Below are 72089 nucleotides of genomic sequence, written 5' to 3' on the forward strand. Positions count from 1 at the left end.
ATCAGAGAAAACGCATGAATTGACCAGGTGTAAATAGGCTCTATGTGTAGAGCTTGCCTGTTATTTGGATTATTAAAACATATTGAACTATTCTTCATTGTCGTGCCTGCCTGTGGATTTATGCACGCCAACTCATGACACCTGAGCTGTTGCAAATAAAATTCAGGAACCCTAAAATTGCCTTTAAAATTGTCCAAATGAAGTTCTTAGCAATGACTATTACTAATCAAAAGTTAAGTTTTGATATACAACCCGAATTCCGGAAATATTGGGACGTTTTTTTAAACTTGAATAAAATGAAATCTAAAAGAATTTCAAATTGCATGAGCCAATATTTTATTCAAAATAGAACATAGATAACATAAATGTTTAAACTGATAAATTTGTCAATTTTATGCACAAAATGAGATCATTTCAAATTTTATGCCTGCTATACAGGTCTCGAAATAGTTTTCAAAACAGTTTCAAGGTGTCTGGGCCTCGAAATTATGAGTTTCTGGAGTTTTGGTGTTGGAATTTGCCCATACCGTATGCACTTTTGCACCCCCATACCATCAGAGATGTTGGCTTTTGAACTGAACGCTGATAACACGCTGGAAGGTCTCCTTCCTTTTTAGCCCGGAGGACATGGCATCAGTGATTTCCAGCAGCAATGTCAAATTTGGACTCGTCTTGACCATAGAACACTTTTCCACTTTGAAACAGTCCGTTTTAAATGAGCCTTGGCCCACAGGGCACAACGGCGCTTTTGGACCATGTTCACATATGGCTTCCTTTTTGCATAATAGAGCTTTAGTTGGCATCTGCAGATGGCACAGCGGATAATGGTTTCTGGAAGTATTCCTGGGCCCATTTAGTAATGTCAATGACAGAATCATGCTGATGAGTGATACAGTGTCATCTGAGGGCCCGAAGACCATGGGCATCCAACAAAGGTCTTCGGCCTTGTCCCTTACATACAGAGATTTCTCCAGTTTCTCTGAATCTTTTGATGATGTTATGCACTGTAGATGATGAGATTTGCAAAGTCTTTGCATGGGATTTGAAAGCCTTTTAGTTTTCATTTTATTCCAATTTAAAAAAACTCCTGGACTTTCCACCTCTGCTTAGAACAGGGGTGTCCAAACTTGTTTCTGGAGGGCCACTCCTCCAATCCTGACCCTCTAAGACCCACATTTAGAAAAAAACTCTTAAAAAGATAATACACCATTTATATGTTATTGTGGGATTCCTCTAATGCAGAAATAAATTAGTTTAAAAAAAATTTTTTTTTACATATTTTCAGTGATTTTACTAAGTGTCTGAACAAATCTAAAGAAGATCTAAGGGTTCATTTGCAGGGTATATGCTGCCAAATAAGAACCTTAATTCAAGCTGAACTGTTGTTAGAAAGAAATATGGATGGTTGGCAAAAGATATCTTGCCTGGGGTATCCAAATATCAGTTTCCAAACCCTGATGACTACGCACAATAATTTAATACTGATTACAAAATGTACAGTCACAAGTGTGCTTGCATACAAATGATTTCCATTGAATAACCAGTGTAGAGAGATGCTTTTTGCAGCCACATAGTGTAGTTACCAGCATCAACCAGAAGGGGCAGTAGATGACTAGCCAGCTAAACCTTGACCACTTGAGGAAAAACCACTGAGAACCACTGATCCAAATGAACAACATACATATAAAGACAATGTATTAAAAACAATATAAAAACTTTATTCATTTTATGATAACATTAAAAGACTGGAGAGTGAGATGAGGTACATTAGATGGATATTGATATGTGCATTTAGGATGGTGTTTTTCATGAAGTGGTAAGTATTTGTTTATCTGACTGGAATATGTTCTAAATGACTGTCCACACTGTGTATCCCAACTGTTCAGATTCGATTTTTGTGTCCCATGATGCTCTTATCTGCATTATCTGCATAAAGATGTTGTAAAACAACATGACATTGTTGCCATTGCTCTGGATTATTACCTACAGTATTATTACTGGATTATCTGTTCTGGATTATTATGTATTATTATATCTCCTAAAAGGAAGAGGCTTTATTCCATGTTACTGTCTCCACTCTCCACCACTCTTCAAAGAGATGTGCAGTCTAGCAGTACATTTCTGCTCGATTTGCACTTCAAAACAACACAACCTTGTTTTTGCAAAGACATTTGGCATGTTTTCTACAAAAAAATGTCTGATGTATTTACATTAAACAAGGCATGAGAAAGTGGCAAAATCCAATCAGAGTGGTCAGACTTGAATCAGATGTCATCTGAAGAGGACACAAACAGTATCTTGAAACAGATTTGTAAAAAAAAAAAAAAAAGTGTTTAATGTGATTTTTTTTTTCTGTTCACATTTGCCAAATATGATCAGATTCCAATCAGATATGCAAAAAATGTGGGCAACACTCAACAAGGGTTATCAGGAGTCTGTTTATGAGAGGAGCTTGTTACAAGTGTCCGCACCATGGGGAATGCCTGGATTTTTGTAAATGACAGAGTCTTCTGTGGAGTTTACACCTGCTTTGTTTGATTGAGCTGAACTGTGTTCAGATGCACAGACTGGTATGAAAGGAATGTCGGAACTGCTGGGATCTGGTTTGGGATGATATACAATCTGGTTTCTATGCTTTCTATGTCTTAACCTGTGGGTTAGAAGGTGAAAACAATTTAAAAAGAGGCTACAAAAAGTCTAAATTTCAAACCACAATAGAATAAAACATACCACAAGAAAATGAATACTGCTGCCACCAGGAGAATTATGGCTGTAACTCCACCTATTGTTGCTGGATGTTGAATAAGAAACAAAGGAACTGGTTAAAGAAAAAACATTAATGAGCATAGAGTGGAGAAATATGAATTTCTTCCCCCAAGAAATGAACAGCAATAAATAGCACTCACATGTATGAACAGTAGACAAGCCTGCCACTGCATTTCTTCCTAAATGAAAGAGATTTTAATTCGGTTAGTTTGTTCAAAAATGAAAAATCTGTCATCGCTTTTTCACATTCATGTTGTTCCAAACCCAAATGAATTTCTATCATGGAAAATGATGAAGAGCGTATGTTTTCATTGAATGGAAAAATAATAAACTGTGGGCCCCAAAAACACAAAACGCACAATAAAAATATAGCCCATATGATTTCTGTGCTATATTCCAAGTCTTCCGTAGCCACCGGGAAGATTTGTGTAAGGAACACACAGAAAGATGTTATTCACTGAAAATCTTTCCTCCACCATATAACTCTACAAAATCTTAGCTCTAAAGTGAAGTGTACATAAGAACATACAAGATCCAGTGATGTCAAATCTGTCTTCATGTGTTATGTTTTAATAAGTGCATGCATCTGTAAAGAGCTATAGCAGAGTGGAAGGCTTTCATATGGCTTTGGGAGACTTATAGTGCATGAATATGTACTACTTAAATGCTGCTTTTATTGTGGTTTTCAGCATTTTGGGAGCTTGACAGCCCCTTAAAAATCTATTAAAGATATGATATCAAATATTTATTAAAAAGTGATGGGAAGGAAATGAAGGTGACCTCATGACGGTGGTTGAGAAAATGTCCAAAACTGTAATCTAGGATACTTTAAAGAATTACAAATATTATAAGAGTTATGATTTGTTTAACCTGGATTATTACATTTTATAAGGCAGTGGCAGAAATGTAGGAAGCTTGTATGCATGGCTTTATCCTGTGTTACTGTTTCCGCTAAATTCAACATAGTCAAAGAAATTCAGGGAAGCACTTTATTTAACGGTACGTGTACTAACATAAAATGACTCAGTTTGTTACATATGTGTAACAGTAGCTGCCTATTACATTTACATAATTACAAACAGTAAGTATAGGCTGTTCCATAACTTAGTTATACGGTTAGTATATTTTGTTTCATGTAAGTACAATGGCTACTACTAAGTACTTAATTAGGTAATTACTCTGTATTATGGACACATTAAAATAAAGTGTTACCGATATTTACCATGTATGTACCAGGGAAGTACACGTACTGTAAAATAAAGTGCTACCTTCGTATTTATGAATTACTACTACCAAAGAAATTACCTTCAGAAATAGTTGAGTTCCTCACAGATGCATTGACTCCTAATAAAAAAAACAGGAGAAGGAAAATTAGGGCAGTAGTAGGATATCAGATAAGTTTAATATTATAAATGACAATCTGTCAGAAAGATGTTAATAGTGGCAAGCAACTTCATGGATTGCAAGCCAACATATGCTAAACGGTTTAGTGTTAACAACAAGACACAGGTTTGTGTTAGTCTTGTTAACCTGTACTGAAAATGCAAAATCATGAGTAATGCAGCAGCAAAAAGACCTATTTACTGTAAATGTCGGAAAGAAGAAAATAAATGATCATCAAATATGTAATTGAATATTTTACTAACATTATGAGTGGACTTTAAGTAAAAAATTGAATTCTAAAATGATGGTTTAAATTATAAAAAATGTGATCCTGTGATGGCATAGGCGGAAATCAGGTTGATTTTCTAAGGGTTTTCCCCCCTTAAAAATATCATTAAAAACCACACTGTGTAATGATACAACGATATATACTTCATAAGTACAAACCCGATTTAAAAAAAGTTGGGACACTGTACAAATTACGAATAAAAAAGGAATGCAATAATTTACAAATCTCATAAACTTATATTTTATTCACAATATAATATAGATAACATATCAAATGTTGAAAGTGAGACATTTTGAAATGTCATGCCAAATATTGGCTCATTTTGGATTTCATGAGAGCTACACATTCCAAAAAAGTTGGGACAGGTAGCAATAAGAGGCCGGAAAAGTTAAATGTACATATAAGGAACAGCTGGAGGACCAATTTGCAACTTATTAGGTCAATTGGCAGCATGATTGGGTATAAAAAGAGCCTCTCAGAGTGGCAGTGTCTCTCAGAAGTCAAGATGGCAAGAGGATCACCAATTCCCCCAATGCTGCGGCGAAAAATAGTGGAGCAATATCAGAAAGGAGTTTCTCAGAGAAAAATTGCAAAGAGTTTGAAGTTATCATCATCTACAGTGCATAATATCATCCAAAGATTCAGAGAATCTGGAGCAATCTCTGTGCGTAAGGGTCAAGGCCGGAAAACCATACTGGATGCCTGTGATCTTCGGGCCCTTAGACGGCACTGCATCACATACAGGAATGCTACTGTAATGGAAATCACAACATGGGCTCAGGAATACTTCCAGAAAACATTGTCGGTGAACACAATTCGCCGTTGCCGGCTAAAACTCTATAGGTCAAAAAAGAAGCCATATCTAAACATGATCCAGATGCGCAGGCGTTTTCTCTGGGCCAAGGCTTATTTAAAATGGACTGTGGCAAAGTGGAAAACTGTTCTGTGGTCAAACGAATCAAAATTTGAAGTTCTTTTTGGAAAATTGGGACACCATGTCATCCGGACTAAAGAGGACAAGGACAACCCAAGTTGTTATCAGCGCTCAGTTCAGACCTAAGACAGTTGAGCAACTAGAAGCCTGTATTAGACAAGAATGGGACAACATTCCTATTCCTAAACTTGAGCAACTTGTCTCCTCAGTCCCCAGACGTTTGCAGACTGTTATAAAAAGAAGAGGGGATGCCACACAGTGGTAAACATGGCCTTGTCCCAACTTTTTTGAGATGTGTTGATGCCATTAAATTTAAAATAAACTTATTTTTCCCTTAAAATTATACATTTTCTCAGTTTAAACATTTGATATGTCATCTATGTTGTATTCTGAATAAAATATTGAAATTTGAAACTTCCACATCATTGCATTCTGTTTTTATTCACAATTTGTACAGTGTCCCAACTTTTTTGGAATCGGGTTTGTATAATTAGGAAAACAATACAAATGTAAACAGGACAGGAAAAAGTAAGTAAATAAATAAATGCGTTTTAAGTTTAGAAGCCTATTCACACAGAGGAGAAAAAACAGTTCTTCAGTAGCTGTGGAACTCCAGTAAGTAGGCTGTCAAGGCTATTTCATTCACTTTAAACATCAGATGAAGGGATTTCTTTCTCTTTAATACAGATGATGCTGAGTCATTAATCAATTAGTCATGACAAAAAAAAATAAAAATAAAGATGACCGAAGTTTTTAGCAATTATAATGTTACCTAGCTTGTTTGGTAGCTTTAATAGTAAAGTGTGTAAAGAATGTATTAAGACAAGACTGAGATGATAGAATCATGAAGTTACTTTGATGATTGTTATTATTATTATTATCCATGTGGAGAAGGGGAAGGATAAAAATAAGCTTATGCGTCTTCCTACTACTTTTCAGACATGTATAAGTTAACATTGTTTTGTATTGTTTTTTTGTTTTGTTTTGTTTATTAGTTTTTATTGTATTTATTTAACATGTTCTAAATAAAGTCTCAGTCGAAGTCACCCACTATAACTAACACAGTGATAAGCCTATGCGTGAATAGGCTAATATTGCAGATCGACCATTGTGTTGGGTTTTGCTCAATATGATGTTAATATGAATTGACAGAGAAAAGACAAATGGCAAGATCATTTTTTAAGTACACCAAAATGCCAAGTACAAAAAGTCCCCATATAAAGGCAAAACATCTTTGTGTCCCCTTCGAAGAATTGCTTGAGAAATAGTTTATTGTAATATATTGACTTTCATTCTAAGGGCAGCTTGGACATTCTAATGTTGATAACTAATTATGCATTCCCTCGATAGGAGGTAACAAACTAACTTTGGGTGACCTTGTCCTTTACTTACCAGAATCTGCACACAACATGACGTGGGTTCTCGTACGGTGTGTCAACTATGTGGTTAGTTATATACATTGCGGGTTTCATGATATGGAGGTGTGAAGATATTCACCAACATTTTTTGTACATAACAGGAAGATCTTTTGAAAGTCTGTTATGCATCCTGTCTCGTTTCAAACTCAAGTTCAACAATGAGGTCTTTATATATCAAAAATTCTTCAGGTAATGCAAGGTGGTCTGGGCCTCACACAAATCCCCACAGTCATCACTAAATTAGATCAAAGTTATTTGAGAACATTTGGAATTTAACTACATAGAAAATTAGCATGCAATATTCTAAAAAGGTTCTCTTTGAGCACTTTTAGTGCAGATTCAATAAGAATGAACTGCAGCCGGTAAAAGTGTGTTTTGCATGCGCTAACAGTGCTGACTTAGTGCCCAATTCACCAAAGGAATTACATAGATCAGGCAACGGCACAAACACACACACAAAATCTGTGCTAATGACACAAACATACAGGTACATCTAAAAAAAATTGAATATCGTGAAAAAGTTAATTTATTTCAAAAAGTGAAACTTTCATATATTTTAGATTCATTACATGTAAAGTAAAACATTTCAAAAGTATTTTGTTTTAATTTTGATGATTACAGCTCATGAAAGTCAAAAATCAGTATCTCAAAATATTACAATATTTACATTTGAGTTTTAATTAATGACCATCCCTACAGTATAAATTCTGGGTATCTCTTGTTCTTTGAAACCACAATAATGGAGAAGACTGCTGACTTGGCAATGATCCAGAAGATGAACATTGACGCCCTCCACAAAGAGGGTAAGTCACAGAGGGTCATTACTGAAAGGTGTGGCTGTTTAACAGAGTGCTGTATCAAAGCATATTAAATGCAAAGTTGACTGGAAGGAAAAATTTGGGTAGGAAAAGGTGCACAAGCAACAGGGATGACCGCAAGCTTGAGAATACTGTCAAGCAAAGCTGATTCAAACACTTGGGAGAGCTTCACAAGGAGTGGCACAGAATCCATGTTCCTTGAAGTCCAGTGTGAAGTTTCCACAGTCAGTGATGATTTGGGCTGCCATGTCATCTGCTGGTGTTGGTCCACTGTGTTTTCTGAAGTCCACAGTCAACGCAGCCATCTACCAGGAAATTTTAGAGCACTTCATGCTTTTGTCTGCTGACAAGCTTTATGGAGATGCTGATTTCCTTTTCCAGCAGGACTTGGCACCTGCCCACACTGCCAAAGGTACCAAAAGCTGGTTCAGTGACCATGGTGTTACTGTGATTGATTGGCCAGCTAACTCGCCTGACCTGAACCCCATAGAGAATCTATGGAGTATTGTCAAGAGGAAGATGAGAGACACCAGACCCAACACTGCAGACGACCTGAAGGCTGCTCTCAAAGCAACCTGGGCTTCCATTACACCTGAGCAGTGCCACAGGCTGATTGCCTCCATGCCACGCCACATTGATGCAGTAATTTATACAAAAGGAGGCCCAACCAAGTATCGAGTGCATAGAAATGAACATACTTTTCAGAAGCCTGACATTTCTGTTTAAAATATCCTTTTTTTATTGATCTTATGTAATATTCAAATTTTCTGAGACACTGAATTTTGGGTTTTCATGATCTGTAAACCATAATCATCAAAATGACAAGAAATAAAGGCTTGAAATATTTCACTGTGTAATGAATCTATATAATATATGGGATTCACTTTCTGAAATGAGTGACAAAAAAAAAATATTGACCTTTTTCACAATATTCAAATTTTTTCTGATGTACCTGTACATAAAAGCTCAATAATTTTAGCCTTTTAACTGGAAAAACAACCATATTCTTGTTCAATATATACTTATGCAGGGGTTGGCAATCTCTTCACCTGGTCACAATTACCATTACTATAAAGTGCACATAAACCTTTTTATTTTTTTCATGTATATAGCCTTACTGCCTAGTTCCATTTGGTGATAATAGCGCACTACAAATTGTGCCAGGCAGTTTTTGCAAATAAAGAACAGTCTATATTGAGCCTAAAGCAGGCACATTTGCATGAAAAGGAATTATTATTATTAATTATTATTAACCTTTATTTAACCAGGAAGTCTCATTGAAATCTCTTTTACAAGAGAGACCTGGCCAAGGTAACAGCCATACAAGTATACACATTACAACAATATTTAAACATATCCTCTCAACAAAAACACTCACAAGCTTCCAATGCCACTCTCTTTATGATGCCTTTAAATTCACCAATAGACAAATTTATCTAGTTTTAGATCTTTTTGCCAATTATTCCATGCCCAGGGTGCCCAATATGAAAATGCAGTTTTCCTCAGTTCTGTACAAACTCGAGGTATGTTAAAAAGCAAACACTTGGAAGAGCGTAGCTGGTAATTGCCAGAACAAAGACAAAGAAGAGTACAGAGGTAAGCTGGACGTTTACCTAACATTGCTTTATAGACAAAAATGTACCAGTGCTGTTTTGTACGTATAGCTAATGATGTCCAACCCACCATCTCATATAGAATGCAATGATGAGTACGGGATTGCATTTGTAATAAAATGTAGTGAAGCATGGTGAAATTGCCTTTGAACATACCAGGTGAGTGTAGAAAGCTGCTAGCGCGCTAGCTAAAGTGTGTATGAATAAAATTTGAGGAAAGAAAATCTGTGAAGATTCTCCTTAAAGGAACACTCCACTTTTTTGGAAATCTTTTTTGGCTCATTTTCCAACTCCCCAAGAGCTAAACAGTTGAGTTTTACAGTTTTTGAATCCATTCAGCCAAATCTCCGGGTCTGGGGGTAGCACTTTTAGCTTAGCATAGCATAGATCATTGAATCTGATTAGACCATTAGCATCTCGCTCAAAAATGACCAAAGAGTTTAGATATTTTTCCTATTTAAAACTTGACTCTTCTGTAGTTACATCGTGTACTAAGATTGACAGAAAATGAAAAGTTGCGATTTTCTAGGCGGATATGGCTAGGAACTATACTCTCATTCCGGCGGAATAATCAAGGAACTTTGCTGCCGTACCATGGGTGCAGCAGGCGCAATGATACTACGCAGCGCCTGAAAGTAGTCCCCAGAAAGGTAACTTGTTATGATATAACTTGGGACTACTTTCAGGCGCTGCGTAATATCATTGTGCCTGCTGCACTCATGGTACAGCAGCAAAGTTTGTTGGGTATTTCACCTGGAATACACTACGCTTTAAGCCTGGAATACTCTACGCTAAAGTCAGAGCCAGTCTGCAGATTACAGCTGACAGATTCCACAGAAAATCGACTCCGATTTTTTTAGCTTCAGACTTTGATTCTATCCAGCCGGAGAATAACAAACATATTTGATATTTTCAGCCGATTTTTAGAAAGCATATGTTTTCATTTGTAATGCGTCTCCTAGCAACAAGGCACACCTTTCTGCATGAGTTCGTTGTGAATGGAACAACTTTAAAGTCTGGTAGTGTATGATCTTCAGTCGCGTAGTGTATTCCAGTCTTTATGTGTGTGCTGCAACCAGATTTCATAATCGGTTAGGATTTTAAAACTCCTGTAGTCTGAGCCCGGCTTAATAAGTGTTAGAACACATTTTTATATCTAAAAAATGATTTAGCTTAATGAAGATTAATATGCAAATTCTGTCATCATTTATGTTTTTCCAAACCTCTATGACTTTTTCAAACTTGTTGCAACATGTCTTGCTTTAGGAAGATTGAATATGTACATGAGTAAATTAAGAGCTTGACAGCTCTTGGTCTTTATATACTATATGGAAAAGAGCAGTGTGAACATTCTGCTAAACTTCTCCTTTTGAGTTGTGTGGAAGAAGGAAAGTCATATTGGCTTGGGATGACACAAGGGTGAGTAAATAATGACAGAATGTTAATTTTTGTGTTAACTAGTTAGCCCCATGCACCTTAACCCATCATAGTAAATGGCTTCACCTGTTGTTGTAGCGAAAGAGTCTGACAGCGTATGTGATGATGTTGTTGTCTTATATTCTTTGCTTGTATAGCTGGTTGTTGTCTCATAGGTTGTTGTAATAGACTCCATCTCTTTTGTTGTGCTCATCAAAGTTGGCTGGCTGGTGGTTCTTCTTGATTTGGTTGTGACAACTTCATTTGTTGTTGTCAAAGTTATATATCCTGTTGCTGGAGTGTGTCATGTAATTAACGTAAATGTGGGCCTACCCAAACAATATAAACACATACTGTACAAGCATAATATAACATACCTGTGGTTGGCGAGCTTGTGCCATGAAGTGTGGGATGCTTTCTTGCTGTTCTTTCTGTGGTGGATGATGTGCATAGTTTATGAATTTTTGGGGTCTCTGCTAAAGCAAATAAAACATACCGGACATTTAAGTCAACAACCTATCTTGGTGATAGGGCTTAAGGGTGATTTAAAAAAAAAAAAAAAACTTTTAATCCAGTATTGGGGCCAGTTTTACTAACAGCTTGCGCTACCGCAAACCATCTTTTGCCGTTAAAATAGTAGCCTACTATCAGGTTTAACTAAAGATGCGCAGTGAAGAATTAGTACTGAAAAGGAGTGGACACAATTATCACAGTTATGGTATATGTGCCATTATTTAACGCCCAAAAAATCATGTCTTAAACTAGAGATGAGAGACTGCGTGATAGAAGGGAAAATATTTTTTTTCCACACGTAATTTATTTGGAATGCAAGAAGAACATGAAAATATTGTTTGCCAAGCCATTCATTTTTTTATTTGTTTCAGGAAATACCATGTCTATCAAAACGTCTTGCAACTTCTAGCATGTTTTGGACTCTGGTTCTTTTCAATGTACTATGGCTTATTTATTTCTTTATTTGCGACTGCTCTAATTTGCGCTGCGCTTGGTAGATTGCATTGGTCGATATGTAAATGAGATGTTGCGTCTGTGCTCTTTAATTTGCGCGTTGTTAGTAAATCACCCATCTGCGCTCTTTTGGAATTGCACTCTCACGCTAATTTGCCCTGTTTAGTAAAACTGGCCCTTGGTGTGGCGGTGCATAAATTATACACAGCACTTTTCAACAATATATACAGAAAAACCAGAGGAATTAGGAAAACTTGTACATACTTGTGGCCAAATGTGGCTTTTTTGGATCAGCTGCAAAGAAGAAACAATAAAATCAGTACATTGATAATCTGATATGTTAAGATGACTAAACCAACTTCAAGCCTACATTTCAGAATCATGTCATTTGCACTCAATCATTAATTGGTGCCAATAGTGCAGTGCAGATTGTTATAGGCTATTTTTGTAAGTAAAGCACAGTCTGTATTGAGCCTAAAGGAGGCATGTTTGCACAAAAAGGAATGTTAATTGTCTCAGTAAACTGGATTGTGATGGTTAGTGAATGGTTAGGTTCGACTCAGGTACTCATTACGCTGAGGTACCAAGTACAAACATAGTGTTTTACTGTTTAATGAATTCCTCCCTAAGGGTTAGAACACATATCTAAACATAGCTTTAGCTTAATGAAGATTAATGTGGAAATTCTGTAATCATTTATGTTTCTCCAAACCTCTATGACTTTTTCAAACTTGCTGCAACATGTCTTGCTATAGGATAACAGCTCATTATATACTATGATGAAGATGGCACTTGCGTTTGGGAAACAAAAGACATAGAAGTCATGTCCATCAATTAAGAATTTGTTTCTGTTTATTAATTGATTTGCTCATTTTAGTTAAATACTGGCCACAATTTAGCTAAGGTAAAAACAAGGGGGCAGATATGGCTTGTACAGGGGTCAAGTATCTTTGCAACAAACAAGACTCTTACGTATACACTTGAGAGGAAGTTCAGAGTGCCAGGATGCAGTGCCATTTTCTTGAGTGCATATGATCTGGCTGGATGTTCCTGCTTTCCTTACATAGCCCTCTGCACACTGAATGCGAATACGGGAACCAATGTTATATGGTAAGTTTGACACAGGTACTGTGTTGTCTCCCAGTTCTGGTTTTCCACAGTTACCTGAGACAAAGTAAGAGAATTGTCACTAAAATATCAAATATGAAACTCATGGACACAATCAAATTCACCAACACATTTGCAGTGTTTCCCACAGACTTACACTTTAAGTGTGGCAGCACTTCCCCTGGGGGAAATATAGCCTATATAATGTAAATATAAAACGGCAGATGGTCATATTGAAAATGCAAATCTATTCCCTGCCAGCAGGTGGCGCTTTTGGAACTGCAGAAATACAGCGGCTTCCATGGTAACAGCTTTTTGTGGGCAGTCAGTTGGTTGCCATGTTTACTTTAGCTGGTGTGAAAGCTGATACACACCAGAAAAAAAAAAACCCAAGTACATCTGAAACAATGGCCTGGGGTTCATTTGACATATTATTAGCATCTTTGCTTCTCCTGGTCACAAGGAAACTATGTTATTATGTTTTACTGTATGGTTATTATGTTTTACTATATGGTTAAAAGACATAGGTGTTCAATTAAAAATCTATACTTTTCTCGAAGATGGTATAAAAAGCTTTTCAAAACCATATGAGACCAACATGAATGCAACAAACTCAACACGCTGTTTGCTTAAAATCAACGAATTAAGCTTAAAAAAAGTCAAAGGGTCAAATTAAAATAATATAATTCTGGTACATAAATCCTTGATTTGTGGTACAAAAAATCTTCAGTGCATTGTTAGACAAGACAGTACATATAGCTGTTAAAAAGGAGAGGTTAAAGTTACAGTTTGGAGGGGTTCTGCATTCCCCCTCTAGTGGAATGAGGAAACAGTGGGACTATTTACAATCATTTATCTGACACATACATATGATAAAAAACTGTCCTGAAACACAAATCACCTCAAAATATAGCGCTTATCACATCAGTTTCGCTGATGTTCAGTAACTTAAGTGTGAGTAATCTCACTGAATTGGGAATTAGCTAAATTTGGATAACATGATTATTCTTTGGAAGAGCAACTGTGCAGTAAAGAGGTGCTTTTGTAATCTGTAGAAGTCATCTTCAACCACTCCTAGAAATATACAACATTTATTACATCCAATGTATGATACAAATACAAGATGGTATTAATAAACTGACTTATATATTGACCTTTTCACTCTTATTTTAACAGTATATATTCCACTTTAGCTGAACAAAATTTAGGTTCTTATTCACAAAAAATCACACATCTTAACGGCAATATGTAATTTTTGATGACGCAGATAAAAAAATGCCACATCCTCCTTTGTGTGCATTTCTGATAATGTTGTGACTAAAGCCAAAAAAGAATGTTCTAAAGATTCTTTAACTCTTGAACTTCAATAGCATAGAACAAACAATATCCATTATGTTCACTGTTGGTATATTAATAATTTGAAAGCTATTTATTCAATTATGACTCAGTATTATTGGTTAGGGAAAGTAACTGAAAATGAAACCATGCACAAATGCATTCTATTTTTATTATTTACAATTGCTGACATTTACAAGTAATCACCATTTTTCCATTAATCAAGATAATTAACCACAGAGTAAGAAGAACCAGTTTTTATAAAACTTGATTAGCAGAATGGTTGACTTAAAATTAATCATAATTAATAAATCGTAATTAGAGGGAAAGATTAGCTGTTAACGTCTTAAATTTAATTGTGTACCACACAAAGACACTGTATGGTTTCAGAAAACATGGACTATGTTTATGGTGATTTATAGACTGGTCACTATAAACTGCTGTTGTAGAATTGCATGAAGAATCTTCAAAACTATTGTTTTGTGTTCAACATAACAGCACATGGGTTTCAACTATGATGGAGAGTAAATAATTACATTTGTTAAAATGTTTTTTTTAACATTTAGAATAAATATTGTAATGTAACAATTTAAACTTCTAATTTCCAAACAATCAGCTCAGGTATCAGTACATAATAAAGTTTCTTTGCTGAACAAGTAAAGCTGATCATGGATTGCCATTGTGTAAATATACCTTTATTTGGATAAATATATATATACGTATACATACATATATACTTACACACACACACACACACACACATACAGTGTATATATATGTATACATATGTATGTATATGTATACGTATATATACATATGTATATGTTGTATTTCACCACTTCCTTTATCTTTCCTCCAACACTTGTTTAAATCGATTTATCAGTAATAATGTCAACTGAAAACAATTGCTGATTGTTTTAATGGCTCAAATTCAGCAGTGTTCAATTCCTGCATTTACACCAACGGCATTGTCTATTTTTCTACAAGCATAAAAAAATGGAAAAAGCTCGGTATTTTAAGAAAAACAAAATAAATATACAAATAAATAAATATATAAGCAAGCTGCAAACAATATCATTATTATTATTTCAGTCTCGGGACTGTCAAATGAACGGGGTTTCACTTGGCTATTTCATATTCCATATTCAAGCTAAAGTTCCTTTTACTAGTTTCTTTTTCCAAGACGTGGTTTCGGTTTTTCTTTCTTGTTTTTTTTACTTGAAGGCCGGAGAACGTGCTTTAGCCAAGCTATTCAATTTATTAATAGCAGAATCCATAGTTAAGTAGTAACGCTGAACCTTAACATAATATATGCAATAACGCTGTTCAGGTTTGGTCAGCATGTAAATCTGTATTTTTACGTAGTGTTGATCCAAACTTACCGCGTGCTCTGGCAATATTATGCATATATGCCGCCGTTATGAAAATCAATTTAACGAGCATATGCATGTCCACTTGTCACGGAGAATTCAGAGGGAACGCCGAAGGGTAAATCCTCATTAATGTGTGTGAAATAACAGCGACTAGCAGAGAAGTGCGACATTTGTACGCCTTTAAGTTGAAACGTCACGTTCTCTTTCACTTTCACTTTTGCTTTTGGGCGAGTCCGTGCGAGCTGTGTACAGGGAATAGGCTATATCTGCAGTTCCTGAAGAAAATGCTTAAAATGGACTTGTAAACTACAGTTAAGGGTAAGTAGCCTATATGTTTTTAAATTACGTTCTATATAGCCTACTGTAAATGAAAACCTACACCACAGCTGCGAGTCATGTGGGTGTAGTGACACTGAGCATATGCATTTCCTCTATTATGGTCAATGTAAGATTAGATAGTGAAACAGATGCCAGAAAGAAAGGACCAATCACAATCCAGTATTCAAATACATGCAAAAGAGAGAGTAAGAATCCTCAACGCTTATTGGACAAAAAAATTAGCATAAGCTTTGTCCAAAATTGCTCCTTAACTTAATTAACCATCAATTAGGATATATTCTCTCCATTAAAAAGAGCCAGCGATTTTGGACCCTGAGTGTTTTTGCATACACTCTAAAAAATGCTGGGTATACAAACCAGAGCTGGGTGAAATATGGAAAAACCCAGCAATTGGGTTGTTTTGACCCAGCGGTACCCAACCTTCTGGGTAGTAACATCTCTGGTTACTCATGTAACCTGGGTTCCCTGAGAGGAGGGAATGAGACATTACGTATGGGGAATGTATAAAACCCCGCCGTGTGAAAAACTGTGCCGGCCAGCTCGCACATAGCCGATGCAGAAGATAAGGCGCTGAGGCAGTAGTAAGACAATTCAGTGCGCTCGCCCCTCCTCCTCTAGGTCTGGGGTGCCATATGGTGACGCTCGCCTGTGACAATAAATCCTTTCTCAGCGGAATTCGCCACAGGGGGGCCGACGACAGGTTTATCAACTCTGGAAACCATGGTTAGTTGGGCCATTTCAGTGCTACCAGAATCACTACTCTCTGATCTTTTGCAGCCCTAGTGGCAATATTTTGACTGGGGGAATGCATATTTCCGACCGGTGGGCCAGCGGCTCGACAGCACATCCCCTTTCAGGGTAGCAGTTGTCAGCGAGAAGTATAGTGGGCAGTGGGTGTTCTCTTCCAACGCAAAAAGGTCAATCTCCGCTTCGCCAAAGAGACTCCAAATCAACTTTACTGTTTGGGGGTGTAATCTCCACTCCCCGTGAACAATGCCCTCCCTGGACAGCATGTCCGTGCTGCGATTCAGACTGCCCAGTACATGCACTGCTCGAATCATAATCAGAATCAGAATCAGAAACTTTATTGCCATTGTCTGCAAACACAATTCACAAACTAGGAACTTGCTACGGTGACAGAGTGCAACATAAAAACACTGAATAATAATAATAATAATTTACGAAGTAGAAATTTTCCTATTTTCCTAAATTTTCCTATTCAGCTGCCGCAGGAAGTACATCCTCTGCTGGGCCTTCTTGATAAGGTAGTTGATGGTCAGCTCCCACTTGAGGTCGTGGGTGATGTGGGTGCCCAGGAAGCAGAAAGAGACCACAGTGGTGATGGGGGTGTCTGTCAGGGCAAGGGGAGGCAGGGGGGCTGTGACTTTCCTGAAGTCCACAATCATCTCCACTGTTTTTTTGGGCATTAAGCTCCAGGTTGTTGCTGTTACACCAGGACACCAGCCGCTCCACCTCTCTCCTGTAGGCAGACTCATCACCATCCGAGATGAGCCCGATAAGAGTGGTGTCATCCACAAACTTAACCAACTTCACGGAGTCATGGCTGGAGGTGCAGCAGTTGGTGTACAAGGAGAAGAGCAGAGGAGAAAGTACACAGCCCTGTGGAGAACCTGTGCTGATAGTTTGAATGTCCGAGACATTCTTCCCCAGCCTCCGGTCCGTTAGGAAGTCAGTGATCCACCTACAGGTGGAATCAGGCACGTTGAGCTGAGCGAGCTTGTCCTGGAGCAGAACCGGAAGGATGGTATTGAATGCAGAGCTGAAGTCCACAAACAGGATCCTGGCATAGGTTCCTGGAGAGTCCAGATGCTGAAGGATGAAGTGGAGGGCCAGGTTGATGGCGTCGTCTACAGACCGATTAGCTCTGTATGCAAACTGCAGAGGGTCCAGGAAGGGGAAGGTGAAAGACTTGAGGTGGGGCAAAACCAGGCGCTCAAATGACTTCATGACTACAGACGTGAGCTCCACAGGCCTGTAGTCATTTAGTCCAGTAATCCTGGGCTTCTTGGGTACGGGAACGATAGTAGACAGCTTGAAACAGGCTGGGACGTGGCATAACTCCAGGGAGGTGTTAAAGATGTTAAAGATGTCTGTGAAGACAGGAGCCAGTTCGTTAGCACAGTGTCTCAGGGTGGAAGGAGAGACACCGTCCGGGCCTGGGGCTTTTCGAGGGTTTTGCATTTTAAAAGTTTTAGTCACATCCTGCATGGAGAGTGTGAGGGCAGTGGGGGAGGAGGAGGGGTCCGGGGTGAGCTTAGCTGCAATGTCCATTGTAAACAGTGGGGTGGGGGAGTGGTGTGAGACCTCAAACCTTGCATAAAAGGTGTTGAGCCTTTCTGCTAATTGTCGGTCGTCCACAGCAGGGGGGGCTTTGGGCCTGTAGTTTGTGATCTCCCTCAAACCTCTCCAGACAGAGACAGAGTCATTGGACCAAAATTTTTCCTTCAGACGTGTATTGTACTTCAACTTAGCCTTCTCCACTTCCTTGCTAAATGTGTACTTACTCTGTCTGTACGAGTGAGGGTCTTTACTTCTGTGCGCTATTTCTTTCTCCTTCCTTAGCTGCCTCAGTCTGGGTGTGAACCAGGGTTTATCGTTATTAAAAGTCACCCTGGTGCGAGATGGAATAATGCTGTCCTCACAGAATTGAATGTATGACGTCACGGTGTCCGTATACTCATCCAGACTATCTGTGGTAGCTTTGAACACATCCCAGTCAGTCATGTCCAAACATGTGCGAAGCTCCTCCACAGCCTCGCTGGTCCACTTTTTAGAAGTCCTCACAGTAGGTTTTGAGAGCTTCAGCCATTGTTTATATGCAGGGATGAGGTGAACCATGACATGATCAGAAAAACCGAGAGCAGCGCGGGACACGCTTCTATAAGCTCCACTAACTGTTGTGTAACAATGATCCAGCGTGTTCTGCTCTCTCGTCTGGCATTTAATGAACTGTTTGTACTTTGGCAGTTCCTGGCTCAAGTTCCCTTTGTTAAAATCGCCAAGGATAATAAGTAAAGAGTCCGGGAAGGTCTGTTCCACATCCAGTATCTGTTCAGCGAGTGCGCGTTGAGCCTCATGCGCGTCCGCGCATGGCGGAATGTAAACAGCAGCCAGAATGAATGAAGCAAACTCATGTGGAGAGTAGAAAGGTTTACAGTGAATGAAAAGGTATTCCAGAGCGGGAGAGCAGTGTTGGGAGATCACAGTTACATCCGAGCACCAGGCGTTGTTGATGTAGAAACAGACCCCTCCACCTTTTGTCTTTCCCCCAGAGAGAGCCCGGTGTCTATCCGCGCGGAGGAGCTGAAAACCCTCTAAATAAAGCACGCGGTCCAGAATCTGCTCATTGAGCCATGTCTCCGTGAAACACAAAACGCAAGATGAAGAAAAGTCCCCGTTCATTCTCATTAGCAGCGCCAGTTCGTCCATCTTGTTGCTGAGTGAGCGAACGTTGGAGAGGAAAATCCTAGGTAAAGATGCCCGTGTGCCGCGTCTCCGAAGGCGCACCAGAGCCCCAGCGCGCTTTCCACGTCTGCGGCGTCTCACCTTTTTAGCCAAAAAGTTAACTAATTCCACTGCAGGCACTAAAAAACTGGCAGTAGATCAACAGGAGTCATTGTTTTGATGTTTAAGAGCTCTTCACGGGAGAAAGAGCACGCTGACACACGATTTACGGACAAAAACAGACAAAACATAGAGCACCAGGTCACCAGGGCAGCCGTCCGCGGCGCCATCTTGATTATCTGTTTGATAATAACCCTTGCTACGGGTTATTATCAAACAGATAATCGGAATATTATCAAACAGATCGGAAGTACCCGATCTGCCCACAAGAGCAGGTGTCTTGCCAAGCCCTGCAGGGCGCACGAGTGCATTCCTCCCTGGCGATTAATGTACGCCACCACCGCCGTGTTGTCCATCCGGAGTACAACATGGTGGTCTTTCACAAATGGAAGAAAATTCTGCAGCGCCAACCGAACAGCTTCCATCTCCATGCAATTTATGTGCCATCGCTTCTGATCTCTCGCCCACACGCTGAACGGTGATTATTACGGTGCATTATGGGATTGAATGAGTGTACTCAAAGGTGGTAGAGTAGCCTATCTAAAAACAATACTCAAGTTGAAATACTTAGAAATAATCACTGATGCTGTCTACACTGGATACAGTATATATTTACATTTAATCATTTAGTAGACACTTTTATCCAAAGTGATTTACTAATGAGTATTTACTAATGACAACAGAAGCAATCAAAACCAACAAGAGAGCAATAAAATGCAAGTGACAAGTCTCGGTTAGACCAACGCAGTACACGTAGCAAGGTTTCGGTTAGACCCACGTAGTACACGTAGCAAGGTTTTGGTTAGACCACAACAGTACCCGTAGCAAGGGTTATTTTCTTAAAAATACACACACACACACACACACACACACACACACACACATATATATATATATATACACACACACTATATTGCCAAAAGTATTAGGTCATCCCCTTCTAGTGAACATGTTTGACTACTTTAGTAATTTCTATGAGTACAAATCTTAATGTTTAAGCATATAATGATATTCTAGGTAATTGTGTGCTTCTAATTTTATAGCAACAGTTTGGAGAGGACCCTTTTCTAGTCTAACATGACAGTGCCTCTGTGTATAAGGCACGGTTCAAAAAGACATGATTGATTCAGTCAGTGTGGAAGAACTTGACTGGTCTGCAGAAAGCCAAGTCCTGATCCCAGCTGAACACCTCTGGTGTGACTTTATATGCAGACCTTGAGCCAAAAACTCATCACCAAACAGCATTGACTTGTACATAAGGGTACTGTCATTTTAAACACGTCCAAAACTGTTGCAACAGAGATAGAAATACAATTTTTAAATACATGAATTATGTTTCCATCTTTGTTGCCACAGTTTTGTTAGTGCCTTTTTCTGTTCTAAAGAAGGGGGTGTCCCAACACTTTTGTCCTTATAGTGTCTATACAAGTCATTGGTGTTTGGTGATGAGTTTTTGGCTCAAGGTCTGCACTAATAGCAGGTGCTCCACTCTGTCTGATTGGAAACGCATACAGACTGGTTCTGGGCCATCTGTGGGCCAGAGCATCCAGACCTAGAGGCGACGGGGAAGACAGAGAAAACCAGAGCGGGCAGGGCAGAGTGGTGCTCGAAGCACCACTCGAACATATACAAACATATTCACTTCCGCTTGGCCGAACCTCTGCCATAGAAGATTCACCACCTGGGGGTGTCATCTCCATTCCCCGTCCTCCAGGCTCTGTCCTGAGAGCAAGTCCGCTCCTGAGTTCAGGTGACCTGGGACATGAACTGCTCTGATCAACAGGAGTTTGGCTTGGGATCTCTCGATCGTTTTGGAGGGTCTGTCAGGCCATCCCTTTGAGCCATTAGAGTCATGGTTTTTGAAAATGGTCAGTTTTGTTGATAGGCCCTCCTTGGGAGGTTCCCCTCAGGCAAACGATCTGTTTACACAAGGATTTGGCATCCTCGGCCGGAATTATGGAAGTTATGGGTGCGGCCCCTGAGCGGAATGCGTTAATGTGCTGCGGTCTCTCGGCTGAGACTACCGACACAATTAACAACTCTAGAGCTCCCTCCACAAGAAGCTTATATGCTTTCAAGTGGAGACTCTGTGCCTCATGGTGTAGGCAACGTATTCTGGACCCAGTTCATTGCTCCATAGGTTCAGTGCTGGAGTTTCTTCAGAGTCATTTTTCTAAAGGAGTGACCCCCGCTACTCTCAAGGTGCATGTAGCTGCCATATCTGTGGGACATGCTCCCGTAGGAGGTGTTTCAGTGGGTTGTCATTCCTTGCTCTCCTATTTTCTGCAGGGTTAGAGACAGCTTAGGCCTTTCCGCCCCGCACAAGTTCCTTCTTGGGATCTCTCGATCGTTTTGGAGGGTCTGTCAGGCCATCCCTTTGAGCCGTTAGAATCAGTGTCAGAAAAGTTGTAGACCCTCAAGACAGTTCGCTTGATGGCTTTATCCTCCCTTAAGAGAGTAGGGGATTTACAGGCTCTTTCCATCAGCCCATCGTGTATGGAATTTGCCCCAGGGCTGGTAAAGTTTACTGCGACCTCAGGCTGACTACGTTCCTAAGGTTGCTTCGAACTAATTTCACTTTCAGCAAGTGGTCTTATTGGCTTTCTCCCCCGCTCGGGGTCAGGTAGCATGAGTCTCTGCCCAGTGAGGGCACTGAGGACATATGTAGACTGCACAGCCCAGTGGCGTGGGTCTGACCAGCTTTTCGTGTGTTTTGGTGGTAAGAGCAGAGACTCCGCTGTCACTAAACAGCGAATGTCGCGTTGGATAGTGAGGCTATCTCTTTGGCCTACGAGGCGTGTGGCTTTACTTCGCCTCTAGGATTACGTGCTCACTCTACGAGAGCAGTGGCTTCTTCCCAGACCTTTCTGAAAGGGTCATCAATGAAAGATGTTTGTGCTGCAGCAGGTTGGTCCTCTCCTAGCACCTTCTACAGTCTGGACGTGAGGATGGCTCCTGGCTCCTGGGTCTTATCCGCTTGAGCAGATGTTTTCCTGGGTCTCCAGCTATCTAAGGTAGTGGTTGGATGGTATAGCCATCGCTGTTTTTATTTACAAATCTATCCTGGGTTTACTTCCCTCATATCTTAATACTTATATCTGTAAAAAAATCTGTTCGCAGTTATAGCCTTCGGTCTCGGGAATGTTTCTTATTGTCTGTTTCAGTGGTACGTACTGAACTGGGAAAAAAGTCATTTAAATTTGCTGCTTCCTTTGCTTGGAATAATTTGCAAATTAAATTACAGTTTAAGGAGCTGGTGTCACTAGATATTTTAAAGGGTTTTTAAACAACATGGAGACAGAAACATTGGACTGTAGATGTTTTGACTAGTTGTGTATTGATATGCTTGTTTGGGTGTATGTGTGTAATTTATGGATATTATTTGTTAAACCAACGTGATTTGTGTTACTGTTAATCTTGGCCAGGATGCTCTTGTGTTTTTTCCTGGTAAAATAAAGAAATCTTCCTGATTGATAGGGGATCAAATACTTATTTCACTCATTAATGCAAATCAATTTCTAACTTTTTTGAAATGTTTTTCTGGATTTTTTTGTTGTTGTTATTCTGTCTCTCACTGTTCAAATAAAATTCTAGACTGATCATTTCTTTGTCAGTGGGCAAACATACAAAATCAGCAGGGGATAAAATAATTTTTTCCCCACTCTATATATATACACACACACACACACATACAAAGAAAACAAGTAGATAGAATGGAAAAAGACTATAGAAAGCTGGTATACAGATGGTAATCCCCTTTCTGACATACTCCACACACTTGAGTCTGTCAACAATAGGACAAATGGAAAAGTAAAAGAGCATTTGCTTTGATGTGTCTAGTTTAAACAGCTAATGTGCATCTCTGTCCAGACTTCAGAAGGATCCCAGCGTCAGGAGGAAATGAGGCACAATGAAATAGAGAGTGCAAACTTGAAAGTTGAAGCAGCCAAATACTTGGTGTATGCAAATTTCCAATGTTTGTATATTTTTCATATTCATTTATACAGTATTATTCATTATTAGTTATTCTTTGTTTCTTTTATTGTTATCCCACATATTCATACTACTGTCTTATGTTCCATTTATACTCATATTCCATTGATGATGTATTTTTCTCCAAAGATTTGACACATAAAGGTACATTTTGTTATGATTAAAAAGTGTTTATAGGAGGATGGAAACTTATTCTCAGCAAAAAATATATATATTTGTCATCTTATTTTTCAGTGTTCTTTTCCAAAAACTGGTATTTGCAAGATGATATTTGAAGATTGCTTAACTCTTGTTTCTGCTAGAAGGATGTAACACCACAACCCATGTCTCTATTTTTATCTGATTTCTACCTCCTGCATTTCACACGTCATGACAATGTAACCTAGTAATGAACTTAATTCAGCTTAGGTGGGGGAAATATTTGAAAATACAAAGATAATGACATAATGGATAAATTAATTTGACGTTTATCGATCAAAAATATCTCATGATGTTGTAAGAGAATGTGAGTCTCTATATAGTATAGAGTGAGTCTCTATATAGTATAGAATATAATTATTATTATTTTTTTTTACTTTTGAAGCTGTGGAGTGAGCTTTGCTTTTCCTGTTTGAAGTTTGTGTGGTTAACCACCCACATTGAGCTTTTGGCCTGTTGGATGTGCGCACTTTAATTGTAGGCTGAAAAAAATAAACATACTCATATTTGCACCTATATGCAACACTTTCTGTTTTATTACCAAATTATATGTAATATCTAATTATTATTAATATTTAACTTACACTGTAAATGTTTCCCTGACCCCCGATCTCGGCAAAAAGCCTCATGATTTATTTCTAGAACATGATGCATGATACGGCTGGGCAATAAAATGTCAACAATAATTATCGCAATATAATTTTCCTCGTTAAACAATAAGAGTTTGATAAATGTTCAATATAATGTTTATGCTGTAAAAGCAAAATGAGTGAAATGGGTGAGATGCCATTGGAGCTTCGTAAATTAAAATTAAAATTGGTATGCTGGGCAACTATATAGGGGCATTCAGAAATACACCCAATTAAATGATTGCTATTAAATTGCTGGGAGAATGAATATGTTGTTTTGAACAGTTTTGGATGGAGAGCAAATAAAGAGATCTACTCTTTGATCAACTGTAGTGCCAGCAACACCACCGTGATAATTTCCAATGCCTGTAGTTGACTTTCTGATTATAATGAATATTAAAGATAAAGTTAGAATAGAACCTAAAGAAATAGTAGTATATAAATACCTGGATCAGAAATATACATCATCAATTAAGTGATATACAGATGGATCTAAAGATCCAGATACAAGACAAACAGCACCAGTACTATACATACCAAAGTATAGCTGTAAAATAGCAAAAAGAACATCTAATCATATATCAGTTTACAACAGAGATGCAGAATACTTTTTGTACGCAAATACATTTTTATTTTTATTTTTTTCAACAATTTGTCTCCTCTGCGTCAGCATAGTAAATAAATAAAAGACATAAACAAACAAGCTGTGGCGAATTAACTAGTAACAGATGAGTAAATTAATGGAGATTACTATGTTAATTAATACAAAACTATAATAATATAATGCAGCCTATCTTACCTGTTGTTGTCATGTTTTTTGCGTGATATTCTGTCTAAAATTTCAATAAAGGGGAAAGTATTACACCATCCATGACCATGCATTTTTTTTCCTTATGAAGACTCTAATATCACACTTTATTTTAAGGTCAAGTTCTTGCTATTAATAAACCATTAACTAGAAGTGTAAAGAGTACCCGAAAACCATACTTGAGTAAAAGTACAGATACCTTACAGTGAAAATTATTCCACTACAAGTTACACAAGAAGTAACAAGTCACCAATTCCAAAACAACTTGAAACTCTAACAGAGTATCTGATTTTAACAGTACTTAAGTATTTTACTTGCACAAAATATAGGCTCAAAGATGCACTAGTTAAAGAGACATACCAGTCAAAAACTGTAACGTTGTGGAGAAGCTGGGGAAAACAGGCAGAGGCAAGGATCTATGTGCAGGCATTTCATGGAGAAACTAGAACAAATAATAAGCCGAAAACCAAAGGGAACAAACAACAGAATGGCAGGCAAACAGACAACCATTACATTCAACAACTCACAAAGAACTAAAGAAACACTAGGGCTATACACAGTGCCCTCCAAAAGTATTGGAACAGTAAAGACAAAATTGCTCTGTTGGCTGTGGAGTCAAGACATTTACAAATATGATTAAAAGATGAATATGAGACAAAACTACAGAATGTCACATTTTATTATTGGGTGATTTAACACACACACACACACATATCTATATAGGGTAAATGTACCTATTAAGCTCACCAAAATCTACATTGAGACATTTTTAGTGCACAAGATATTGGTTTCGGTTCAAAAAGTTATGCTAAAATAAAATATTAATCTCTCACATAAAAAATATTTAATTTTATTTTAAATGACAAAAGAATTTTGATTAAGATGTTTTACCAGCTAAGAAGTTCATCACTTTTAGAGTTTCATCCCTGTATCTGATGTGAGCATAAGTATTGGAGCAGTTGCCTCACAGGTCTTTCTAAGTGATCAGCTGTGTCCTGTTGCATTAATTCTTCAGATATTAAAAGCAGGGAATGTGTCGTATCAGTTATATCCATTACTTCTGCATTCTGAATCCTGCAATCAATGATGACACACAAACCAGGATGAAGATGAGGGAGCTGACTTTGAGAGAAAAGCAAGCATTTTGGATGCTAAAAGAAAAGAGGAAGTCAATTAGAGCTATAGCAAAAACAAAGGGTATGGAGAAATCAAGAGTTTGGAAACTACCAGCGACACCAGCAACCAACAATGACCTGATCGGCTGAGAAAACAACAGTAGTTGATCACAGACAAATCATAAAAGCTGTGAAAATGAACCCTAAAAGACGTGTCTGTATAATCACCAACAACTTCCAGAAAGCTGGGGTGATGCTCTGACAATCTACTGTCCTCAGGAGACTTTGACACAGAATTACAGATGCTACACAGCAAGATGCAAACCTCTGACCAGCACCAAAAATAGAAAGGCAAGATTAGAGTTTGCAAAAAAGTACAAAGATGAACCTTTATCTAAGTGATGGGAAAGCAAAAATGTGGAGAAAAAAAGGGAACTTCAAATGATCCCAAGCATACAGCCTCATCTGTAAAGCATGGTGGAGGTGATGTCATGGCATGGGCATGCATGGCTGTCTCTGGAACAGGCTCTCTCAACTTTACTGATGACTTAATGTATGATGACTAGGGGTGTGCTCAAAATATCGATTCTTAGATACATACCGATATAATAAAAAAAGATACAGTATCGATATTCTAGCCCTTAGTATCGATACTCCGCCCAGCCATTAGGGGGCGCAGCGGCGCCCGCGAGTTTAAAAAAAACTCATGGAAAATGTTAAAGCAAGATGTAGCATTTAAGTGATTTCATAGTGAAATATGCTATGGCAGTACATGGTGTCACAAAAAATTATTATAAGAAGATTTAATAAGAAGTTAAGAATAATAAGAAGAAGATTTTGTGCTTGTGTGAGCTCAGACTGTACCCTTGGAAAGTTAAATGTTGACTTGTGGTAATTTCCAGATTAATACAATTTGTGTACAATTAATCAGAGCACTTAAAGTTTCAAATATTTAAGCAAAATGCACTTTGTTATAATGCACTTTTGTCTTCAATAAATTGAAGAAAAATGCAGAGTTCTGTTTGTTGAGTAAATGTGTTCAGCATTAACTAATTGGCTCTGGCCCATGTATTTTTATTGAATCGTATCGAATCGTGTCACATTGTATCAAATCGTATCGAGACAGCTCTGTATCGAGGTACGTATCGAATCGTGACCTGTGTATCGAGGTATGTATCATATCGCCAGGTTCTCCAAGGTATACAGCCCTAATGATGACAGTAGCAGAATGAATTTGGAAGGATTGATTCTAAAATTACAAAGCAGAACACCCAATAATGCATGTAGGCCAGAATTAGACTGATTCCCATTGATTATACATATACAAAAAAGATCACTCAAATTCTGGATGCATCTAAAATCAAGTCCCACAAAATCGCTACGTTTTTAAAGCACTACAAACCTAAGAACTGAACCCCGAAAAAAGTCAGCTGGTTCTGAGACTTACTAACCTGACTGACTCTTTTAACACTAACCGGTCTCAGACCAGCACTGCTTCTCACCCAAACATCAAAATAAATCAAATTATCAAACAATATAAAAATATATATCTGGAACATTGGGATCAAGAAACCAAAACACAAATTAAATTACAACTCTATCGAACTATAAAATAAAATTATGAATTAGAAGAATATCTCCAGAGTGTCAAAGACACAAAGTAGAGACAGATCCTGACCAAGTATAGACTAGCCATCGAGACCGGCAGACACAGAAAGAGCTGGTTACCCAGAGAGCAAAGAGTGTGTGCTCACTGTGAGACAGGAGAGATCGAGACAGAGACACACTTCCTACTTCACTGTTACCAATTTAAATCAATCAGAGACATATACATCAACAAATTCACAAACATCATAAAGAACTTTACAGCCATGACTGAAGAGGAACAAATAAAGATAGTACTAGGAGAGGGACAGACAGCAGCACTGGCTGTGAGATACGTGTGGACGTGCCACAGCCTGAGAGACAGCAGGTGAACGTGTGTAATGTGTGTAATATATGTATTATGCCTGACCTCAGTGTGTTTCCCTTCTGTCCACCACAGTGACCCTCAGCCTATGTCTGTTTTCACGTTAAACACTGTGGTATCAAATGTTCACACAAGTTCTTATTTGTTACACTGTTTATTTAAGTTTATATTGTTATAATGTTTTTTATTCTATTATTTTGATCTTCCCATTGTTATTATATTTCTCCACACATATTTCAAGCTTTGGCAATATTGTATTTTTTACAGTCATGCCAATAAAGCAATATTGATTTGAATTGAATTTGGAAGGGTACAAAACCATCTTGCCTTCCAATATTCAAGAAAATGCCACCAGATTCATTGGGAAGTGCTTCATATTGCATCAGGACAATGACCCAAAACACCCTGCCAGTTCAGTCAAGGAATTTCTAAGGGCAAAGAAATGGAAAGTCTTAGATTGCCCAAGTCAATCTCCACATTTAAATCTGATTGAACATGAATTTAACCAGCTGAAGAGAAACTCCCCAAAACAAGCAACAATTGGAATTGGCTACATTAAAGGCTGGGAAAAGTATTTCAAAGGATGAGACCAAGAGTCTGGTGATGTCTATGGGTCACAGACTCACTGCTGTGATTGTGTGCAAGGGATCTGCAACTAAATAATAGCTTTTAATCTTTTATATCTGCCTTATGTTCAACTGTCCCAATACTTATGCTCACATCAATGAGTGGGATGAACTCTAAAAGTGCTCTTCTTTTTTGAGTAAAACATGTATGTGTTGAAACGGCTAATAATAAAATGAGACATTCTGTAGTTTTGTCTCATATTCATCTTTTAATCATATTTGCAAATGTCTTGACTCCACAGCCAACAGAGCAATTAAAATAAAAAAATACAATTAAAAATTCAAAGTCTTCTTGCACATGCTGGTTTCAGCCTCATTTCCAACTGCAGTCATGTCCTAATATCTAAAACACCTTTGGTTCACAACTACTTGCTAAGGCGCACGCATTCATGTAAAGTAGCCTTACTGACAAGTTTGGGTAAGGGCAAAACCTGGGCAAAATGCACAAGATATAGTACTTTCAGTGCCCTGTAGTTGGCAATATCACATCTTTTGTAGCAGAAATAAACTTCTGCAGAAAAGCTAGGTACCATGCAAAATGTAATGTGTAACTGCAACAGTCATTTCAAATGTAGTGGAGTAAAGAGCACAGATACTCATTCAAAAATGTGGTGAAGTAGAGAGTAAAAGTTGTTAATATCTTTGATACCCAGTACAACTAAAAAGTATCCAAAAAGATACTTAAGTACAGTAATTAGTTACATTTACTCCAATACTCTACACCTCTGCCATTAACTATAACTTCTGCCTCAGTAAACTCCAAATGTGTTGGTTATTAATAGTTAGTAAGGTAGTTTAGGTATTGGGTATGATTAGGAATGTAGAATATGGTCATGCAGAATATGTTGTTTATAAGTACAGTAGGGCTGGGCGATATGGCCAAAAAAAATATCGCAATAATTTTTTTCATATCAGTCGATATCGATAATTATCATGATAAATGTAAAATCTTTATTTTTTCAAGTTTAAAGCCAGATTTTTGCTCCAAAGTGAAAGTTGTAGAAACCAGACCATTAATTTTCCTTAACAAAATAAATATCTAAAATGTATTTCTTAATTTTTGCATGTTCTAATGAGTGATAGTGTTTCAAATCAAGAAACAGGTTTGGGTTGCCTGATAATATTAATAATAATAATAATAAAATCACTTTTTTTTGTCTCTTAGAAATGCACATTTGATAGTAGCTTGAGTTAGGATGCAGAGGTAAAGTTTTGTTCATTATCAAAATCAGTAACATCAGTAAAAATTGTAGCAAGTGTTTTTTTTTAAGCATTGGTCTCCCATAGTAGCATACATTTAAATCATGATAAACACAATTATAGCACCTCAATACCATGGTAAAAATATAACTGTATGGTTTTTAGGTAGCCTATTTGTATGAAAAACAGTAGTCTAAAAACATTCAATATAAATGCACCCTTGCTATAGTTTAATCACACATAGATACACTATAATTATACACCATTACTCCTGTAATAAAATTCAGTGTGAATATCCCACATTTCTGCCACAATACCATGGTGCAGTGAGTGTTACTATAGTAAATCCATGGTAAATGATGGCGATGTGTAGACTGAAAAGCCTTCTGTCTTGTTGCACACAATGTTTCTGTTTTAAACTACCACAGAGTCGTTTGTGTTCATCGCTGAATTCATAAACATTATATCGAACATTTATCGAACTCTTCATATCGTTTTATCGAGGAAAATTATATCGCGATAATTATCGTTATCGAATTATCGTCCAGTCCTAAAGTACAGATAATAAATTTAGCTAATAAACAGACAATATGTTAATAATAGGCATGCTAATAAGCAACTAGTCAATAGTGAGAACTGGTCCCTATACTAAAATGTTACCAAAATTAGCCTGTTTACTTACATGTTGCAGGTTGTTTAATTACGGTTGCTGTGCAAACCGCCACGTCACCGCAGACATCATGCCAAAGTTTGTGATTTTTTTTTTCTGTTCACTGCGATGGAAGGCTTTGCAGAATACATTAAATAATAAAATCAAACACAATTAATAAAAAAAAAGAAATTGAAAAGTGAGATTAAAACTTCGTGACGTCGTGACGCGATAGGGCGTTTGGCCACAGATGTCATCAGTCCGCGACATCACACTCTTAGCATGTTATGCTAACCGACAGTGCAAAACGAGTAGAGGATTCATTTTCGTTAAAGGTGTGTATCTAACTTTATATATTTGCCAGTTAAAGTGGATTAGTGATTTAAGGTAAGACAATAGCCATTTAGTCGATTTATAGGGTACAATGATCGTTGCAAGCCGCATGGAAAGTGAATGCTAAATATGTAACTTAACGTTAATTCTTTACTGTAAAAACAATCTTTTATTATTTTTATAGCTGCAGGTTCATTTAGACTGTAAACACGCCTAATTTACTTATTTTGTGAATACGCTAGCTTTTGTTACATAACACACCGATGTTTTGAATGTTTAAACGTGTGTTTAATCATATGCATGTATGTTTCACGTGTGTGGATTTCAGGGTTTGTGGTTGAGAAGGAGGTAAAATGTCTTTATATGATGATTTGGGGGTCGCAACAAGCGACACTAAAACAGAAGGGTGGTCTAAAAACTTCAAACTGCTTCAGTCTCAGCTGAAAGTGAAGAAAGCTGCGTTGACACAAGCAAAGGTGGGTCAATGTACAATCCACAGGAAATTACAACAGATCTTTATATTTATAACTTAAGAGCATAACTATCTGTGTTGAGAGAAATTGATCTGAATGAGTGATATATATATATATATATATTATAATTATCCAGTAATCACAATGACTGGAAAAGTTGTGGAAATGAATTCTTGTGACATGTCAAATCAAACGGTGAACCAATAAGTGAATCTGACATCTTTTGTAGACTCAGAAGATGAGACAGTCCAATGTTCTCGCTCCGGTTATTGATCTGAAGAGAGGAAGTGCTGTAGATGACAGACAGATCTCTGATACACCTCCACACATTGCAGCAGGAATGAAGGTAAACAGTGTTCAAGTTTATTTGTACAGCACTTTTTACCATACAAATCGTTTCAAAGCAGCTCTACAGGAAATTAAGTTTCCACAATATATTTATATATTGCAGAACCTTAATATATTTAACTTATGGCAAAATTAGGTAATTCTGTATGTTGTCTGAGCTTTGGCATCCTCTGAGGTTCTCTGAGGGGTTGGCATCATCTTTTCTCAGGTGTTCAGTCATCTCGGATCATTTAAGGGTTGGATCCAGACTGAAGCTTCTGTAATTCCTAGTTACTACGGGATGTTAATCAGAAACAGAGAAATAAATAGAGACATAATTAGCGTAGCTTCTGTTCCATCTAAGCAAAAATGATTTGTTCAACCCAAGCTAAAGAATAATGATAATAATGTACATTTGATCAGATATAACTGCAGTACAAGATTATAAGATGCATTATGTGAATGCTTGGCTAAAGACATGTGTCTTTAATCTAGATTTAAACAGAGAAAGTGTATCTGAACACCGAACGTTATCAGGAAGGCTATTCCAGAGTTTGGGAGCCAAATGTGAAAAAGCTCTACCTCCTTTAGTGGACTTTGCTATCCTAGGTACTACCAAAGAGTTTTGCGACCTTAGGGAGCGGGTTGGATTGTAGCGTGGTAGAAGACGAGTTAGGTACGCAGGAGCTAAACCATTTAGGCCCTTATAGGCAAGTAATAATATTTTGTAAATGATACGGAACTGAATAGGTAGCCAGTGCAGAGATTGTAAAATTGGGGTAATATGATCATATGTGTGTATATTACTGGCTGGTTATTGGCATCAAGGGCTGCACAATTTTGATTAATTTATTTAGATATACTGCAGCCCTACTGGCATCTCTTAGCACAAAGTTTATTATGCTCTTAAAATGCTGGCATCACAATGTTTGGCCTGTAAAACCCCCAAACCCTGCACCCAGCAATATATTACAATAAAAGTTGATGAGGATTTCACACTAAGTGGTTCATTAAACTGCTGGTTCATGTATTTTCTTTGACTGTGTGTGGCTATGATAGGACTCGACATCAGTTGGGTTTTCATCTGGAGATGTGCTGATTCCTTTGGCTGATGAGTATGACCCCATGTTTCCCAACGACTATGAGAAAGTGGTGAAGAGACACAGAGAAGAACGACAAAGACAGAGAGAACAGGAACGACAGAAAGAAATTGAGGAGAGAGAGAAGTACGCATCCATGAATTTGTTCTGGAAATGTTGTCAATATTTGTTATCTGTTAATGGATTGACCAATATGGATTTTTTTGATGACTGATGCCAATATCTTAGAGACTACTCTGGTAAATATATAAGATATCAGAATATTTTGTTTAACGACAGTAAATAATACAACCATGACAATTATTAATTTTGCATAATGTCTACTATGCGTAAAAGTTTGCCTCTACTAATTTGTATTTTACACACCATGCTTTGCTGAGTCCAAAATACCTCACTTGTTCACTCATTCACTGTTTATTGCACAAAGATTCACAAATGTTTTCAAAAATGAATAAATTTAGACAGTACTTTTACTTTACACACAATTTGAATTTATGCATGCATTAATGTGTCCAAAACAGACACATTAATGTATAGGTTTTTTTATGTTTTTGAAAGAAGTCTCTTATGTTCACCAAGGCTGTATTTGTTGGAACAAATTCTGGTAAAACAGTAATATTGTGAAATGATGTTACTGTTATCTTTTGAGCTTTCTATTCATCAAAGAATCCTGAAAAAAAAAAACAAATTAGCAGTTTCACTTATTTCAAAAATGTAAAATTATCTTAATTATTCCAAACTTATGACAGGAAGTGATCTGCATAGATTAGTCTTGTTTTGTTAAACTGTGTGTTAGGAAACGTAAAGAGAGACACGAAGGAAGTGGAGCGCCAAGCGGATTTTCACGTTTCCCAACAGAAGGCGAATCAGATGAGGAGGAGGAGTATGAGAGAGAAAAGAGGAAGAGGAGTGAGTCCCCTTTGAATTATTATTTTTTTCTTCTCATTTCTGTCTTTCGATTTCATTTCCCTATATTTTGCCAGTATACAGTGAATATAAAAAGTCTACACACCTTTGTTAAAATGCCAGGTTTCTGTGATGTAAAAAACGACACCAAGATAAATAATTTCAGAAGATTTTCCACCTTTAATGTAAACTATAACTGTAATCTTGTTCTGGTGAAGCCATTTCTTTTGTTGATTTGGATGTATGCTTTGGGTTGTTGTCGTGCTGAATGATGAAGTTCATCTTCATCTTTCTAGCAGAAGCCTGAAGGTTTTGTGCCAGTATTGACTGGCGTTTTGGAATTATGACCAAATAGTTTCATCAGACCATAACACATTTTCCCACATGCTTTTGGGAGACTTATAATGTGTTTTTGCCAAATTTAGCTGGGCTTGGATGTTTTTCTTGCCACCCTACCCCATAGACCAGACATATGAAGAATATGGGAGATTGTTGTCACATGTACTACACAGCCAGTACTTGCCATAAATTCTTGCAGCTCCTTTAATGTAGCTGTAGGCCTTTTGGCAGCCCACCTGACCAGTTTTCTTCTCATCAATTTTGGAGGGACATCCAGTGCTTGGTAATATCACTGTTGCGCCATATTTTCTCCACTTGATGATGACTGTCTTCACTGTGTTCCATGGTATATCTAATGCCTTGCAAATTCTTTTGTGCACTTCTCCTGACTGATACCTTTTAACAATGAGATCCCTCTGATGCTTTGGAAGCTCTTTGCGGACCATGGCTTTAGCTGTTAGATGCAACTAAGAAAATGTCAGGAAAAGCCAACTAGAACAGCTAAACTTTGGCATTTTAACAGGGATGTGTAGTCTTTTTATATCCACTGTATAATAATAACACTTGTGACTGAATCCTAGATGTTAATACCAGGTCTAAGTAGGGCAATTGATATGAGCATCAGTGTTGTTGTGAGATATTGTTTGTATGGCACACAGGTGTGGGTGGAGCTGCCATCGCCCCTCCGACATCACTAATGGAGCGAGACTGTAAGTAAATCCCACTGTCTTTTAAAAATCTTTCATTTTCTGTGTTCCCAAGGCTGATTTAGTCTCTGCAGCTTTACAAATTGGGATATGTGAGTAAATAACTTAAAACTGTGTGTTTGTTGTCATGACAGTAACACATTCATATGATGAAGAGGGTCGGCAGAGGTCGAAAGCAGCAATCCCACCACCCATTTTTGATGACTCTGATAGACCACGATCTCCCCCGGGACCAACTAATTCATTCCTGGCCAACATGGGGTAAGAGGGCTATTCCAAACCATAAACCTACACTCATAAATAGTCATTATTGTTTATAGATACAGAATGTTGTTATTAGCTGAATAGTGTTAATTGGGTGATGTGTAAATTCAGATCGTTTTAGTTTAGTTTTTAACAAATCAATTTAGATTCATTGATATTTATTTGATTATTGTTAAGGTTTTAAATTTCATAAAGTGAGTGAATCTCACTGTGCACTTGAATGTAACCACAAACCTTTTAGATTTAACCAAAAAATGTAAGAAAGTTTAGATTGAACTAGTATTTATTTATTTAGCTAAAACATTTAGACCAGAACGTTTATATTTTTTGTACAGTTAATTTAGATTCCAAAACAATTTATTTTAAAGAGTTGAATTTTGATTTAACAAAAACAAACAAACAATTAAACAAAAATTACATCTAATAATATTTAGTATAAATAAAGTTTTACGTTTAAACAAGGAATTTAGATTTCCAAATAATTTTAGAAGAATTTTGGGTCACACTTTTGTTTGGGGAACATTTCTAACTATTAACGACGACTTTTGCCTGAAGCCCTAATTTGCTGTTTATTAATAGTTAGTAAGGTAGTTGTTAAGTTTAGGAATGGGGTAGGATTAAGGGATTTAAAATATGGTCTTGCAGAGTAAGGCATTAATATGTGCTTTAGAAGTAATAAACAGCCAATATGCTAGTAATATGCATGCTAATAAGCAACTAATTATAGTGAGAATTGGTTGTAAATTTAGCCAAATGTTTTAAATTTAACTAAAGGGTTTAGGTTTAACCAGAAAATCATCATTTAATACAATATTTTTTTAATATAAATAAAGACGTATGCTTAAACAGTAAATGTAGATTTTTTTAATAATTTATTTTAAATAATTTAGATCCAACCAAACATTTTTTAAAACTAAAAGTTTTAAATTTAACCAAAACAGTTTGATTTAACTAAACTTATATAAATCTTATAACATTTAACATAAATGAAGATTTAAACAATGAATTAACATGAAAATGAATTTATATTTAAAGAACTGATTTGAAATATAACTTGGAGTTTGAAGCATTGCATTTGAGTTTGATCAGTTGTACACTAGGGCTGTGGCGGTTGCCATAACAACTGTGTCACCGCGTTGGTTCATTGCCACCGGCGGTAATGCGCGTGACGTCTCACACTCACTATACATACAAAGTTTTGTATACAAGTGCAATAATAGTAAGAGTTGCAATAGAGTTCGGTATTTATAGCATATACCATTTAGCTGTAAATTGATTTTATTTATTTTATCCATGGCATTTCATTACCACCGTGTCTACATCGGATGCGAGAGGCGTTGCGCAGCACGACACGACAAAATACCAGAACGCAATACATTATAATCAGCGATGCTGTCTACGCTGGATGCGGTGCGGCACGACAAATCGTCACAGCCCTATTGGACACTACATGTGTATTTATATATGAAGTGTATTACATGTCATTAATTTAGCAATGTCCAATGATTGTCTGTGTGTTGTTCAGTGGTACTGTGGCTCATAAAATCATGCAGAAGTATGGATTCCGAGATGGGCAGGGCCTGGGAAAACACGAGCAGGGGTTGAGCACTGCGCTCTCAGTGGAGAAAACCAGCAAACGAGGGGGCAAGATTATTATTGGAGACTCAACGGAAAAGAGTGAGTTCATATACACACACACACACACACTTGCAAGCACACAGCAAATATGTACAAACCCACATATCACAGGTCCAAATTAAACATCTTCTTGATTTGTTGTTATTTTTTTTGTTTCATGTTTTTCAACCCCATTTTTTGTCATTTACACAACCATGTTGCACAACCCATTTGAATGTGTGTGTATGTTTCAGCATCAGGATCCAGTCAGAATGTGGCTGATCCACATGGCTCTAATTCAGGTTTGACTATTTATTTCCTGTTTCCCATATCAGTCGTTTAATTATAATATTTTTTTTCCATCTTGATCACCCACATGTGACCTATTAGTCATTAGAAAGCAGAAACTACACATATTTGTGCCCATTATGCCTGTTATGCAAACAATGGCAACCGTAACATCCCTAACATGGGCAAACAGATATTACAAAAATGTTATTACGAGATGTCCTTTCAGGTTGCGTTATATGGTTAAAATTAGGGCTGCAAAACGATTTATCGCAATTAATTGCATTCAAAATAAAAGTTTGTTTACATAATATACACAGTACACACACATAGTATGTATATATATAAATAAACATGCATGTATACTTTTAAGAAAAAAAATCATTTTTATATATTACATATATTTAAATAATATAAATATATATATAATATAATATTCATTACAAATATTTGTTATATATATATATATATATATATATATATATATATATATATATATATATATATATATATATATATATATATATATATATATATATATGTGTGTGTGTGTGTGTGTGTGTGTGTGTGTGTGTGTGTGTATTTATATACACAGCTCATACACATATAGTATGTAAAAATAAACTTATTTTGAATGCGGTTAATCGTGATTACTCATTTTGCAGCCCTAGTTAACATGTTATCTTTATATATTTCTGGCTTTTTACTATATTTAGTCCATGTTGGGCTTTCAGGAAATGAGCGAGCTGATGCAGCTGCGAAGGAAACTTTTAATCAGCAAGTAAACAAATGTCAAATTCCTCCCTTAGACATCAGAGCTATTATTAATCTTAATATATTAAATAAGTGGCAAGAAGAGTGGAATGCATATACAAATAATAAATTACATGAAATACAGCTGATATTTTCAAATAGATTTTTAATCTCTTTTGAAACTAGATTTGATCGTGTCAAATTACAAACCAGAGTTTGCATAGGTCATACAAGACTGATTCATGCATTTTTGCTTAAAGGTGAAGACCTTACTCAGTGCATGTTTTGCAAGAATCCCCTTTCTGTCAAACATATTTTATCGGGCTGTTAATGTATGTAGAAAACTTTTATAATTTTACCAGAAAAAGGAATTTTTATCATATGTTAATGTAAAAAATCTTGTGTAATATAACTTTTGTTTGTTTGCTGGTTTTTATTGTATTTGTTATACTTGTATTTTTTCAGTTGTTTTTGCCATGAAAATTGCGTAAGATGCTGACATGGCATTAAATAAAAATACTACTACTACTATATTTAGTATATGTGGATTATGTATTTGCTTATCTTTTTTCATATCATTAGAACTGTAATTTTGACCAACCAGACATTTAATTCAATTATTTAACTATAGTAAAAATTTGGTTAAAATAATCTTGTTTCCCACAATGTATTCGCAACATGAACACAAAGGAAGAATCATATTTAAGTCTCATTTTTATGCACCAGAATTACCATACATAGTCATTAACAGTAATGTTTGCCTCCATATACAGTATTGTTCAAAGGTTTGGGGCCAGTAAGATTGTATTTATTTATAACTATAATGCACTTTGCACATCGAGTCTGAAATTTTTGTCTGAACTTTTCGCACAAAAAAACAAAAAAGACCTCACGTTGTGTCAATTACATTTACACACTGCCTCCGAAACTTTCGTCCGTCATAAAAAAAATTCCAATCAGGTTTGTTTTTCTGCATTTTCACATCTGTAACAAGCATTTTGATAGGAAAGGATGACGAATACGATAAAACGAAAAAAACGCTTACGAAAATTTCTCAAAATAGACTTTCTCTGAGTCTTCGTCTTTTTTTTTTTTAAACAAATAACCATTTTGCTACACCTGTTTATTACTGTTGTCATCGGTAAAAATTTGTTTGTGCTGGTAAATGAAGCGGTATGTTGTGATTTTAAATAGAAATGTGCTGTCCGTTTTATAGCGGATGCCTCAAAGAAAAACGACACCAACCCTCTTACAGAGATTCTCAAATATCCTACAAAAGTGGTGTTGCTACGGGTAAGCTGTGCTTTACTATTTAAACTTTGTAAAAAGTTATTTTAGCTACTTTTTGAAACTAAATTCTAAATTAAATAGAACTTCTTAAATGTCTGTTTTGGAAATGCAAGTGTGATTAGATGCCACTTCCCAGAGTTGTATGTGCACCCATTTAGGTCGAAACATTAGCACTAAATCAGAATTCCCAATTAAGTTCTCAATTTATTGCACTTGCTTTAAAAATAATAGTTTAAAAAGCATAGAAATGTATTACAGGGCAACTTTCAGTGTTGTTTTTGCCCCCAGTCCCAGTTAATTTCTGCCCCTTTTGATAGGATATTACACGAGAAGCAGCTGATAATCAGGATAATCTATTTAGTTTAAACCATTTGTTGAAATTCTTCTGCACATAAAAACTGTCTGTGTGTGTAGAACATGGTAGGAAGGGGAGAAGTGGATGAAGACCTGGAAGCTGAGACTAAAGAAGAGTGTGAGAAATATGGCAAAGTTATCAAGTGTGTCATCTTTGAGGTGAGCGTTATGTTAAGCGTGTTTCGCATGCCGCTAAAAGCAGCAGATTTCATTAATATCTGTCGCTGACATGAAACCTGTGTCTGGCTTGTGTTTTCAGATCTCCGTTGTTTCTGACGAGGAAGCTGTCCGCATTTTCCTGGAGTTCGAACGAGTCGAATCGGCCATTAAAGGTGAGTGGTTTAAAGGACAAACTTAAAGAGTGTGTGTTTAGGTGGTTTTTATTTCAAGTGCCCCAGATCTTACTTAATAAAGCAGGTAATTGTGTGAAGGCTGTCCCATAGGTGTTACATCACCTGGCTGGTTACATCACTTCCTCAAGGGATAGCAGACCAAACCAGTTTTCCCTCACTTACTTTCAAACACTGACCGAAATATTAACCGGCTGGATATTAACTCATCCTTCAAAGCATTTTTATCCTCAACAAGGGCAACATATTAGATTAATAACTTGATTCATGTGTTCGGGTTATGTTGCTTTGTGAAATAATATATAAAAATGTTTTCCTAATTATTGTTCCTGAAAAAGAACAAGACAAATTTACTTGAAATTGAGTTAACATAATCTTGTATCTGGAACAGTGCGTACATAAGACTGAAAATTAGAATGACACACTTTGAGTTCCTTTGGGATAAAATAAAGTTAAACTCAGACACTTTTTATTAAATAACAACAGAGCTAAACTGCACCATTTGGGAGAAAAGTTCATATTTACAGATACAGTGGCCTAAAAAGTATTTGAACACTTTAGCCACACTTTAAAATGTCTGAATGTCATAGTATTAGATACAAATGTTAAATATATATATATATATATAATTTTTTTTTTTTATTATTAATTCTGCAGCTAAAATTACTCCATTTAAGTTGCCAATTATTTTTTTTTAATGTTTTTAAAAGGAATCTGTTTTTCTCACCAAGGCTGCTGCATTTATTTGATCCGAAACACAGTAAAAACAATATTGTGAGTAGGGGTGCAACAGATCGTAGATGATCCGTACAGACCAGACCGTCTGTATTTACAAAATATCTTCATGGAACATGATCTTTACTTAATATCCTAATGATTTTTGGCATAAAATAAAAATCAATAAATTTGACCCATACGATGTATCTTTGGCTATTGCTACAAATAAACCCCAGCGACTTGAGACTGGTATATATATATATATATATATATATATATGTACAGTGCCCTCCAAAAGTATTGGAACAGTAAAGACAAAATTGCTCTGTTGGCTGTGGAGTCAAGACATTTACAAATATGATTAAAAGATGAATATGAGACAAAACTACAGAATGTCACATTTTATTATTGGGTGATTCAACACATAGATGTTTTACCAGCTAAGAAGTTCAGCACTTTTAGAGTTTCATCCCTCTATCTGATGTGAGCATAAGTATTGGAGGAGTTGCCTCAGGTCTTTCTAAGTGATGAGCTGTGTCCTGTTGCATTAATTCTTCAGATATTAAAAGCAGGGAATGTGTCGTATCAGTTATATCCATTACTTCTGTATTCGGAATCCTGCAATCAATGATGACGCACACAAACCAGGATGAAGACGAGGGAGCTGACTTTGAGAGAAAAGCAAGCATTTTGGATGCTAAAAGAAAAGAGGAAGTCAATTAGAGCTATAGCAAAAACAAAGGGCATGGAGAAATCAAGAGTTTGGCATGGAGAAATCAAGAGGGTTTCTCATGGAGAAACCACCAGCAACCAACAACGACCTGATCGGCTGAGAAAACAACAGTAGCTGATGACAGACAAATCATAAAAGCTGTGAAAATGAACCCTAAAAGACGTGTCTGTAAAATCACCAACAACTTCCAGAAAGCTGGGGTGATGCTCTGACAATCTACTGTCCTCAGGAGACTTTGACACAGAATTACAGATGCTACACAGCAAGATGCAAACCTCTGACCAGCACCAACAATAGAAGGGCAAGATTAGAGTTTGCAAAAAAGCACAGATGAACCTTTATCTAAGTGATGGGAAAGCAAAAATGTGGAGAAAAAAAAGGGAAATGCAATGATCCCAAGCATATAGCCTCATCTGTAAAGCATGGTGGAGGTGATGTCATGGCATGGGCATGCATGGCTGTCTCTGGAACAGGCCCCCTCAACTTTACTGATGACTTGATGTATGATGACAGTAGCAGAAAAAATTTGGAAGGGTACAAAACCATCTTGCCTACCAATATTCAAGAAAATGCCTCCAGATTCATTGGGAAGTGCTTCATATTGCATCAGGACAATGACCCGAAACACCCTGCCAGTTCAGTCAAGGAATTTATAAGGGCAAAGAAATGGAAAGTCTTAGATTTCTTAGGGGGTGGTGATGGCGCAGTGGATAAGACACATGCCTTTGGTGTGAGAGACCCGGGTTCGAATCCACTGTGAGACACCAATGTGTCCCTGAGCAAGACACTTAACCCCTAGTTGCTCCAGAGGCGTGCGACCTCTGACATATATAGCAATTGTTAGTCGCTTTGGATAAAAGCGTCAGCTAAATGAATAAATGTAAATTGCCCAAGTCAATCTCCAGATTTAAATCCGATTGAACATGAATTTCACCAGCTGAAGAGGAGAGAAAAGGCAGAAACTCCCCAAAACAAGCAACAATTGGAATTGGCTGCATTAAAGGCTGGGAAAAGTATTTCAAAGGATGAGACCAAGAGTCTGGTGATGTCTATGGGTCACAGACTCACTGCTGTGATTGTGCGCAAGGGATCTGCAACTAAATAATAGCTTTTAATCTTTTATATCTGCCTTATGTTCAACTGTCCCAATACTTATGCTCACATCAATGAGTGGGATGAACTCTAAAAGTGCTGTTATTTTTATTTGGTAAAACATGTATGTGTTGAAACGGCTAATAATAAAATGTGACATTCTGTAGTTTTGTCTCATATTCATCTTTTAATCATATTTGTAAATGTCTTGACTCCACAGCCAACAGAGAAATTTTGTCTTTACTGTTCCAATACTTTTGTATATGTATATATATGTATGTATGTATGTGTGTGTGTGTGTGTGTGTGTGTAATATAGTGTTGTGTGTGCGTGCGTGAAGCAGAAGAAAACACTGTTTTCTACTTCAAATATTCAGTACTTTCAAAATCGTTTGCCTGTAACACAAGAAATTTAAATTTAACTGCTAAGAGACAGAATAGGAAATGAGGTTATATCCTGACAACTTCTATATTGAAACAAAGTATTTTATTTTGAGGCTGTGCCCTAAGTGACACTGTAATGTTTTAGGACAGTGCCATCAACTGGTCATAAGCTATACATCATGATCAATTTATTCATAGCCTTTGAACTTCTGGTCCAGCAGTCACAGACCATAACTTATGTCCAAACATTTCTGTCCCTCTGTACCGTGTGCATTTTGTGCTCATAGTCTCATAATTCCAACTTCATTGGAAATTGTATTATTTTACTATGTACTATAGTAAGTATTATATTTTAAATACACATTTTATGTATTTTATATATAATTTTATAAATTAAATAACATTTCATATATATTTTTTATGTGTGTCTTGAGTCAATGTAATAGTATATTTACAGTTTAACTTGATCTGTTAGTATTTTTAAATGTAAGCATAACTTTGCTGTTGTTTTTGTCCTCCTCAGCTGTGGTGGATCTGAATGGGCGGTACTTTGGAGGTCGCGTGGTGAAGGCCTGTTTTTATAACTTGGATAGGTTTCGTGTTTTAGACCTGGGAGATCAGGTTTGAGTGGGAGATCCAGACCTGCACAACCAGGAAAGAATACACACCAGGAGGAAGTAATTTGTCTTTCTGTAAATAGCATGAATAATTTTATACACCCTTGTAAAACATTAGCTTGTGTGCCCCTTTCCACAATACGTTTTGTAATGAAGATTTAATTTGCTCTTTTGTAAATTGCTTCTAGTCTCTCTCACACGTCACAGTTAAATATATACTTTTGTCCTTGTGATTAAGATGTGATGAAGAACCCAGAAATAAAAAAATGCTTTTGGGAGAACAACTTTTAGGGTTGGTTCTCTTTTAAAGAAAAAAGTGGTAACAGACTTTGTCATATCTCCGTTTAGAGTGCAGAGAGTTAAGTTATTATTTGTGTGGTGCTTTCAAAACATGGTTTAACCATTTGCTCTGGGACTATTTGTTTGGCTCAACTAGAAAAATGAGAAAAGGGTTGTTAATATGGAAAACTCATCTTCTCTAGTAGTTACATGGTTTTAAAGAGAGAAACAATTACACGCTCATGTTGAATGGGGTGATGATGATGATGATGGTAATAAATGAGTCCTGGTTCATGATTTATATAATCAGACATACAAGTCCCTGTGCGACTCTAGAAAGTAGGAAACCTAGATTCTTCTGTTGTGACATAACAGAGACTCCCATGAGCCCTCGCTCTCTGATCCACACACTATTGATAGACTTAAAGAATTATACTTTTTCATAATGTGTGTCTTGACCTGGGCAGAAATTGGGTGTTACTCAATAAAAGGTGACTTCATTACATGTACGTTTTCATAGAAGCATATACGCCTATGAATGCATCGCCTAAATAATATTTTGTGTTTTACTAGTTACCTATGCATGTTAGGTGTATGATGGTTTATGTGCATGCAAAACATGTGAAGATATGTGTTAGATTGGGTCAGTGGTGATGCGATGTTCTGGTTTGGTGTGAAAACGTACTTGCGCAAGACGAAGGTGCTGGGGAATAAAGTAAAGAATAGACTGAACTCCATGAGGATTCATTTAAACAGAACAGATCCTCATCAAATGACTGTTATATGAACAGAGCATCTGAAATATGGCAGAAAGGGGTTGAGCTGTTCGGGTCACAAGGTCAGCGCTGGGTATTGAGCTGGTACACAGTGTAAAAGTGCCAAATCTATTTATGGCAGCTTGAGGTGATGGCTTTGTTGGGTTTAGTACATTTGTGATTTTTCTTAATATTACTAGAGCTTACCAAAATTGTGCCATTTGTACAGTTTTTTTAATATGAAAATATCAGATTTATATGAAAACGTTAGAAGCTTCACCACTAAACCTACCCCTCATCAGGGTGAGAGCAGATTGTTTGAAATCCTACAAATGAGTTTGTATGAATTAGCAACAAAATAGTTACCAAGTGTCGTTAAATTGTGTTGGAAAAATCCTATGGATTTGAGTTGTATAGTAAAATGTAGAGCAGTGGTTCTCAATCAGGGGCCACTAGGGGGCCTCAGCAAACTTCTACAAACAGCGAATTTTAGGATGACTTAAAATGATTTAAATTCAAGCATTAAAATAAGCTTCATTTTCATTTTAAGGTGTCCTTGTTATATGTACTTACAATTATAATAACAGTTAATTATACATAATTACATGCAAGTAAGTAACCCTAAGCCAAACCCTAACCATAGACATGTATATTACTCAGTACTTAAATGTATAATTACACTGTAACAAGGACACCTTAAAATAAAGTGTAACTGTATAAGTGTCATTTGTAGACTTGGAAAATTCAAGTATATTAAGTTTTTTAAATGTAACCCTCCATTAACATTTTTATAATGATTTGTTTTTCTTTTCTTTTCCTTAACCTTAAGGCTGGAAAACCACTATACTACTCTGAACAGACTTTAAAACACTAGGCATCATTTACTTGCAGACATTGTAAATGCTTACAGAAAATAAACTGGACATTACACTAAACGACTGAGGATCGCACGCTACCAGACTTTTAAATCATTCTGAACACAACGAACTCGCATAGAAATGTGTGCATTGTTGCTTCAAAATTGAAACCATGTGTTCCAAAATCAACTCAAAATATCAAACGTGTGATATCCCCGGACTGAACAGATTCATAGTCTGACGATAAAAGCGTCTGTGCCCATCATACGCTACATGATTTCTGTGTTCTGAATATCACGATTTCTCAACTCGTCCTAGTGTGCAGGGAAATAATTGGAGGTGGAAAGAGATTTTTACAGTTGTGGGGGTTTATGCAGTTTTTTGGCTTACTATTTTAGATTTGGTGGTTTATTTTTATGCTTGCCCACTTTTGAATGTTTTTTAAGTAATTTAAGGGATAAGTTCACCCACATGTTGTTCCAAATTTTTATGCATTTCTTTCTTCTATTGGAAACAAAATAAAATATTTTGAAAAATGTCTGTTTTGTTTTGAGTTTTTGGTTTGGTTTAGGACCCCATTTGCTTTTCACAGATGAAATAAAGTCATAAAAGTTTGGCACAACACAAGGGTGAGTAAATTGTTGTGAACTATCCCTTTAAGTCTTGAGTCTCGTCTTTATACAAGTGTCACCAGACACAAGTCCGTTTCCTATGTTAGGGAGGTGTTGATTAGTTGCTGTTTGTTTTTGAATTGCACTGACTGTGCTTGTGCATGTGGTGTGAGAGTAGAGGGGTTGGGTTACCAGTTTAATTTACAGTAAACAGGACATCAGGACACTAGTCTGGACAGTGTTCATCAATGATTTAACTTGTGAAATTAATTTATGGCCCATGACTCTGTTTTAACGACCGATACAGTAATGGCTGAGTAGTTCCATAAAAACACACCTGAAGTATACTGCTTATATTAATATGCACCAAACTGGCATATACATTCTTTCTATGTACTAGGTAACAGTGTACACTTTCTCTAAAACATAATCTCAAACGTTCAGTAAGAAACTGATTCCTTCCATTAATAAAAGCTCCATTACTCACTAGCTCAGAACATTGAAAAGTGTGCGATTGCGTGTGCTCTTCACTGTGTGTGTATTTCCTGTCCTCTCTGATCTATTCCTGGTTTTGACATATTATCCCTGTGCAGAGTAAATCAGCTTCAGGATCACTTGGCTTATTTATGTTTACCAATAGCGAGTCAGTCAACACTTTACGGTAAAAGTGTGTAGCACAACAACCCTGTGTACTGTTTGTACTTTAGAGACTCATTTCTTATTGTAGGTGTTTGTTTGTTCTTGTTCACATGCATGAAGCAATCCACATTCCCACATCTTTCACATGAAGCATGTTTTGCAAGTTAAATAACAGATCTAGCAGTTCACTTCACTGAAAAGCCATTGACGTTACGTATGCCAGTCAGTAACCCAAATTCCAGTATAATCTCCTGCATGGAACGGACTACGAGTGTGTGCCCATTAACGATAATTAGACTTTTTTTCCTAAATAACTCAAGATTTCTGTCCTGAAACCGGGTTGAGAGTTTCTACATTTTCTCAGTTTTCAAATTAAACTTTAAATTAAGGTGTTGGGAATGCTTGTTCAATCCAACCGCATGAGAAAGCACAAATTTGAATTATGTGATTCACATGGAAATGTATGATTTGTATTAAAAAAAAGTGAAAATGCATCCCTAAACCTAGCACTCGTGGAGCGAGAGCAGATTAAGCCTATACAAAAATGTAAGAAAGTCATATGAATTTGCAACATTGTGATAAATATGCTATGCAGTTGCAAAGGTGTTTAGGTTGTTTGTTAGAGCATTGTTATGCAGGTGCTAAGATGTCCAGGGCGTTTTTTTTTTTTAGAGCTTTGCTATGTGATTTATTTTTATGTAACTGCTAAGTTATAATAGCCCACCTCCAAATCACCAGATAAAAATTGGGCCTTTAGTGGTCAGTTATAGCCTGTTGAATTGGATAAAGTAGGCTATTTCAATTTTATTTTATATTTTTTAAGGAAAAAAATGTATATATATATTCCACACCCAATCCAATCACATTATTCGTATGGAAAAGTAGACATTTTTTAATATGAAAATTTCGAATAGGCTAAATATTCTCCATAATACAAAGTTAAGTCTTGCATGTTGTAGTTTAATACTAAGCTTTTTTAACTTCTAGCTGGATAACATTTATATTTACATTTAATCATTTAGCAGACCATTTTATCCAACGCGAAATGAGGACAATAGAAACAATCAAACTAACAAAAGAGCAGTATAAGTGCTGTATGACAGCTTTCCCTCAAGCACAGAATATATACTGGTTTTGCCGATGCGATGGGAAACAGCTTCATTGTTGTGCGGGAACAAAGACATGAAAGAGTGGGAAAGTGATACCTGGAATCATGAAGCTTGGGAAAAACAAAGCTGTTCTCACATGACTCGCAATTAGAGAAGTAACTTTCCATTTAATGGTGAGTGTAATATTTTGTGGACAGATGATGCGAGGTTGGTAGAGTAGGCACGCCCGGTTTTCATCCAGTACGTGCAGATCTGAGAGTCACCAGCACCTCAAAACCAACAAAGGCTTAAAGAGACAAAAAACATTAAATGCACTGCAGTCATTTGTTTCTCGTGCACGTTTCAATCTTATACTAAACTTCTATTAAGAACGAAACAAAACGAAAAGGGAAAAATAAACACGTTAAATTCAGAAAAGTCACCTTTTATATTATTATGTTCCACAAATGTTGAATTTTCACGAGGCTAGAAGTATGAAATATTTCGGAAGATCGTTTTTTTTTTAGTAATTAATTGGTTTGTTTTTTAACATTTTTGTTAACCAAAACCCAACAAAAATGCAATGGGTGATTTCTCTCAAATCACTTGTGGTATTTAATCTACAAATAACTTCTCTCGAAATCACATGCACATTAAGTTTCATTTAGGCTAATTACTGATTCATCAGTTTAAAAACAATAAAGTACCCTACAACCTGATATTACCTGACTCATATTATTTTACATGCAGCCTAAGAGTTGACCGTTACGTCTATAATTAATTTACTACTCTTATGGCAGGAAATAATCATTTAAAAAACAACAACAAGCCAGGGATGTTATAGCTCGGCTATTATTTCACGGGTTTATGGAGATTGATGGATTGATGCAGTGACTCCCCGCACGTAGGCAAGTGGGGATGCCCACTCGACACGTGACCTGCATCTTTAATGCTCTTGAGTGCCCTTTTATCAGTTTGTGCAAATCATTAGCATCTACAAATATAACTAAATATCAAAATAATAATAATGAAGAGTATTATTCAACGCATGAATATAAAGTGTGCATGTATTTTTTCATAATAACCAGCATCTTGGCCGCTAGGTGGCGCATGTGCGCGCTCTCGCCGGCAGACACGCCTCCTCTGCAGGCGCGCGTCACAGCATCGTGTTGCCGGTTCCGTATTTAAAGCGCAGATGTTGAGAGACGTGCTGTTAGATATTACCGGGAAGCAGAGCGAGGTGGGCCTCACAAACTGATACAAATCGGCGCAAATCTTCAAGCAGCTTTTAAAGAAGAAGATTTACAAAGAAGAGCATCTTTAGTTCTTGATTATTCGTTTGTGTTCGCAAAAAGCCGGTGTTTAACGTATTTTTGCTGATATTTCCCAATCCTAAAGGAATGCCAAGGGAACTAACCCAGAACAGGATCCAAAAAATCTGGATTCCCTCTAAGGATGACAAACCTTCAATGCCCCGCACATGTAAGTAATTACGTATTAGAATATATATATATATAAATGTATATTTACATTATATTTTATATTAAAGATTTGCGAGCACATTTCTTCTTCTTCTTCTTATTATTATTATTATTATTTAACAGTAAAGCGCATATGACTTAAATATTTCCCTAATATAATTATGACTTATGAGCACTGTACTGTAATGCATGCACTGATCGAACTGATGGTCATCGGTAGCCATGACGACGGAATTAATTGACTCTTTAACATTCTGAAGAAGAGCGCTGTCTCAAGTGATTCGGTTGTCGTGGAAACCCACGCGCATCGCCTTTTTAAAGACTTTCGAACTCAGTGGCACGCGGATGACGCCAGGCATTGAAGCGCGCTCTGAATAAAGGATTCAGCAGAGAGGAATGTGGGGATATTACTGGGCTCTGATTGGTCGAACATATTATATGTTCTACCTGCACCTGTTCTACCTGCACATACCTGCACTTGGCGTGAGCGTGATGCCAGTAGTGGATTCATAGGAATTATTCATAAAAAATGATGCATTTTAATATCTGCTGCGTCAGTGATATCACCCTGACCCTGTTGTTCATTGTGATTATACTGCAATTAAGGCATAATTTACTGCAATAAATAATAAATGGTAAGTGCTCATATTTGTGAAGACAGAAAGATTGAGAGAACATTTGGAAAAAAAAAATCAGCAAACCAAAATTATACTCGATAAATAATACAATTGTAATAATTTATGCAATGATACTATGTTTTCCGTATCACATATGTTTTTTTGGAGTATTACAATATATTGTATGATATAATGAAATCGCTATTAAGAATGAAGGAAGGAAGGAAGGAATAAACGGGGGGAATTCCCTTCCTAATCATAATTGCCTTTATGCATATATAATATGATATATAATTTTCTTTTAATTTTGGGGTGAATCATGACCTAGACATGTTCTCCATAAGATTCTGTCTGGTCAGTGTACGTAGACAGCCAGTAAAAGCCTAATAAGATCATTGTCTGTCTCTGCTGACTGAGCTGAGTTTGAGGTTGTGTGTTTCTGTTGGGGATCTTCTTAAGGAACGTCTTAAGGATTAACCCCGACTGCGCTGGTTCACATTGCCCATTCACATGGCCACCTGCCAATGGACGTCTATAATTAATTGAGAAAAACTGCTGTCTCTCTGATAGGGATTACTTTTACCCCATAAATAACATGATGAAATAGAAACAATCAAAATATACAAAACTTTGAATCCTAGCCTAATGCACAACTGCATAAATACATATATTTTGCAGCAATTCCCATGAAACATCAGGCATGCACAGAAACATTTACTTCTTGGAGGATTTATGAGTCTGTGTGTGTACGAGAAAGTGAGACTTATCTGCGTCTGACCCGGTTAATGTCTCGTTGCCGGCGGTGTGGAATGTGCATGTGCATTTAAATGTATTAAATGTTTAGTTTAGAAAGTGCATCTGTGCGCACATGACCTGGCCCATAGCTGGCTGTTCGATTGGTTGGTGGGGAGGGTCACTAACAGGCTGCTCATTGCACGTGACTGAGAAATCATGTGGAGTGAAGGAAATATATAAAAAAAGTGTCCCCTAAAATATAGGCTAATGGTGAGATGTGATTCTGTGTATGCACATATTTTATCAAAATGTGAATGTGTGTTTTATTTTAGCACGTGGAGGCCCCCACCTGGCAAACCCCCCAACAGTGATAGTGATGGTAGGGCTTCCTGCTCGGGGCAAAACCTACATTTCAAGGAAACTCACACGCTACCTCAACTGGATTGGTATTCCCACAAAAGGTACAAAAAAAATCAAGCAATGTTTAAAATATATATGTGTATTATGCATTTCACCTATACACATTTTGCAGGAATTCTTAATTTCTGAATATGTGTATTTCTAGTTTTTAACGTTGGCGAGTATCGTCGAGAGGCAGTGAAACACTACAGCTCTTACGATTTCTTCAAATCGGACAATGAGGATGCTGTAAAAATCCGACAGTGAGTTGTGTGCCTGAACTACACAATGCCATAATATGAAAATGAATTCTTCTTCAACTCGTTTATGTAGATATATGGAGTAATTAATCATTTTGTTTTGTCTCCAGGCAGTGTGCCTTGGCGGCTCTGAGAGATGTCAAGAATTACCTCACTGAAGAGGAAGGTCAAGTGGCTGTAAGTACTGTATCTTTTAGTGCTGTCAAACAAACGATTAATCACGATTAATCGCATCCAAAATAACAGTTTTTGTTTACATAATATCTGTGTGTGTACTGTGTATATTTATTATGTGCATATAAATACACACACACATGAATGTATATATTTAAGAAAAATAAAAACGTTTTATATATTAAATATATAATATAAATTACATGATTATAAATATATACATGTAAGTATTTTCTAAATATATACAGTATGTGTGTGTATTCATATATATACATAATAAATCGCAAATTTAGGATGCGATTAATCACGATTAATTGTTTGATAGCACTACTGTAGATGTATAAACCGTTTGCAGAATGTTTAAAAACAGAGCAGATCTTCACCGCCGTATCTTTCCACAGGTTTTTGATGCTACAAACACAACCAGAGAGCGACGAGATATGGTCCTGGAGTTTGGTGCAGAAAATGGCTTCAAGGTCAGTCATAATATATTGATCTAAATTGCTTCTGATGACAATTAAAAGGACGAAGACGACTAATACAAATGTACTTTCGCAGATTTTCTTCATTGAGTCTGTTTGTGACGACCCAAATGTCATCGCCTGTAATATCTTGGTAAGTTTCATGAATAAGAGTTTCAAACAATATAATTTAACTTTATATGTATAACTAAACTGCTAAATTACTGACGATAAAGTGTGCAATACCACTAAACACTGCATTAATACTTAAACAGGAAGTCAAGGTGTCATGTCCTGACTATCAAGATTGCAACAAGACCGATGCCATGGAGGATTTTAAGAAAAGAATTGAATGTTACAGAATGAACTATCAGCCACTCGACCCTGACCATTATGACAAGTATGTTAGCAATACACACACACCTTCTTTGTCAATGACTTGTCTTTAATATTCCAAGATTAACCACTCGTTTGTCCTCACAGAAATGTGTCCTTCATCAAAGTGATTGACGTGGGTCGCAGATTCCTGGTGAACCGCATTCAAGACCACATCCAGAGTCGGATAGTCTACTACCTGATGAACATCCATGTGCAGCCGCGGTCTATTTATTTGTGTCGCCATGGTGAGAGCCAACACAACCTGCAGGGCCAACTGGGCGGAGACTCTGGACTGTCTACACGTGGACGAAAGGTACTATGCTCATAAATCTTGGAAAAGAATTAAAATAATGCTGGAGGTTCCGTTTGTTAGTTTAGGTAATTACTTTTTAATAGTTCTTGACTCATCTTAAAATGACTTATACCTTTCATAAACAAGCATGTTGTTACCAGTTAGCTCAATTTGGTGCCAAGGACGGTATTTGTAAGTTTGAAACAGTGTCCTAGCCAAGAGTACTAAATTACCCATGTGTCCAGTTTGTCCAAACTCTCCAGAATAACAAACCATACTACTCTGTAGTTCGCAGGAGCTCTTGCTAAATTCGTGGAGGAGCAGAACTTGAAGGACTTGAAGGTTTGGACAAGCCAGCTGCGTCGTAGTATCCAAACCGCCGAGGCCCTCAATGGGCCGTATGAACAGTGGAAAGCGCTGAATGAGATTGATGCTGTAAGTTCTCCAGCATGCATCTATGGTTTGGTGTTTCTGCAAAGATACTCCATTTCAATCTCCTTACAATGCTTGCATGTTGTCTACAGGGTGTGTGTGAGGAGATGACTTATGAAGAAGTGAGGGAGAGGTTTCCAGAAGAGTTTGCTCTCAGAGATCAAGATAAATACTACTACCGCTACCCCTCCGGAGAGGTACAAACAAACAAAATGCCTTTATTTTACAAAAGAAAAAGTATTAGAAAGTGTCCTTAATAAAAGGATTCTGTCTTTCTCCAGTCATATCAGGATTTGGTTCAACGGGTGGAACCTGTGATAATGGAACTGGAACGACAGGAAAATGTTCTTGTTATTTGTCATCAGGCTGTGATGCGCTGCCTATTAGCCTACTTCTTGGACAAAAGTGCAGGTGAGATTCTGAAATAAAACTTTATGTCATCATTTACTCACCTTTATGTCATTTCAAACTCATATGAGTTTCTTTCTTCTATGGAAAACGCTAAAGGTTTAGCAGAATGTCCCATATACTCTTTTCCACACAAACTTAAGATAAAGTTCCACTTGAGCTCTAAAAAATAGTCCATATGGCTTCTGAAGTCATTGAAAGTTCCTTGTGTACCCTGGTGACAAAGAAGTACACTTAAGCATATTTTCAAAGAGTAGGTAACACTTTAAATTTGGGAACTATCAACTAGTCGCTTTGTTAGCATGCATACTACCAGGCTATTGGCTGTTTATTGGTACTTATAAGGCACATATTAATTCATGACCATATTCTAGATCCCTTAATATAGAATATCTAAATATAACTACCTTACCTACTGTCTATAAAAAGCAAATTAGGAGTTTATTGAGGGAAAACTAGTATGGAAGTGTGGAAAAGAGCAGCATGAGCCTGCGTCAAAATAACTATTTTTTTCGTGTTCCACAGAAGAAAAACATGAGTCATAAGTAAATGACCCCTAATCTCCATCCGCACACTTTTCCATACTTATTTGCAGTGCAATCATACTAACCTTTAATTTCCTGTCGGTAGATGAAATGCCGTACCTGAAGTGTCCACTCCACACAGTACTGAAGCTGACCCCAGTGGCTTATGGTGAGATAATTATCTCTGATAATATCATATCTTATCTGAATAATATTGATAAGTATAACACAAACTAACTGTGTGTGTTTTTTGCAGGGTGCAAAGTTGAATCCATCTCTCTGAATGTGGATGCAGTGAACACACATAGAGACAGACCAGAGGTAAGCACACACATGTATACTTGCATATACACTACACACAAACACTGTACTATTTCAGTTTCTAATCTCTTGTTCTGTCTTCTCTCTCTAGGAGCTGAAGAGAGGCCCGAGCACTTTGATCAGGAGAAACAGCGTGACCCCTCTCACCAGCCCTGAACCCAATAAGAAGCCCCGCATCGAGGGTCTGGACGATCCGATTATCAGAGAGGTGATGCCCACCCAACTGACCCTGTGTTCATCTTCACACACCACTCTCGCTCTGTCCACACAGGTGAGCCACAGTTACTGTCCTCATATCTGTTGTAATTTCTTCACTTCATTACCCTGTCGTGACAATCATTTCATGCTTCACCCCTTCACATTCTCTTCCTGTTTATCTCTGTTTCCTTCTATTTATTCTTCCTCATTCCACTTTATGTACTACAGCACTGGCTTAGTGAAGCTTGTCTGTAAGTATTCCTCCTCCTGTTACTTCCTTATCTTTTGCAAGTAATTGTAATCCCTCAGAGTTTCCCAACTTGACATCACATCTTTAAAATAGACCATACAATGAATTTTACTTAAATTATCGACTGTTAATGCAACAAGAAATGTTTCATAAATCTTTTGGCTGTTGACGTCCAATCAAACTCTTGGTCTTGTCACTTGGTGATTTATTAAAACTAACCAATTAGATGTCCTCATAATTATGATGAGCTCAGTATCTAAAGTTTAGCCAATCATGACAACCTTATTTGCATATAGAAGTCTTAAAAAACGAAGAAAACGGTCATGTAAAACAAAATTACAACTGATTATGAAGTTTAAATGTTATACTTTTACAGTATGGCCCCTTTAAAGGTGGTATTAATGAAGATATAATAAAGTACTGTATTTACACTATCCTTTATGCTTATATCTTCATTTATATATAGATACCCACTTTCTCATTTGTTCTGTTCTGTCTCTCGCTCATCTTTTGCATGCTTAAAGACGCACTTTTTACATTATCTACAAGTGGTATCAGTGCTTCGCTTTCAGAGGTAATGGTCATAGAAACGAATGTGGTAGAGTAGCTAAATAGTATTGCAAATTAATTTAAATAGTAAATGGTATTTGCAGACTGCAAACATTTTTTTTATACTGATTTTAGGATAAAGTCAACCGAATCCTGCAGATTGGATTTAAATCTTGTAAAATGTGGGTTAAAAGGAGGTAGAATTGGGCCCTGTTTACACCTGGTATTTATAGCTAACACAGATGCTAATACCAGAATAACAGGGTTACAATTAGCTAAAAACATGGCCAAATTAGCCAAAATATTGAGTAAATAAACTCATAAAGTGTGCAAAAATATGTAGAGCTTGCATTTTTTTGTCCATATTCTCTGGAAATGTTCCCTTTTTGAGTGCAGATTCAATATAAGCTGGCCAAAAACAATAACAACACAGTTTTGTGTTATGCTAACTGCTGTTATCCTAAAACGCTCTTAGCTAGCAGCTAGCTTGTTGAGTAGATCAGCTGTTCAGTAATTAACCAAACGATCTACATTCTTTTTTTACAGAACCTGAAGAAATGCTCCATAGAGTGCCATGAACCCCCTCAGCTCTGCCTGTGAGATTTTAAGGCTGCATTGCTTTACTCAGCACGGACGAGTTTCCTGCCAAGCTGCTTCCGCTTTTGCTCCCAGAGAGGTGTGTGTGTCCATCTTTCAAAAAAATGGACACTGAGTACAACCTGGGTTTTTCTATTTGTCCTTCATGAATTCGTAATTAATGTACGTATCATGTGGTTTGGCCTAGTAAGGAGTTCAGTGATTTCTGAATGTTTTTGCGTATGAAGGGAAATCAGAGCCCAATGGCAGGGATTAAACAATGTTGTCAACCGCCCCCACATTTTTGGACACTATTCCCTGTTTACGTAACAGGATACCACTTATAGATGTTTTTATTCTGGTCTCGGCCAGTTTTTTTAACACTGACGGTAAGAAAATGCCCTGAACTTTGAAGGACGATGCTAAAACAGACCAAAGATCACCCGCAAACGCTTTTACGGGCTGATTCATGGCTTTTCTGCACTCACTTTCAAATGTATGCTGCAAATAAATTGCACATTATATTTGCACATTTAGACAATTTGCATTTATTTGTCTTAAATTCTGAGGGCACTAATGAATCTTACCATTTGTAATGCTGCTCACAGTTTTGAAAGCTGTTTAAAAGTTCTCATGTTGTCCACTGCAATTTCAGATGATTTGTGTTATGGATATGGATTGCGAGTGTGTTTTTTATGTAATTTGTGTGTTTTTAAGACCTGATGACAAGGTTGATGCGCAAGGTTATAAAAACAGGGTGTTTTATGTGTTTGGATGGGACAAAGTGAAGCAGTGTTTATATTTGTTGTTTATATTTAATGTATTTTATGGCATGATAGATATCAGATACATTTTTATACTGTTCATTTATTAATTCCCTAGAGTGCCTAGTACTTGAGCTATCAGGCCAGAGTTGCTTTTTTACATTCTAATATGAGAATTTTATTGGGGGAAAAACAACATTTGGATTTAATTGTACTTTTATCATTTCAGTTTCAGTTTTGTTAGCACATCTGATTAAGAGATTAAAATAGTGTTTTATTTTGTATGTACAGATTTACCCTTGTAATCCAAATGTTTACAATTTGAATTTGTCAGAGATTTTATAGGAATGGAGTAATTTTAACACATCTAAGTACCAGCTTTAATTGTAAATAAACAGTTCTGAGAAGACATCTAGTTGCTTTGAACAGCCATTTTGGGCTCCATTTTTATCACACGACTAGGTGCAATGTTGTATATTGGCTCTTAACGGTAATTCATCTGATCGCTTATGATACTTGAACCTCATTTTGTAATATCTTTCCTTTTTTGTAAAAATAATATTTATTTATTTGTACTAGGCATTGTGTTTCAAGCACTTTGTTCATTACTGAGATCATACAGCATATCAACATGTCTAATAATTGTCTCTTTCTGAAGAAAGTGAATCATTTATATGCATTTACTGAATCAATAAACAGACTAAAAGAGGATTTGTGGGTGTTTATTTGTTTTCACACAACTGCATTTTCCATAAATGGTCAAATATAGGGTGACAGTTTCCCATCCCACTGAGCATCCTGCAGCTTTCAGTTAGTTTGCTGTTTTTATTTAGTCACAAAGCACCATCACCCCTTATCCATTTAACCCGCAACCACATCCGCCTCATTTCTAATGAGCACTATCTGTGTTTTATGTCCCTCTGGACTCTTTGCTTTGCTCACCTGTTAGAACAGATATTAACTCAATGGAAACTTGTTGTTTAACCAGTCAAACCTTTCATTTACCATTCAAATTATTGTGAAATGATGCAATTTACATGAAATGCTAGTCACATGGCATCTGTCACATGCCCACAGTTCACTGCAACAGGAGTGCAATATAAACTTCAAAACATGGAATATGTATAAACAGTATAATAACCATTGTAAACAAAAACAACCATTGGTTGCAGGACCAGCACAGACAGCAATAAAACATGATAGCATTGCATGGACAGAATATGCATTTGGATCATTCTCAGGAAGAATTTTTAATTTATTTATAAATCTTTGTATATATTTAATAATTAATTTATGTGTGTTTGTTTTATCATTATAAACATATCAATTTTACTGAAAGAAAATGAAAATAAGCTTTCATTACCTACATTAAACAAAAACAAGTTTAAAGAAATAAAATAAAAATGATTTGCTAATGCACTTTCAACCCTGTTGTGCAATTTTCCTCCTTTTAAATAAATGTTTTCATTAACAAACTAAAGAAAAAATACAAATGTGATCGCTTTGTGGATAGAAAATATAGTTAGTTACTTGATTTAGTTACTTAAGTTTGTTTGACTGTTTATAATAATTGATGCTTTAATTAACTAAACAGTATATAACATTTGTCTATTGCATTTTCATAGAAACTGTAAAAAAGTTTCTGTACTTTAATTTCAAGTTTTCCTCCTTTTAAACAAACAGTTTCATTTCATGCTTATAATTATGGAAACAACATGAGCTGATCGCATGGTTCAAATAGAGGTAGCTACAGTTCTCTCTATTTCAGTAAATGTCAGTAATAATCATCTTCAAGCTCAATAATCAAGAATAATGTTGTAACAGCATTTTTGTGGCTGCATCTTCATGTCTATGACAATAACAGGCGTGCTACTGAAACTGTAATATATCATTTTCAAATTATGATTTCTTAATCAGCGCTAACCTTTTCAAATTAAATGATCTAAAATACTAAAATAACACCCAAAATATACATAATTATACCCCTTGATTTAAAATGTCCATGTAGTAAATGACAGTGTAGATCAGGAGTGTATGTGACTATTATCGGCGAGCTCTAATGGTTATTTATAGCTCAATGTTGAGTGTGAGCTTCAGGCTAAAGGGATACAGAACACACATCAGCCTACTGCAATCAGATCAGTGTGAAGTCAATCAGGCCATCAATGATCCAGCTTATCACTTGAGACGAACCCAACGCCCCCAGTTATTCATGTGCAGAAGGATACAGTCAGCTTATCCTGCACAGTATGGAAATGTCCCACCAGCTGTTTCCATTGGTTTTAGAAATGTCTATAACATCTGTAAAGAAACTCGTGATTGTGGAATGTCACGCATATTTAAAATGATAGTGGTTTGTTATTAAGACCTGACAAAATGTAAGCCTATAAAAAATTATGAGAGCATAATTTTCTTTCCTTCATGGACATTTACTATTCAAAGTTTGAGGAGAGTTGGGAAATCTTAATTATAAAGTCAGGTGCGTATAAAAAAATTAATTCTGCAAGATTTAAAAATATATATATATATTTTAAGACATTATGAATAAAGTGATTAAGAATTATATATATATATATATATTTATTTATTCTATTCCACACATAATTAGGCTATACTTTGTGGTGTCGCTTGTGCGTTCAACTCTTTTAACTCATAAATACAATCTGCCACATGACTTGAGCGCAGCATTTGCAGTGTTGCCAACTGCTTTCAATTGAAAGTAGCTAAAACTTCTAGCTAAATGTCACTAGATAACATCATAATGGCAAATTCACTGATCACTGGCGGTTTCATCGGGTGCACGCGCCTGGCCCGATGTTAACTTCCGGTCTGTGTTTGTTTATCGGTCTGGTTAATGGCGCCGGCTACAAATGCAGTTAAAGTTGGGCTCAGGTTATTGTGCTGTGGGATCTGTTTCACATACATTTATTTATTTATGCGTTATTCATCATGCACGTTTTATGCCTGATAAAGCAGCGTTTGTTAGCTCAGTGCTGCTTTGTGTATTGTACAGCCCAACAGCCATTTCCGGGGAAACCTCCTGCTGGCAGAGAAGGAATTTGCATTTTTAATAAGTCCGTCCAAGTAGTTATCGCTGCATCTCAGTCTGTCTGATTTACGCAGCGAACATATTTTGCTTGTTATAAAAAAATAATCTGTTGTTACTGATTCTATTTGGATGTCTACCGGAAGTTAAGTTAGGGCCACAAAAGCACGCATGCATTTGTTTATGTTGTTGCCGTTGAAACCGTCTAAAGATGAATAAAGATCAGTGGGCAGATGAGAATTTAGATAAGGTTTATCGAAGCAATAATTGCTATATTTGTCCCTAAACTTTTGAAAAAAGTTTCAAAAGGGGCGGGGAAGTCGCTAATCTAGCTACAAAATAGCTAAATTGGCAACACACACATCAACCAGCTATTATAAAACGGATGGTCCCCGTTCTTTATTCTGATTGGTTGAGCCACGTTTGAAGCGGTTGTAAATTACACAACAAACCTACACCTTTGTTTACTTTGTGTGTTGCTTGGCAACCCCTTTGTTCCAACCATAGGTTCCAACCACAACTGTTTCTGAGGAACTAGCCTACATTGTTTGGTGGAAGAATACTGCTCTGTTCCATTTTGTGAAACCTTACTAAGTATATAGAATAACCGGTTTATAAAAGCAATAAGTCCGCTTTGCGTCATGCCTAACAACGCCCCTTAGCTGTTATACATTCATTGTAAACCATGGCTTCTTGGGGCTTATTGCTTTAATCAAGGTCACTAGAAACTTCCAGGCAAGCGTGTTGAAACTGGTTAAAGTGTTGGCCTTCTAGTAGCAGGACTGGACATTCCTGGTTTACATTATAGCAATGAACCATGATGTAGCTTCAGTGTGCTAGTGCTCATCGGTTGCATGTGGTATCAGTAAGATAGCAAGCATTATTATACAAAAATGTAAATGTTGTCGATGACCATAATTATGTGGAATGTGATGTCGACAATATTTGTAACCTAATATTTTGCTTTGCATGAGGAAAACCAAAATCTTTATATTTGGGATGTGATTTTTTTTCATTCCTTTTTTCATAACTGAGGCATGGCGATTATTATTACTAACCGCTAGCTATTGTAGGCTACTCACTCTATGTTAGCCTACGTGTTCTCAAATGTGCTTGCACTTTGCTTGATTTGTATTTCTGAGAATTAACCGGAATGGTGATGAATATTTTTGTGACGATGCAAACTTGAGTAGGCTAGTCTGAGGGAATTATGTTCTGTTATGTTATGTAATTTATATTGCAAGTTTATTCAACGATTCAATCTACGATTGACTCAGAGGTGTGAGGCACTATGTAGTTTTTGGTTTTCCACGTAGAGAACATTTTAAATGCACACACGCTGAAAGTCTAAATTTCAATAGCCTACATTATTTTACATAGTTCTGCAGGGATGACATATTTTTGAAGGCCTAACCAGAGGATCACCCTTCCCTCAACAAAAAAAGCCAAGTTTTATTTATTTTATTTCAGTTCTTTTGTATTGTTGCAGAAAATAAGCTCTGTGACTGACAAAAGTATGTGATTTTTGCACTTTTTGTTCATCATTAACCTTCACAAATGAACTTTTAAGAATTTTAAAGCCTAAATAAAATCACCAGAAGTAAAAAGCTGAAGTTATAGGCTGTACACAAACAACACCACAGTCGCATGACTTCAACTGCAAGCTTTTGGAATCTCTTTTAATTGTAATTTAAAATGTGTACGTTGGAAAGTTTGAGTTTATTTCTTTTTGAAGTTTTGTTTTTCACAAATTGCGCAAGTCTCAGTCATTTTCTTGTACTGTTTTCTCACAATCAGAGACGGTAGCTGAAGGAAGTCGGATCAGGGTCATGATAATAATAATGAAACCACACAGCTTCCTGTGGACATAGCTGACACAGATGAGCAATGGGCAAGAAACTTCACTCATTCTCTAAAAACAAAGATGACTCTGATTACTTTGCCAACTTTTGCTTGTTAAATCATTGGATAATTAATGCTCATTTATCCAAATCTGCTCAGAGCAAAATTATGAAGTCAGACAGACATTATGAAGTTCCCATGAGGAGGTTATTTTGGATATTGTGGTCTATTTTGGTCGACTGAAAACGCTCTCAGTTACTCACGTAACCTCGGTTCCCCGAAATGAGGGAACGAGACATTGCTATGGGAAATACCTTTTTCTCGAATACTACTGAAGCCTTATTGAATCACGCCAGTGAAACTGGCCAATGGCGTGCAAGCGTGCAAAATATGAGCGGGAATCCCACTCTATATAAGGCAGTGCTTGTACGTCATCCATTCAGAATCTTTGACTGAAGCAACTTGCATTCTAAGATCCTGAGCTCGGTGGCACGGCAATAAGAGCAATGTCTCATTCCCTCATTTCGGGGAACCGAGGTTACGTGAGTAACCGAGAGCGTTCCCCATCAATTCGGTTACTCTATATTGCTATGGGAACATATAAAATCCCACCGTGTCACAGCGATGGAGCCTGGCTCGACTAAGTATGTCAAGTTTCTCATTCGGAGCCGTAATGAGAGCGGCAATGATATTGGGGTCGAAAAGGCGTGTCCGCTGCAGCGTGTAGATCACGGTGAGTAGTTCTTTCTTGTTGATTGGTTTTCTGCTTCTAGTAGAAGATTGGCTGAAGAAAAAGATTCTGAATGGATGACGTACAAGCACTGCCTTATATAGAGTGGGATTCCCGCTCATATTTCGCACGCTTGAACGCCATTGGCCAGTTTAACTGGCGTGATTCAATAAGGCTTCAGTAGTATTCGAGAAAAAGGTATTTCCCATAGCAATGTAGAGTGACCGAATTGAAGGGGAACCATAACGTCACGTGTAAGATCCAGTTGGCCAGTGGTCGAGAGACAGAGAGGGAATGTAGCTCAAAGTATAGTTCATCCATCTATAATAAGGAGTACTGAACGTGTGTTTTTCTTGTTTATCATTGTCTAAACATCTCTTGAATGCTGGTAAAACCTAAAAAATCAAGTCTTTGTGTTAAAATAGCTTGATAAAGTCAATAAATGTTTTGTTTCATATGCCAAAATGCTACCTAGACAATGATTCTACGATTAACTTAGGCTAACGATGCTTTTGGGAAACACAGCCCAGAACATCATAGCAATAGCACACCAAAATGCTACAAACAAATCAAAACACCATAGCATGTAGCAATTCCATAACAATGCCCTTCACATGGAACTGGAAAAATGTGGTTGGTGTTAAAGGGGTTATTGGATGCAAAATTCACTTTAAATGTTGTTAGAACATAAATGTGTGTTGGAAGTGTATGTACACAACCATCCTATGATGATAAAAATCCATCCAGTGTTTTTTTTTTTAAATCCCCTGTCTCAAATCAGGCTGTTCTGAGATTGCTGTCAGAATGACGTAGTTCTGCACAGACTGCTTCCACGATAGTTGATTGACAAGGCCGTCTTACCTTAGACCCTCCCTGAGTGAGCTGTCATCAGTCTGACATTGTGTCAACTCCAGTGCAGGGGAAGACAAGATGTCTCAGATTAAGCGATTGAGGCGTTTTGTTGTTGGATGTAATAATGAATATAGCAGGCGTCATTTACTCCCGACATCAGAGCCGCTGAAGACGCAGAGGATTAACGTTACTTTCGTTTTGAAGTGAATGCACCGATCCCCGATCTGCCTAAATGCATCTATGTTAAAGCAAATCATTTGTGATCCTGCTTCATCTACAGAAGAAGTGAGTATAAGGGTTTTTTATGAATCTTTGCAAATCGCCTTTTCTAATGCTAATTAGCTAATTTTGCGGCTGAAGTTTACAGTCTGCTAGTCACCCCACGGAAGAGAGGGTGAGCAGAGCTCATTAGCATTTAAAGCGACATGGACTAGAATGGCTTGCTGAAAACAGTGCCATGTAAATGCTCCCTACAACATTGTGGGGTGAAAAACTTAAATTTTTAGCATGGTAATGGATATGACAGTGTTAATGTATTTGGTCTTGGTGGAATAGATCTGCTACGCTGCTGAATTGCTGCTGCTGTTGGCTATTGCTATTGTTGTAGATTACTGGTGCTACTGCAAAGTAAGTACAGGAACTTGCTACTGCCAATACATACGTCGATACGATGCTGTGAGTTTTTAAGACACACTGCTGCTGCACAAATATCATGCAAAATAACCCGTAGCAGATCTATACAGGTGGAGATGGGGAGGTGGAGGGGTTCAGAAGAACTCTGAAAGCGTGCTTCGAACTGCTTTAGTGAATGCTAACCAGCCATTTAAATGTAAAGCAGCAAGCTCATTAACTACATATGCAGCATTAACTAATCAGCTTTTGCCAAGTAGTTTAACACTGTGAATATCATCAGTTTGCGTTAACAATCAGCCTGCACCTAGAGATTCATGACAGAACTTGGTATTTCTTTTTAATATGTATTTTGCATTTAGCCACAAAGAATGATGACAAGCTATGTATTTTAGCATTTTAGCTTGTGTTTATGGTGGCTTCACACACGTGTCATGGCCATCAATGCTATTCTCTCTCAAGCACTTAAAAACTTTTTTTTCTGTCTGGCACAAATAAATATATAACCGTTCTACTGGCTGATTTGACATGATCCTGCTAAGCTCTGTGTCTTTAAATAGAGCTGTAATTCTCTGGGATTATAGTTCACTGTGGTGACTTAGCATGGTTGGCAAATACACACGCAACACAGACTACCTATGGATCCGCTCCCACGGTTCCTCATTTACTTAATCATGTAATTAGCCAGTTAAGTAATGTATGCTTTTGAAGAGGAAAAGAACCATGCTTAAGTCCCTTTTGTTGCAGCTAAAAGTGACATGCTACGCATTATATGCAAAAAAGTGTAAATTTACATCATGATGACGTACCCTGTTCATTTCGGTCAGGGGTTCTCATTAAACCCTGAGTCAGATCTTTGGTTAGATCTTGTAAGGACAGGAAGGCCGGTTTCTAATCCTGTCAGTCAAAGCTGACCCATCAGGCACAGGTTTACCTGCGTCACTGGGCCTAAAATCACAACAGTGCGATGTGCTCTGCAAGGCCTGTTGGAAGCGACAGAAGAAGCAACCTGTGCACAGTTTTATCAAAGATAAAAGAATTTTATCTTGTAATTGCACCTTGAACGCTTCATAAAACTCTATTATCTGTTTCACAGAGTCTATTAAAAGATGGTCTAATTAAATTCAATGATCTATGCTAAGCTAAGCTAAAAGTGCTACCGCCAGACCCGGAGATAGGCTGAATGGATTCAAAAATTATTTATTTTATTTCAGTTTTTTCTTGATTTTAGTACTTCAGCATATTTTATTATTAATTTTATTTCATTATTAATTTTCATTTTCAACAAAATTTTCAATTAAAATGTTATATTTAAGTACAATTTTGTTGACGACCATACAACAAACAAAATTCAACCTTACAGAAATGCCTTTATAATGGAGGCAAATGTGTTTAACATGAAAAATATGAGGTATTAAATAGTATTATGTGTATATGTATAATCATTAAATATAATCAATCATGTCGCACATGTGTCCATAGAGTTTTATTGCATTGAATCCAAAATTCAGGACAGAAGGCATAGAAATGACCATCAGTGGGATCATGCAAAATGATAAGAAACTGCGTCATTTATATGAGATTCTATTATCAGCTATAAGGTGATATTTTATGTCTTTATCAACTATGCCCAAACATGGAAGTCTTGGTTCAGTTACCTAGCATGAACCACGGTGATGGATATAAACCTAAAATGAAACCAATAAGCAAACCAATTTCCATTGCATCTCAAATCATCATTCATCCTTGAATGATGTTCATTTATTTTAAATAGTTTATTTTCACTTATTTATTTAATATCTTTTGTTTTGCTAAGGTTAATTTCATACCATTTTATCACATTTTATGATTAAATATCTCGGCCTGAGACAATAAAACTAATGCATTAGAGCAGAGGTCTTGAACCCACTGTCCTGCAAAGTTTGTTTCCAACCTGCTTCAGCACACCTGCCTTTGTATTTTCAAGCAATCTTGAGGAGTTTAATTAGATGCTTCAGGTGTGTTTGATTAAGGATGTGTAGCTAAACTCTGCAGGACAGTCGGTCCCCAGGAGCAGGGTTGAAGACCTCTGCATAAGAGCGTTATTGCATTTTAACACAATACTGAAATGGTTTGCTATTCTTTGTTTAGATTATGGTTTAAAATATGAATAATTTATGACATATTTTCAAGTTTATGATTAAATATCTTGGTCTGTGACAATAAGCATAATACATAACTGCACTATAAAAGTATAGCAAAGGTAAATGATAAAAAGCCTGATAATAAAAACCAACCATTGGGACACAAAAGTGGCCATAATTAAAGTGACACCCATCAAAGTATAACAGAAATATGTGTAATACCCAGAATGAAATGGGAAAAATCCTTATTTCAACTGGCGCATCCGTGGGGTATTAAGATATCGCCTGAGATGGCAAACTGGCGCTACCGTCCTCATGTGGCACGGTGCTCTCTTTCACATTTGCCCCTCCTCCTTTTTTCTCTCTTTATCCCTCGTTCACGGCTGAATAATTAATCCCAGGGTATGCTGTGTTTAGGCTCACGTATTCACTTACTGTCTCTACGCCCCACTGTAACCCTGCTTTCACACATGCATGCTCATATTTGCCAACATGAACACACAAATAGAAAAGAAATGCTTACTCAGCATTCTTTATTCTGAAGGGACAGTAGAAGTGTGACCGAGTGCAGAAGTGACTGTCCTTGGTTTAGTTAACTTGGCATCTTTCAGAATTTCCATGGAAACACTACACCAGGCTTCACTTTCACGGTGCCCACTATTCATATCCACTGAAGGAGAGAATTAGAGTATTCTTTTCAACAATGTCATGAGCTATGCTATCAGATATTTCAAAACATTTGAGTTTCATTGAAAAGAATTTTAAGACAAACCCTTGAGGTGAGTTTCATAGGGAAGCATGACTGAAAACTCTATTAAGTCTTTTAGTTATGAAAGTTCTCCCTGTGCAATTTAATGGGGAAAGGTAAATTCAAGGCAGTCTTTTTTGAGCCAAAGACATAAAAAGTGCAATTTTTCAGCAATTTCTGAGCTTAGTCAAGTAATGAAATTATATAAAACACTAAGGTTTGTTCTTTTTCTTTATTTCTTTACAGTGCCTATAAAAAAACAAGGTGATGTCTGTGTCTCATTTGTACCAGACCTCACCCAATTCTCCCAAAATTGCTACGGTTTGAAGAGTGGAGGAAGAACAAGCTGGGCGGAGTGAGAGGAATGGATGGGAGTGGAGGAGAGACTTTCAGGTGGACGTGAGACTTCTCACATTCACTAGATGGGGCTTGGTTTAGTTCCTTTTTTCCCCTGTCCAGCCTCAAAGAGGTGCGTGTGCATCGGTAAACCTAAACCAGGCCCTGAATGTCATCCAACAACTGTCCCTGGAGTCCTGAACACTCAGATCTCAGGTGAGCGTGCACTTATTAGACATGCTAAAAGATCGAAATGAACATGACTTAACAGGTTGGTTATTTCTATATGACGTACAGTTGTCATAACTACAGTTGTCCAAGCTAAATTGACTTAACACTGCCCTGTAACACTGAGTTACAAAACATCCAAACCTGTTTTTGACACACAGATGAGGACACATGTCCACACAAATGCAGAAGTGATTGACATAAACCATTAAACAAAAGGACAAAAGGTTAATATTGCAAATGGTGCTGTTTCCAAAATGTGTATCTGTGCACATGTGACCTAGACATCAGACAGTGACCACAAAAGCTTAATTGTTCTTCAAAATGTACAGGAAATAATGTGAACCATGCAACAATCAAACAAACCTGTGCACACATGCAAAGGCTAATAAAAAAGGAATCACATATTTAGTGGTGTTTATTTTGCTGAGGAATTTCTAAGCATTATTTAGCTTGTGGAAAAGTATGTTATTATTTTTTGGTGATGAGATATAATATTTTTGGCTGATTTGACTGGATTACATATTTCTGGCAAGAAATCCCCCTGATTTGCACTGCAGGAGCAACCCAAGCCTTTTCGAAAGGTACAAATATGAACCATTAAGGTACTAATATGTACACTTTAAATACTAATATGTAGCTTTATGTACTTATGTGCATCGTTTAGAGGTGAATAAGGTACAAACGTGTACCTTTTGAGTTGCATTGGCAAGCCAAGTGTACAATATTTTGTACTTCATTTTATTATTATATTGTTATTTTATTATTTTGTTCCATTGTTTATTTTGAAATGAAATGAAATAAAAACGGTTCATTTCTCTTTGCTTGTATCACTGAAAACAGATGCATTTGAATTAGACGACTCATGCGCTCCCAGTAAATTTCCTTGGCTCCTCTTTGGTGATGATGTCATTGAGTGGACAGGAATTCGAAGGAGAAAAATAAACAAGTGCTGCCATTTGCCAAAGTATTACATCACCATCACAAGATTACCGGCATTGTTGGGCAAGTATTGGGGCGACAGTACCTCTAACATGCTTGCGATAACAAAAATCAGAAATGCAAATAAAATTAAAAGAGCTATTGGGTATTTTCAAACAATTAAGTAGACTAAAGCTGTACTCAATATTTCTTTGCAAAAAAAATAAATAAATTCTAAAGATCATGCTACATCACTAGCCTAATAAAAGTGTTATTTTTTTATTTCACATGGAGTTCACATGCACAGCCAAACACTACTAATTTTATCTCTGTAAAAGCTTTCACTCACAGAATAAAGTAACAGCACACTGCACACTAATAGCACATTTCTACAGTAGTGACAAATTGAAAACTTTAGCATTTACCTAACAATGCATCCACACCACTAGGTGTCAGTATAAGTCCCAAGATCACCGTCTAATCATCCAGTGCAACAAAAACATATACTAAGAATACCAGAATATAATGCTAATGTGCTTTGTGCAAGTTATTGTGTTACTGGCCATGCTAAATGTACTGTAGAGCAATAGTTACCACAGTGAGACACATTAAAATAACCTGTTTTGAAGAAAATGATTAAGATGTTTGACCATCAAGAGCTTCCTGCCAATGATGTTCAGGTAAGTGTTCCCCTGGTGTTGCTATACAGTGGTGTTTTTTTAGTTTGTTGCAATGAGTTTAGCAAACTTAGTTTGTTTCTGAATGTTTTAGATGTTTGCTAGGCATTGCTACGGTGTTCTAGGTGGTCTCTAAGGTGTTGCTAAGCATTTGCTAAGGTGAGTAGAGTGTTTTTTCATTTGTTGTAATCCAGTTGTCAGTTTTAGGGTGGTCTGGGTGGTTGCTAAAGTATTACTGGCCTAAAAAGAACCTGCTCCCAATTCCCTCTTTCAATGTAAATCTATGCGGTTTTTGGGGGGGTGGGGGGAATGACCATTTCAAATGACAGTACTTTCCAGACCGAGATAAAAGAAGTTCAGGATGAGATCACCAGGACCAAGTATTGCAACAAGATGAGAGCACAACGAGTTCTTGGAAATTCCTGTTGCCACTTTTTGTGCCTTTCACAAGAGGACACATAACCTTTTGAACCGTAAATGAAGAATTTCAAACTACCTATTTCTACCTACATGCGTGTGTTAAGAGATACTGATGCTTCATGGCAATCCATGCCCTCTGGTTAAGCTGACACGTACAGTAGTTGTCCTCCCTTGTATCATGCACGCTCAGTGTTAAACCTAATCCAGTTACCACAAAAACCGTAATAGATCACTTCCTATACAGTACGTCATATGTCGGCCATTGTTTCAGCCTTACAATAAAGACCTCACAGTCTGTGTTTTCTGGTTGTGTTATATCTAAAGCTGTAATTCCATTCAGCATCCTATGCCAGTTTGTCACATTCTCCTATTCCATTTTCTCCATTTTTGTCTCATATAATAAAATAATTTTTAATTTGAATGTAAGAAATGATGACTGAACAATGAAGAAGGTAGTTTTGCTCAACTCTACAATGGCGACTCGTATGAAAGACTGATCTTGAAAGTGTCTAGGCTGGATGTGTCATATGTTGTCTGCTCTTGACCCTGTTCACTTTAGATCTCATTACTTTGCTGACTGACCCTGACTCCCGTCTGGATTAACTTACTCTCAATGCTGGACCGTCAGCTACTCAAAGAGGAGTGCATGCCTATGTTCAGGTACAGGTGCGCGCAAACACTGACAATGTCGCATGCAAATTGTGTACGTGACACTTTCAAATGGCAACCAGAATGCTAACCTGCGTGCATTGAATCAAGCCGCTCAAACTAAAGCTGATCGCTGACCATATATCCTGCCACTAAGCTCTAGATAGACAGATAGATAGACAGAAAGACAGATAGATATATACACTTATGTTCATATATATTTAGACACTGACACAATTTTCATAATTTTGGCTCTGTATGCCACCAGAATAGAATTAAAATGAAACCAGATGAAATTGAAGTGCAGACTTTAAGTTTAAATTCAAGGGGTTGAACAAAAATATAACATACAACGCTTAATAATTATTACAACCATTTTTCTACACGGTCCCCCCATTTTCAGGGGCTCAAATGTAATTGGACAAATAAATAATCAATGTTAATTTTTAATATTTTGTTGAGAATCCTTTGCAGGCACTGCCTGCCTTAAGTCTGGAACTCATGAAGTTGTTGTTTGTTTGTGGGTCTTTCTGCCTTCAGTTTTATCTTCAGCAAGTGAAAAGCATGCTCAATCAGGTTAAGATCAAGAGACTGACTTGACCATTGCAGAATATTCCACTTTTTATACCTTCAAAAACTCCAGGGTTGCTTTTGCTGTATAACTGCAACTGGAATATGTTTTGGTCAGCAGCTAAAATAATAAAAATAGTGCCTGTGTCCAGATATACAGTATATTGACCTAACTGTAGATAAATAGACAGACAGGTAGATATATAGATAACTAGACAGACAGATGATAGATAGACAGATATATAGACAGACGTGACTTAATGTCACAAAACTCAAAGTACTTCAGCTGCAGTGACATGGCTACATTGTTTAACCTTGACCAAAGTGGAGTTACTTGTGTGTGCATGTGTATGTTTATGGAGTCTTTGAATATACAAACTGAGTAATCAGCCTCCTTGGAAATCGGTAAATTACTCTATGACTCTTTATATATGTGATGCCAGGTTAAGGGTGATTTGCAGGGTGTGACAAGAGTTGCGGGGCAAAGTACAAGCATTTACCCAAAGCATATGGCTGTTCAACACTTCCAAACTGTTTTGAAAAGGCCTGAAAGTGCACATTCACACATAAACATACATACATACGTAAACACACACACACACACACACACGTTTATGGGACATAGGCGTAATGGTTTTTATACTGTACAAACTGTATGTGCTATTGTCCTACACCTAAACTTAGCCCTCACAGGAGACTGTGCATTTCAACTTTCCCCCCAAAAAACTCTCTCTTTATGATTTATAAGCGTTTTAAAAAGTGGGGACATGGGTCAATGTCCTGAAAAGTCACCTTCACCTTGTCATACCTCATTATACTAATTTATGTCCTCATTTGTCACAAAAACACGCACACACACACACACACACACACACACACATATATATATATATAAAATATATTAACGTTCATAAGTCAAGTGAAAATCGAGAGCAGACAGACAGCACGTGAGAGAAATTCACTGCCATTTATGGTCTTACACCTGCATAGCATCATAAAGTGGACTGTGTATAAATGCAGGGTGTGTTGTGTAGGGGAAATGTCATGAGGAAACCTGTGACCGTTTATACAAGTTGAAGGTGATGAAATTTGTTGTCTGAAGGAGAAAGATAAGTTGAGTCCTAAGAAGACAGTCGAGACATTAATCTGTCTCTGCGCCAGTGGACATAGTGAATATTATGTCTGTCACTCAATACGAATAAAATGCCAACTTTAAATGATCAGAGTCACTTAAAAGAAGTCGGAGCAGTTTTGTGCTTGTTCAGGATGGACCGAAAATCACATGCAACAGTGTTATATCACATTAATATAGCACACTGAGTCATTTTCCTGACTGTGATGACTCAGTGGTCATGTGCGCTAAACATTTGTACTCGTGCTTCCGGTCTTTCCTGTTTAATTCTGAAGGAAATACGGACCTCTAGTGGACGTTTGATGCCATTGTGGATTTCATTGAATCTGTGTTCCCAGTATGGCTTAATTTCTGTAGCTTTAGTGTTTTGAGTCCGACTATATGCATTATAAATATAAATTTCGAATATAAAAAGTCAGAATGTGCAAATGTGTGTTTTTTTTCAAGCAGTGAATCTGTCGCCTGTGTTGGTTTCAAATTTGAGAATACAGCCATCAAGGCGTAAATGACGTTCTCCAGTAGTATTCGATTTTTGGAGCTTCTGTGAACAAACAGGATAAAGCAACATTTGGTGTGACATGTTCACAAGTCATAGTTACGTCATACCAAATGTGATTTGCCAAAATTTCAGTTACTTAATACTGATTTATAACTTAACTTTGGTCTGAGCCAATCATTTGTCCCAAAGACCTCACTCAAGAATAAGCTTTTCTTTGATGTCTATGGCGTTGCTGTAGCACGGTTTAATTTATTCAAGGTTTTAATTGTTCATGCACCGTAAAATAACCATACATATAACAAGAAAGGATCATATAAGTAATCATTTCTAGATGTTTCTAAAGAAATTATAATGCTGACTATACAGAAAACACAAGAACCTGTCTCTCTAAATATATTCGGTTTTTGCACCACACATTAATTTCCAAGACTTCATATATAACTTTGTACAATCCAAGAACATAGAAC

General features: G+C 36.9%; 4 protein-coding genes across 13 annotated transcripts in view; 2 read left to right on the forward strand and 2 right to left on the reverse strand.

Moving 5' to 3' along the window:
* Positions 1–315: 315 nt before the first annotated feature.
* il15ra (interleukin 15 receptor subunit alpha) lies at positions 316–15853 on the reverse strand. 4 transcript variants are annotated; one of them, XM_079398775.1, is made up of 9 exons: positions 15428–15853; positions 12576–12767; positions 11868–11897; positions 11015–11113; positions 10725–10931; positions 4072–4110; positions 2907–2945; positions 2731–2791; positions 316–2650 (listed from the first exon to the last, which is right to left on the reverse strand). In XM_079398775.1, exons 1-9 carry the CDS (start codon positions 15492–15494, stop codon positions 2440–2442), a joined length of 945 nt encoding a protein of 314 aa, XP_079254901.1. In that variant the 5' UTR covers positions 15495–15853; the 3' UTR covers positions 316–2439. The 4 variants fall into 4 exon arrangements, with proteins under 4 accessions (XP_079254901.1, XP_079254900.1, XP_079254902.1 ...); XM_079398774.1 differs by having other exon boundaries at positions 1460–2650; positions 2731–2818; positions 15428–15621; XM_079398776.1 differs by lacking the exon at positions 10725–10931 and having other exon boundaries at positions 1460–2650; positions 15428–15625.
* Positions 15854–30608: 14755 nt separating this feature from the next.
* LOC306858321 (splicing factor 45-like) lies at positions 30609–45594 on the forward strand. Its single transcript, XM_079398778.1, has 13 exons — positions 30609–30864; positions 31191–31338; positions 31565–31681; positions 32722–32888; positions 33559–33671; positions 34667–34717; positions 34849–34975; positions 36504–36655; positions 36850–36897; positions 38853–38929; positions 39341–39439; positions 39540–39612; positions 43079–45594. The coding sequence occupies exons 2-13, from the start codon at positions 31216–31218 to the stop codon at positions 43180–43182; spliced, it is 1251 nt and encodes a 416-aa protein (XP_079254904.1). The 5' UTR covers positions 30609–30864; positions 31191–31215; the 3' UTR covers positions 43183–45594.
* Positions 45595–48569: 2975 nt separating this feature from the next.
* On the forward strand, positions 48570–56930 carry pfkfb3 (6-phosphofructo-2-kinase/fructose-2,6-biphosphatase 3). 5 transcript variants are annotated; one of them, XM_079398779.1, is made up of 17 exons: positions 48595–48883; positions 50567–50695; positions 50800–50896; positions 51004–51070; positions 51469–51543; positions 51626–51682; positions 51804–51928; positions 52012–52219; positions 52487–52633; positions 52723–52827; positions 52912–53041; positions 53669–53731; positions 53819–53883; positions 53975–54154; positions 54310–54332; positions 54856–54905; positions 55427–56930. In XM_079398779.1, the coding sequence occupies exons 1-17, from the start codon at positions 48802–48804 to the stop codon at positions 55456–55458; spliced, it is 1635 nt and encodes a 544-aa protein (XP_079254905.1). In that variant the 5' UTR covers positions 48595–48801; the 3' UTR covers positions 55459–56930. The 5 variants fall into 5 exon arrangements, with proteins under 5 accessions (XP_079254906.1, XP_079254905.1, XP_079254907.1 ...); XM_079398782.1 differs by lacking the exon at positions 48595–48883 and adding an exon at positions 49347–49517; XM_079398781.1 differs by lacking the exon at positions 54856–54905 and having other exon boundaries at positions 55427–56929.
* Positions 56931–71838: 14908 nt separating this feature from the next.
* Positions 71839–72089, reverse strand: part of prkcq (protein kinase C, theta) — a 25323-nt gene continuing 25072 nt past the window's right edge. For all 3 annotated transcript variants that reach the window (XM_079399436.1, XM_079399435.1, XM_079399437.1), the window contains one exon: positions 71839–72089. This exon is cut by the window's right edge and continues 1083 nt beyond it. The gene's annotated coding sequence lies outside the window, so the exon portion shown is untranslated.

This window comes from Barbus barbus (assembly GCF_936440315.1).
Source record: "Barbus barbus genome assembly, chromosome: 39".
In the NCBI taxonomy this organism is placed as follows: domain Eukaryota; kingdom Metazoa; phylum Chordata; class Actinopteri; order Cypriniformes; family Cyprinidae; genus Barbus; species Barbus barbus.

What these genes read in the sequence shown, in the direction of transcription:
- il15ra (XM_079398774.1), bottom strand. Translation starts at nt 15,494, where the DNA reads ATGCATATGCTCGTTAAATTGATTTTCATAACGGCGGCATATATGCAT. An exon ending in TAATATTGCCAGAGCACGCG is followed by an intron (nt 12,768 to 15,427) that starts GTAAGTTTGGAT and finishes ACTTTGTCTCAG; the next exon opens with GTAACTGTGGAAAACCAGAA. An exon ending in CTCTTTCGCTACAACAACAG is followed by an intron (nt 4,111 to 10,724) that starts GTGAAGCCATTT and finishes TTTTTTTATTAG; the next exon opens with GAGTCAATGCATCTGTGAGG.
- LOC306858321 (XM_079398778.1), top strand. Translation starts at nt 31,216, where the DNA reads ATGTCTTTATATGATGATTTGGGGGTCGCAACAAGCGACACTAAAACA. An exon ending in GAGAGAAAAGAGGAAGAGGA is followed by an intron (nt 33,672 to 34,666) that starts GTGAGTCCCCTT and finishes TATGGCACACAG; the next exon opens with GTGTGGGTGGAGCTGCCATC. An exon ending in CAAAAGTGGTGTTGCTACGG is followed by an intron (nt 38,930 to 39,340) that starts GTAAGCTGTGCT and finishes CTGTGTGTGTAG; the next exon opens with AACATGGTAGGAAGGGGAGA.
- pfkfb3 (XM_079398779.1), top strand. Translation starts at nt 48,802, where the DNA reads ATGCCAAGGGAACTAACCCAGAACAGGATCCAAAAAATCTGGATTCCC. An exon ending in GATTGGTATTCCCACAAAAG is followed by an intron (nt 50,696 to 50,799) that starts GTACAAAAAAAA and finishes GTGTATTTCTAG; the next exon opens with TTTTTAACGTTGGCGAGTAT. An exon ending in GACCCTGACCATTATGACAA is followed by an intron (nt 51,929 to 52,011) that starts GTATGTTAGCAA and finishes TTGTCCTCACAG; the next exon opens with AAATGTGTCCTTCATCAAAG.